Source organism: Populus alba, chromosome 19 (genome assembly GCF_005239225.2).
Source record: "Populus alba chromosome 19, ASM523922v2, whole genome shotgun sequence".
NCBI lineage: Eukaryota > Viridiplantae > Streptophyta > Magnoliopsida > Malpighiales > Salicaceae > Populus > Populus alba.
Window position 1 is genome coordinate 21,165,973 of NC_133302.1, and position 60,948 is coordinate 21,226,920.

At 33.1% G+C, this 60,948-nt stretch overlaps 3 protein-coding genes and 4 non-coding genes across 9 annotated transcripts; 5 read left to right on the forward strand and 2 right to left on the reverse strand.

The window, feature by feature from the left end:
- Positions 1–11,156: 11,156 nt before the first annotated feature.
- On the forward strand, positions 11,157–17,554 carry LOC118029603 (protein ACCELERATED CELL DEATH 6). The gene is made up of 4 exons (XM_073406622.1): positions 11,157–11,805; positions 12,038–12,606; positions 17,143–17,223; positions 17,531–17,554. The coding sequence occupies exons 1-4, from the start codon at positions 11,157–11,159 to the stop codon at positions 17,552–17,554; spliced, it is 1,323 nt and encodes a 440-aa protein (XP_073262723.1).
- Positions 17,555–22,349: 4,795 nt separating this feature from the next.
- Positions 22,350–23,107, reverse strand: LOC118029599 (heavy metal-associated isoprenylated plant protein 28). The gene is made up of 3 exons (XM_035033503.2): positions 23,102–23,107; positions 22,876–22,954; positions 22,350–22,705 (listed from the first exon to the last, which is right to left on the reverse strand). The coding sequence occupies exons 1-3, from the start codon at positions 23,105–23,107 to the stop codon at positions 22,350–22,352; spliced, it is 441 nt and encodes a 146-aa protein (XP_034889394.2).
- A 9,064-nt stretch (positions 23,108–32,171) lies between these two features.
- LOC118029612 (small nucleolar RNA snoR134) lies at positions 32,172–32,322 on the forward strand. Its single transcript, XR_004684193.1, has one exon. It is a non-coding gene; the product is annotated as a small nucleolar RNA snoR134 (small nucleolar RNA).
- A 396-nt stretch (positions 32,323–32,718) lies between these two features.
- On the forward strand, positions 32,719–32,809 carry LOC118029609 (small nucleolar RNA Z223). The gene has a single exon (XR_004684190.1). It is a non-coding gene; the product is annotated as a small nucleolar RNA Z223 (small nucleolar RNA).
- Positions 32,810–32,970: 161 nt separating this feature from the next.
- On the forward strand, positions 32,971–33,088 carry LOC118029610 (small nucleolar RNA Z278). Its single transcript, XR_004684191.1, has one exon. It is a non-coding gene; the product is annotated as a small nucleolar RNA Z278 (small nucleolar RNA).
- A 728-nt stretch (positions 33,089–33,816) lies between these two features.
- Positions 33,817–33,922, forward strand: LOC118029611 (small nucleolar RNA snoR97). Its single transcript, XR_004684192.1, has one exon. It is a non-coding gene; the product is annotated as a small nucleolar RNA snoR97 (small nucleolar RNA).
- A 266-nt stretch (positions 33,923–34,188) lies between these two features.
- Positions 34,189–48,470, reverse strand: LOC118029564 (protein ACCELERATED CELL DEATH 6). Of its 3 annotated transcripts, none has more exons than XM_073406701.1 (4): positions 47,811–48,402; positions 36,955–37,094; positions 35,650–36,194; positions 34,189–34,877 (listed from the first exon to the last, which is right to left on the reverse strand). In XM_073406701.1, exons 1-4 carry the CDS (start codon positions 48,335–48,337, stop codon positions 34,344–34,346), a joined length of 1,746 nt encoding a protein of 581 aa, XP_073262802.1. In that variant the 5' UTR covers positions 48,338–48,402; the 3' UTR covers positions 34,189–34,343. The 3 variants fall into 3 exon arrangements, with proteins under 3 accessions (XP_073262802.1, XP_034889364.1, XP_034889365.1); XM_035033473.2 differs by lacking the exon at positions 47,811–48,402 and adding an exon at positions 37,609–38,292; XM_035033474.2 differs by lacking the exons at positions 34,189–34,877; positions 35,650–36,194; positions 36,955–37,094 and adding exons at positions 44,471–45,367; positions 46,044–46,564; positions 47,159–47,292 and having other exon boundaries at positions 47,811–48,470.
- Between the last annotated feature and the right edge of the window lie 12,478 nt (positions 48,471–60,948).

The window sequence follows — 60,948 nt, forward strand, 5'->3', positions numbered from 1 at the left end:
GTGAATATTTAACTACGAATATTTCCAACTCTGGCGTTGGTAAATATTACGTAGCTATAAAAATAAATTTAAATCAGTATTATTATTTTTTATTCCCGACTCTGGCGCCAGTGAATAAATAAATAATAATACATTTTTTTTTATGCACATGTTTTTTATTTTTTCTAACTAAATAAAATTGAATAAACGAATAAAAATAATATAAATTTAAACCGGTATTTTTATTCCTAACTCTGGTGTTAGTGAATAAACCAATAAATTTACATTATTTTTATTTATGCATACACATTTTTTTCTGCCTCTTTTTTATTTTTCTGTTTTTTTGTTTTTGGCTGGGCCGGGCTAGACCCGGCCCAGCATATGATTTTGGGCTGGGCCCAGCGCAGCCCACATGGGCTGGGCTGGACCCAGCAGGCCTGGCCCGGTCACTGGCCCAAGCCAGTGACCCGGCTGGGCAACATGAAGCACGCGTGAACGAAATCACGCGTGCATTAGCTGCTAAAGAGAATTAATTGACAGTGTACAGTAGGAAGTGAATTAAAATGAAAAGCGGTGAAAGAGAAACTTACTTACCTGGCTCTGGATACACCGAAGGCAGCAGCAACAATGGTTCTGGTCACGGTGGATGCCCTCTGCTTATGTTCGTCCCTTCTCAAGAAATAACAAAAGTGGCTGCTGAAATTGGAGCCACCGAAGAAGAGGTCGAGAGCGTCCCCTTTTGTTTTTTCAAATGCTGTTCGTTCTTTTTCCCGTGTCTTCGCCTGTGTGTCCCCTGTTTCTGGCTCCTCTTGCTTCTTCTTCTTTCTTTTTTTTATCTCTGTTTCCAATCTTCTCTCGGTCTGTTTTTCCTTTTTTCGTCTTGCTCTCACATGCTCTGTCTTTTTCTGTTCTTGGCTCTGTTTTGGGTTGATTTTTTCTTGTGCAGGGATGAAGATGATGGCAGGGTTGATCTCTGATTCCTTTCTGCCTTTCTACCCTTCTCTCCGTGTATTTTTTTTTGTGTGTTTTTGCTTTGTTTTGCTCTGCTTGTTTCCTCACTGATTTTCGGTTCTCTCCTTCGTTGTTTTCTCTGGGTTTAGCTTCGGGTTTCCTCCTCCTTTTTGTCAATTCCTTTCTTCCCCTTTTATAGAGCTCGAGCTTCCCCCTAAACCAATCCCATCTTTGCAGGACTGTTATTCAAATCACGAGCGGGATCATAGGCAAGAGACGTGGTCCACGATCGATCGAATTTGTTGCAGATCTTCGGCCTCCTGAACCGGGATGGAGAAGACGACCACAGCTGTTTCTAGCAACGGCGACGTTTCGAAAAAAATGGGGATTTTCAATTAGACCCCTGAACTTTGGACATTTCACAATTGGACCCCTAAACAAATAAAAATTTCTTTTAATTTTGCCCTTTTATTGGATAAATTTCAATTAAATCCTTAAATTGGTGCACTGTTTACAAAACAGTCCTTAATTCCTGGATTATTCAATTTGGTCCTTAATTAATTCTTTCAATTTTGCCCTTTTTGGATAAATTTCAATTAAGTCCCTGAATTTATTTAATTAATTAAATCAAAGTTTAATTAAGTCCTCAAACTTATTAATTCTTCTAATTTCATTAATTAAACTAATCCAAAATTTAAATAAATTTCCCAACTTATTAATTCTTCAATTTTCTAACCAAATTATTCTCAAATTTTGATAATTCCCTCCATGAACTTTTGAATTTATGTTGTTTTAACCCCATTCTTAAATATATTTTTATTTTTATTATTTGTTCAAAAATTGGGTTATGATAGTTGCCCCCTCTTTATAATATTTACTATGCAAAGATATTATAAAATTTCATTTTATTTTAGCTTTGTGTAGTAAATTTATAAAGAAAATTAGATACAGAAAGAACTTTTGCCTCTTTTTTAGAGTCTTGAAAACTTCGAAAACCAGAGATTGACATATGACTTTTATAGAGAAAACAAGTCATTTGGAAGACAACCTATTTTTTCTTTTTTTTTTTTGTTTTTTTTTTGTGATGGTATATTGTAATGGGTTACCGGCCCAGATGGTCACATTGTAATGGGTTACCTGCCCAGTATAGGATGGTATATTGTAATGGGTTACCAGCCCAGTTGGTATATTGTAATGGGTTACCAACCCAGGTGGTCACATTGTAATGGGTTACCTGCCCAGTTGGTATATTGTAATGGGTTAGCAGCCCAGATGGTCACATTGTAATGGGTTACCTGCCCAGTGGAAAAATACAAGTTTTTTTATTTTTTTATTTTTTATTTTTTTATTTTTTTATATAAGACGAGGGCTCGAAGGCGCGCTCGAATGGAGATAAGACGAGGGCTCGAAGGCGCGCTCGAATGGAGGTAGGATAGAAAATGCACTACCTTTGATGGTCGAGGGCTCGAAGGCGCGCTCGAAAATAAATAAGACGGGGGCTCGAAGGCGCACTCGAATGTAAGATGAAGGCTCGAAGGCGCGCTCGAATGGAGGTAGGATAGAAAATGCACTACCTGAGGTGGTCGAGGGCTCGAAGGCGCGCTCGAATGGAGATAAGAGGAGGGCTCGAAGGCGCGCTTGAATGTAAGACGAGGGCTCGAAGGCGCGCTCGAATGGAGGTAGGATAGAAAATGCACTACCTTTGATGGTCGAGGGCTTGAAGGCACGCTCGAAAAGAACTCATACGAGGGCTCGAAGGCGCGCTCGAATGGAGATAAGACGAGGGCTCGAAGGTGCGCTCGAATGGAGGTAGGATAGGAAATGCACTACCTATGATGGTCGAGGGCTCGAAGGCGCGCTCGAAAAGAAATAAGACGAGGGCTCAAAGGCGCGCTCGAATGGAGATAAGACGAGGGCTCGAAGGCGCGCTCGAATGGAGGTAGGATAGGAAATGCACTACCTTTGATGGTCGAGGGCTCGAAGGCGCGCTCGAAAATAAATAAGATGAGGGCTCAAAGGCGCGCTCGAATGTAAGACGAGGGCTCGAAGGCGCGCTCGAATGGAGGTAGGATAGAAAATGCACTACCTTTGATGGTCGAGGGCTCGAAGGCGCGCTCGAAAAGAAATAAGACGAGGGCTCAAAGGCGCGCTCGAATGGAGATAAGACGAGGGCTCGAAGGCGCGCTCGAATGGAGGTAGGATAGGAAATGCACTACCTTTGATGGTCGAGGGCTCGAAGGCGCGCTCGAATGTAAGACGAGGGCTCGAAGGCGCGCTCGAATGGAGGTAGGATAGAAAATGCACTACCTTTGATGGTCGAGGGCTCGAAGGCGCGCTCGAAAAGAACTCAGACGAGGGCTCGAAGGCGCGCTCGAATGGAGATAAGACGAGGGCTCGAAGGCGCGCTCGAATGGAGGTAGGATAGGAAATGCACTACCTATGATGGTTGAGGCTGAAAAGTGGTGAAAAAAATACAGAGATTTTTCTGGTGGCCTAATTCTCATGGGCGGCCTGCCCAGGTTGAAAAATTCTCAAAAATGAAAAATTTTTCAACAGTAATTTTGATCTTTGGCCATTTCAAGTTGGCCTTCCACTTGATGGATTTCGTTGGAATTTTCTCATATGAAATTTGCAAAACTCATTGTCCAATGTCTCAAAGTTAAATGATATGCATGCATCTTTACCTTATTTGAAATATAGGCCCCCATTTCTTCATAGTCTTCTTGTTGATTGATTGGTGAGATCTTGCTAACTGATTTGAGTCATCTTTGTCGTTTAGCTTTCTAGCCCACTCAAGTTGGCCCATGTAAGTCTATTTCCAAATTTGTTTGCACAACTCAGCATTTGTGGTGCCCATCGTGACCCACTTGCTTGCTAGAGATTTTCTGAATCGTCAAATAATTTGAGAGGATTATTCATTACCCCTCGTCTCACTGTTAAAAAACATTCGGTATCACTTGCTGAAAGGATCGAGCTGTCTTTTGTAAAGCAAAATGCCCCCTTGTCTTGTTGTAAGGGATGATAGATTTTTCTTAAACACAATGTTGTCCCCTTGTACTGGTCATTGCCCCCAAGTGTGCTATGTCACTGACTTAGATGAATAATGATTTTAAGAGGTCATTCTCTCATTTGGTGAAGGAATACGAGTCTAGAATGAATCTTGAAATCTTGATCTTGCATTTTGAAAACAAAATTTATTTCGATGTGAGTCTAAAATAATTTGCTTTTGAAATCTTGCAACTCCTTGGTTATTTTCTTTCTTGGAAAAGAGATTATTTGTTGTTGTGTTTGGTAATGAGGTCTTTGGTGAAAATATGTCATGAGATGACCTTTTGTTCCGAAGTGAAGGTCTCGAGAAAAAGCTCGAGGTTTTGTAAGAGAAAAACTTGTCTCTTTTTTAACATTTATTTTTATCAGCATGAATAATAATGAGTAGTTTATTCTTGATGTCATGAATCTTATGAAAAAGTATCTTTGCATTTTGAGAGCATTGTTTATTGTTCTAGATTGCTTGCTTGCTTGATTAGAAAGGACTTCTACAGGCACGTAACGTAGGCTGTGGTTTTTGGCTATGAAAGAAAAGGATTCATAAGGCTCAAAAAGTGTTTCAGGGTTCCAAAGACTGAAGATCACTATCAATAGTTTGACTCTTGACGTCATTCATATTTTCCTTTGCCGCTTTTCTTTGATTTGCCCCCTTTTTCTTCTTTTTCATTGCTCCGCTAAAGCATACTCATTTTTATCTTGGTTATCACTTTTTCTTGTGATTTTGGCATGCCCCCTAGTATTTGAGTTTCTTGGGCTCTTTTGCCTTTTGGCTTTCTCACGGCTTTATCCTCTTTCTTGATCATTGAAATTTTACTTGCCCCCTTTTTTATGATGTGGGCATGATCCCTAACATTTGAGTTTCTTGGGCTCTTTTTCCTTTTGGCTTTCTCACGGCTTTATCATCCTTCTTGATCATTGAAATTTCACTTGCCCCCAGTGTAGGGTGTGATCTTAGTCGGGATTTTTTTTTTTTTTTTATGAAAGAAAAATTATTCAGGCTCAAAAAGGGTTTGCAAGGGATGTACTTATTTTAGAACGTGAAAGGAATAACAAAGATGGCCTTTCCTCATTTCAAGCGCAAGCAGCTATGATCAATAAACTTTGACCTCGTATAGTGTGATGGTTTATTCTTTGCAAAGATGCATTTCATGAGTTATGAGCAACAAGTTCACTATATACCATTATTCATACATTTAAAAACACATGATTCAAGAGTAATGGGGTAAGGGTGTTTATTTTTTTTCATAATTGTTTTTCTAATTTAGTCACCTCAATGATGGAGTTGCTTGATTCACTTGTCATTCTATAAGTAGAATGTCAAAAATATCGTTTTTGAATAAACATCAAATTATTTTTTTGAAATCAAAATGCCAGATCAATTTTTTTTCAAAACTCCAATAGGGAAACTGATTTTTGGTAAAAGAGATGAATTGCGTCTATGAGATCGCACAAGGCTTCAAAGATGTGTTTGTGAATCTTTATAAGAAAACTCTCTCAGAAAAAATGAATAATGCTAATCGTAAACACGATTGAATGACAAACTCATTATTTTCATTGAAACTTTAGAAAATAAGTTCAACAAGAAAGAACTTGTGACAACATCTTGGGCTATGAATACTGGCATGATAACATATAAAGGAGCTAAACATTTAGCGATCATTGATTGGAATTTCTGGAATCTTTCAATCATTCATTCTCCTCGACAAGGGCATCTTTTCAATAGTCAATTGAAATCAAAAAGTAGATAATTCTCGACCTAATATCACCATAGCTTTATCTTCAAGATAGTTGATTTCTAGGAGTTGATGTGAAGCAATTAGCTATAGAAATGATAAGTGTCTTGGCAACCATCTTCAGTGAAACCGTTCTTCTCAGTCGGGTTAGCGATCTTACCTAACCCAATGGCTTGTTCAATCCTCTCAGCTACAACAACCAGGTCAGTAAAATATTGTGCAGAGCTTCTAACCAAGTATTCAAAGTATGGAGCTTTAAAGGTGTTGGAAAATAAACTGATCATTTCTTTTTCCAACATGGGAGGGTTAACTTGTGCAGCTACCTCACTCCATCTTCGGGCGTATTCTCTTATGGATTCTTTTGTTATCCTTCTTCATAGCTTGCAAGCTTAACCGATCAGGACCCACATCTATATTGAACTTATATTGCCTCATGAAGGCATCAACTAAATCCTTCCATTTTTTAACCTTTTGGTATTGTCCAACCGCATATACCAAGTGAGGGCACCATTACTCAGACTGTCTTGAAAGAAATGAAATCAGTAGTTTCTCATCATGAACCACCTCAGCCATTTTGTTGCAGTATGCTTTGAGATGAGTTATGGGGCATTGAGTTCCCGTATATTTGATAAATTCTGGCACTCTAAACTTTTTGGGAATGACAACGTTAGGCACCAAGCACATCTCAGCAGCCTTTATTAGGATCATATAGGTGAATTCCCTCAAATGCCCTCATCCTTTGTTCTAGGGCAATGAATTTGTTCAGCTCATCTTCTTTTACCATTTTAAACCCTTTTGAGATTCATTCTCTGTAGAATCAATTGTAAACAACATTCTCGTGGGGTATGCTGGTTGAAAGTGCATGGCTTGTTGAAAATCAGATGACAACCCATTTGCCCCCAGATTTTGTGGATTGAAGGAATTTACAAGCATAGGTTCAGGCTGAGCTGTAAGTGTTGCTTTTCCGGATTTATCTCTCAAGGCCTGCTCGAGTAGACTAGTAAGCCTTGCGACTTCTTCTTTAAGATTGTCCACCTCTTTTTGATGTTGGGCTTCCAACTGGGCTCTTTCTTCGTTTTCCATTTGTCTTTTCTCGAAAGGGTTTATTATATGTAGGTTTCAAATGGGAACCTATATTTCAACCTATAAATGTAAATCATGCAATTTATGCAAAAATGTTGATTCAATTAAAAATGTGTATGGAATGCAGACATGTCCTTCACGGGATGACAACCTAATAGGAAGATCCTAATTGTTGAGTGCATCAAAGGGTTGGTCATTATCTAGTTTCAAAGGGTCTCTCGCATGCTCAGTGATCGTCCATGAAAGGTCGATATGAGGCTTACAAGTAGTGTGAAAATAGAGGCCCTGAGTAATATCAGTTTGGCATATCAACCACTTCCAAGTAAACAATCAAGCGAGAGTTGGATGGTTTCACGAGTCTTACCCAGGCTAAAGCCATTGGGGTACCGTTACTTTCCCACTTATCCTAGATTTTCGGGTGTGTGCTCTCAACGTGATGCATGACAATATAAACATGGATGCATGCTAAAGCAATAAATTCAAGAAAAATAAACAAATAAACATAACATAAAAAACATTATAACAATTGATAAACAAAATGCAAAGCTTAGTTCATTAGTCCCCAGTGGAGTCGCCATTCTGTCGCACCCGACATCGCGGCGGCTCTAAAAATTAATTTTTTTCTTTGGAAAGAATGGATTTCTGGCATCCTGTTCTTTAATGTGGATATTCTTGTTTAAGGAGTCGCCACCTAGTATTACGGTCACTAGGAACCCTAACTGGTCAACAAAGATTCTATGGTTCGGGACTGGTTACGTAAAAGGGAAGATATTATCACCCCTTAAACGTCCTGCCTGAGGCAGGCTGCATTGCTGGTTTCGTCTTGAATTGCTAAATGTTTTATTAATTTATGTTATGAAAATTTGCTTATAATATTCCTGACTCTGGCGCCAGTGAATATTTAACTACGAATATTTCCAACTCTGGCGTTGGTAAATATTACGTAGCTATAAAAATAAATTTAAATCAGTATTATTATTTTTTATTCCCGACTCTGGCGCCAGTGAATAAATAAATAATAATACATTTTTTTTTATGCACATGTTTTTTATTTTTTCTAACTAAATAAAATTGAATAAACGAATAAAAATAATATAAATTTAAACCGGTATTTTTATTCCTAACTCTGGTGTGTTAGTGAATAAACCAATAAATTTACATTATTTTTATTTATGCATACACATTTTTTTTCTGCCTCTTTTTTATTTTTCTGTTTTTTTTGTTTTTGGCTGGGCCGGGCTAGACCCGGCCCAGCATATGATTTTTGGGCTGGGCCCAGCGCAGCCCACATGGGCTGGGCTGGACCCAGCAGGCCTGGCCCGGTCACTGGCCCAAGCCAGTGACCCGGCTGGGCAACATGAAGCACGCGTGAACGAAATCACGCGTGCATTAGCTGCTAAAGAGAATTAATTGACAGTGTACAGTAGGAAGTGAATTAAAATGAAAAGCGGTGAAAGAGAAACTTACTTACCTGGCTCTGGATACACCGAAGGCAGCAGCAACAATGGTTCTGGTCACGGTGGATGCCCTCTGCTTATGTTCGTCCCTTCTCAAGAAATAACAAAAGTGGCTGCTGAAATTGGAGCCACCGAAGAAGAGGTCGAGAGCGTCCCCTTTTGTTTTTTCAAATGCTGTTCGTTCTTTTTCCCGTGTCTTCGCCTGTGTGTCCCTGTTTCTGGCTCCTCTTGCTTCTTCTTCTTTCTTTTTTTTTTATCTCTGTTTCCAATCTTCTCTCGGTCTGTTTTTCCTTTTTTCGTCTTGCTCTCACATGCTCTGTCTTTTTCTGTTCTTGGCTCTGTTTTTGGGTTGATTTTTTCTTGTGCAGGGATGAAGATGATGGCAGGGTTGATCTCTGATTCCTTTCTGCCTTTCTACCCTTCTCTCCGTGTATTTTTTTTTGTGTGTTTTTGCTTTGTTTTGCTCTGCTTGTTTCCTCACTGATTTTCGGTTCTCTCCTTCGTTGTTTTCTCTGGGTTTAGCTTCGGGTTTCCTCCTCCTTTTTGTCAATTCCTTTCTTCCCCTTTTATAGAGCTCGAGCTTCCCCCTAAACCAATCCCATCTTTGCAGGACTGTTATTCAAATCACGAGCGGGATCATAGGCAAGAGACGTGGTCCACGATCGATCGAATTTGTTGCAGATCTTCGGCCTCCTGAACCGGGATGGAGAAGACGACCACAGCTGTTTCTAGCAACGGCGACGTTTCGAAAAAAAATGGGGATTTTCAATTAGACCCCTGAACTTTGGACATTTCACAATTGGACCCCTAAACAAATAAAAATTTCTTTTAATTTTGCCCTTTTATTGGATAAATTTCAATTAAATCCTTAAATTGGTGCACTGTTTACAAAACAGTCCTTAATTCCTGGATTATTTCAATTTGGTCCTTAATTAATTCTTTCAATTTTGCCCTTTTTGGATAAATTTCAATTAAGTCCCTGAATTTATTTAATTAATTAAATCAAAGTTTAATTAAGTCCTCAAACTTATTAATTCTTCTAATTTCATTAATTAAACTAATCCAAAATTTAAATAAATTTCCCAACTTATTAATTCTTCAATTTCTAACCAAATTATTCTCAAATTTGATAATTCCCTCCATGAACTTTGAATTTATGTTGTTTTAACCCCATTCTTAAATATATTTTTATTTTTATTATTTGTTCAAAAATTGGGTTATGATAAGCTGGACCACAATCTCCTAATCTTCAAGTCCAAGATGTTTTAACCATTTTTTCTCAAAATTTTATTTTTTTTTATTTTGAAATTAAATTATATTTATTATTTTTGAATTATTTTAATATGCTGATATTAAAATTAAAATTTTAAAAATAATAAAAAATATTATTTTAATATATTTCAAGAATACTACAAATACATGTGAAGTACTAGAAATTAAAAAAAAACTTGTAAAGGATGCTTTTGGTGTGCCCCCCACAAATTAAAAACTAAGCTTCTTTTTTTTTAAAATGCATCTTCGATTTTTCGATTTCTCAATTTTGATAAAGCAGATGTAACTTTCCGGCAGGGCAAAAGAAAAGATATTGCGACAAAATATGAAAAAGGAAAATAAATGTAATTTGTGGTTCTTAACGCTTTTCCTTCCTTTAAATACCGAAGAAATCAGCAGCTTGTGATCAGTTGAGGAGTGGAATCACTGCCTTTGAGCCCTTCATTTGTTTACTTTTCATTTAGTGAGTTTTTCTAAGCTACAAAATAGTATGGATCCTGTCTTGTTCAAAGTTGCAGAAGCAGGCAATATCGGTCCCTTCGAGAATTGTCAAACCTGCCTTGATCAGTTATTGACACCAGACGAGAACACCATTCTTCATGTTTACTTGAAAAACCAAAGCAGTGAACCGGAATTCACTGATTTTGTTGATAAAATTCTTGAAAGGTGTCCACCACTGTTATTTTTAAAAATGTTTTTTTTTTAAACAAATCAAACTTATGTTTTTATTAGTATGTTTCATTAATAGTTTTAATGTATTGATTTTAAAAATCTAAAAAATATTATCTTAATATATTTTTAAATAAAAAAATATTGGCTCTAGACGCGTCTATGCCCAACCCTACATTGGGCTGGACGCAACCACGTTCACACCCAACCCCACGTCAATTTTTTTAATATTATTATTTGTGTTAAAAAATATTATTATTTTTTATATAATTAATAGAATGAATATTAAAAAATATTATCATTTATGTTATAAAAATATTATTTTTATTATAATTAATATTATAAATAAAATAATTAATAAATTTTAAAAAATATTATTATTAATATTTAAAAAATATTATTTTTTATATTATAAATTTTTACAGTATTTTTTTTTATAAAAAGAGAATCCGCGGACATCCAACTATTATACACTAACTCCTGCATTTGTCTAGTGGCTAGTTAATGCAGCCACCAACCTGATAGTAATTTGTAGTAGTACAATCTTGAAATGACATTTTAAAACACTTCAAAATTAAAATATGTGGTTCCAATTAAAAAAATGAAAAGCCAACCAGAACAAAATAGACAATTGTGGTATAATCTGTGTTTTTGCTCAAAAAGTGAAAAAAAATTTGAATTTGTTTTTGTTATAAATTAATTTGTTTTTGTATTTTTAGATATTTTTAATGTGATATATTAAAAATAATTTTAAAAAATTTAAAAATAATTATTTTAATATATTTTTAAAATAAAAAATATTTAAAAAAACATCTATCGCACACTTAAATACTCCTAGCTATTTAAGGTAATATCAGCAGCTTGTGATCAGTTGAGGAGTGTAACATCTTACCTTTATGCCATAGTGATTTCTCCTCCCCTTCAATTGTATACATTTCATTTAGTGAGTTCTTCAAGCTACAAAATGGATTCTTCTGAGAAAATGAATAGCATCATCTATATGGATCATGTCTTGTTCAAAGCTGCAGCTGAAGGCAATATCGGTCCCTTTGAGAAATATCAAACCTGCCTTGATCAGTTATTGACTCAAGACGAGAACACCATTCTTCATGTCTACTTGAAAAACCAAAGGAGGGAACCGGAATTCACTGATTTTGTTGATATAATTCTTGAAATGTGTCCACTATTATTCCAAGCCAATAAGAAAGGTGAAATCCCACTCCATTTGGCAGCAAGATATGGTCATTCCAATGTGGTAAAGGTCCTCATTGACTGTGCCAAAGCTCTACCTACTGATCCAGAGAGCGGAGTAACAGAAGCAAAAAAGATGTTGAGGATGACCAATGAAGAGCAAGATACAGCGTTGCATGTGGCAGCTCAAAATATCCAAGCCCAAGTGGTGGAAATATTGACAAAAGAGGACCCTGAGTTTTCATATTCCGCCAATGTTCATGGAGAAACTCCACTTTATATTGCTGTTTCCATTGCCCCGAGGTGGAGCAAAGTACGAGGAAAGGTAGTTGACGACATCTTAGGAAATTGCATTTCAGTGGACTATGGCGGCCCTAATGGTAGAACTGCCCTACACGCGGCAGGCAGGGTGGGAAATCATGGTAGGCTATTGTGCTCAAGTCTAGAGAATTAAATAATTTATATATATATATATAATAGTGTAAACTATAATTTAAAAGCCACGTATATTTGATTTTATATATCCGTGTTTGCTTCATAATTAGCTTTTTTCAAAAAATAAAATAACTTATACCACTAAAATTATTTGTGAGTTTAGGTATTGGATATATAGTAATACACATAGACTATGTGAAATGTCTGTTGTTCATGAAGGAAAACATTTATTCATTGTTTTGTTGGTTTCCGAGACAGCAAGAAAATTGTTAGAGAAAGAAAAGAAATTGACGAAAACAACCGACGAGAACGGCTGGTCACCACTTCACTACGCTGCCTTTTATGGCTCGTCTGGTACACTGAAAGTATTACTAGAAAATGATGCGTCCGCGGCCTGCATTGCTGAAACAGAGAAGAAGAGAACAGCTCTTCACATTGCTGCCATTCAAGGACATGTAGGAATAATGAAAGAGATTGTTTCTGGATGTCCAGCTTGTTGTGAGCTAGTTGATAACAGAGGTTGGAATGCCCTTCACTATGCTGTGGCAAGTAAAGATAGCAAAGTATTCGAGCAATGTCTGGAGATTCCAGTACTTGCAAGACTTAAAACCGAGAAGGATGAGAAAGGAAACACGCCCTTCCATCTAATTGCTGCTTTAGTGCGCGAGCAGAAGCAATGGGCACGTGTTTTTTATCATTACTATTTTGATGAAGGGAAGATATATGCTCTTAATAAGCAACAACTAAGCGTCGAGGACATTTATGAAGGAAATTTTGGAGAGATACAGGTAATCAATCCTCCATGAATTAATGCATCCACATATATATATATATATATATATATATATATATATATATATATAATATGAATCAATTTCTCGATTTTGAAAATTATTTATATCGTAGTACTAAATATAAAAATAAAATAATCTGATTAACTTAATAATCTTTTTTTATATGAAATGAAGTCATTTTATTGATTTTATTAAGTTTTTCATCTACAATAACAGACTATGCATATAAATCGCATGTAACTGTTTTATAAAAACATATATTATTCAATAAGAAAACAAAAGTAGTTCAAATGAAAGAAACAAAATACAATTAATTAAAATTTTAAAAATCTAATAGAAACTTAATATAATCTTAAAAGCAATTAAGGAGAGTAACAATAAACAATAATATATTGAATTGCTAAAAGGAAATTAATTATTTTTAAAACCTCTTTAACAGCATAACATAATCTTACAAGCAATTAAGTCCTCCTAGGAAATTAATTTTAGAATGAAATGATGTCGAATTAATGGTATATAAAATTAAGTCCACATCTTAGTTTTCTTTTTGAGGATAATTGGGCTAATGTAAAACATGCGGTTTAATTGCAATCAGATTAGTTTTTGTTACATGCTAATATACAGCAACAAAAAGGATTTGATTGCAAACAAATTAGTTGTGGAAACAAAAGCTCGAAAGTTGATATATGATATATGTTAAATAGCTAAAAATGATGGATTATTTGTTTAAATTATTAGATTGAGTTAGTTTTTTAAAAATAGTATTACAATTTTATTGATCAAACAATTATAAATTCAAATCTTATTATTTATATTTTAATTAATAAAATTTAAATACAAGATAATATGAATAGAATTTAAAAAAATTTCACTTTAAAAAATTATCTAGAAAACAATAAAAATTATTTTTAAAACCTCGCTTAACATATTTGACTCAAAATATATATTTTTGCAGAAAGAGATCTTAGAATCCCTTGAAGATGTTGGCAACGGACCGATTGGTCGCAGTCCCTTTGTTTTGAGAAAGAAAAACAATGATGAGGAAAACAAAGAGGAAGAGGAAGCTTTGAGTAAAGCAAGAGAGTCTCATCTAGTTGTTGCGGCGCTAATAGCAACGGTAACATTTGCAGCAGCATTCACCCTACCTGGCGGTTACAAAAGCGACCGAGGCACAGCAATTCTAGCTAAAAAAGCTGCTTTTATAGTGTTTGTCATCTCAGATGCAATGTCGTTGGTGCTCTCCATTTTTGTTGTCTTTATCCACTTTTTGATTTCGTTTATTCATGGTTTTAGATTGGTTAAGAGACAAAGTATAAGTGAGGAAGCCACTCTAACATTATTTAGGGTTGCCATGTTGTTGACCATGATTGGCATGGGGACAATGATTATCGCATTCATCACGGGCATATACGCGGTTCTAGAACCTTCCTTGGGGCTTGCTATCAGCACTTGTCTCATTGGTCTGAGCTTCTTCTTCCTTGTGCTTTTGGTCTTTAGGTTCATTCTCAAGGATATAGAAGATAATCAACTCTAAATTTTTTATAAAATAAAAATCAGTTGTAATTTCCTTGTATATCTTGGGTTAAGGATCAAGTGATAGGTGAGGATACCACTAGTGTATTATTTGTGTTTGCCGCATTGTTGACCATGATTGGCATGAGGACAATGATTATCACATTCATCATGGGCACATATGTGGTTCTAGAACCTTCCTTGGGGCTTGCCATCAACACTTGTTTCATTGATTTGAGCTTCTTCTTCCTTGTGCTTTTAGTGTTTAGGTTCATTCGCAAGGATGTAAAAGATAAGACATCCTAGTAAAATAATCAATTCTAAATTTTCTATAAGATAAAATTAAGATGTATTTTTTAAAACATTCTTATTGTTTTTGAAAAAAATTGGTGACGTCATATGTTCAGAAATCATGTGGTTGGTTGCCAAATCAGTTGTCAATTTTTTTATTTATTATTGTAATGGATGTGCAATTGTGCATCACAAGTCAAGTGATTAAAAACTCTGACACTATTTATTTATTTATTTATTTCATTTTTCTATTCATGACTAAAATTAGGGACAGATAAATTTATTTTCCAAGTACAATTTGCTTTGATGATTTGTTTATTAATCAAGATTGTACTTCTAAAGTGTTTGTTTTTATATTTAAAAAGTATTATTGAATTTTTATAATATTTTTTATGATTTAAAATCATATATTTAAAATAAAAAATAAATTATTTTAATATATTTTTAAATAAAAAATATTTTAAAGAACAACTCTTAAGCACAGCTTATTCTGAAGAGTGGAATATGCCAAGTTTCGTTCTTATTTGGCTCCTGTGCCAGGTAGCTAGCTTTTTCCATGAAGTGCATGTACATGACAAACCAGACTGCTCTTGAGATACAAATTCATGGGGAAATAGTTCAAGACATTAGATACCAACTAGTTACGGGTAACATTCCAAACTAAGTTGTAATGTAAAACAAAAAAAACAAGAAGCTATGAATCTGTGGAGTTGAGTTTTGATAGCATAAAATTCTTAAATTCAAAATTGAAATGATATTGGTGTTTGTATTTTAAAAAAAAAAACGAATTAAAAATATTTGAATTAATAAATCAAATGGTTAATCTAATTAAAGGCTAAAACAGTTGGGTTATTTTATTTTTTTTTGTAAAAAATAAAAAACATAAATGCAAATGTAAATGTAAATATTTAATCTAATAACATGGTTGCTTTTTGTTTTTTATTTAATTATATGAAAATAAAAAATAAATATTCATTAATAAAGATAGTTATTTGAATTCTTGGTAAAAAAATTATATTTTTAGTTAAATTTTTTTTAATGTTAATTTTTTTAATTTGAAAAACAAATCTTTTCTAATAGAAATAAAGTTTATTGGATAAAAAATAAAGAAAACTAAAATAGAAATTAGAAAAATTGAATTGATTTGAAATAAAGAGTGAACAATGTATCCAATCAAAACTCCTTGGCATCTCAGAAAAGAGTGTGTGTGAAGGAGGAGTGCATTAGGTAAATTGCTAATCCTATCGCACATAGATTTCATCTTTTGACGCTTAGCATACATGTTTGCAAACATGGGTTTTGGAGATAGGTGTTCCGTTTGCAAGTGAAACCGAAAAAGACACCAATTTTGATTTAAAAAAAAAAAACACTTATCTGAGTCCCTTTCTGATCCACTTATGCTGTATGTCGCATGTGTGCGGCGTCGTGGCGAAAATATCAACCCTTAAAATCTTGGTATTATCTAAAAATACATGGAAAAATAGAATGAGAGTCGCCATCTAGTATTTTGGTCACTAAGAACCCTAACTGGTCTTAGAAATCGAGTACGGAGACTGGTTGCGTAAAGGAAAGGTATTAACACCTCAAATACACCATATCTAAGGTAAACTGCATTGTTTTATTGTCTAATAAAATCTAAGGTCTTGTCATGTTTTCTAGTTGTTGGTTCATCTATGGTTTAAGAAAAGTTCTCCTCGGCAAGGAGATTTTTATCTTATCGGGTAAAACCTAATTGTTCTGACGTCATCAAAAGAATTTAATATCTTAAATACGTCTTACATATAAGGTCGTAACTCTAGATATTAAAAGAAAACAAAATAATTTTTTTGGAATTTTTTGAAATATTGGCCTAGTTCTCGTGACTCTATTAAACTGGTTATTAAAGCCAAAATGCATGCTAATACATATTTTTAAAATTTTATTTGTTGTATTCAAATACAATATGATTTTTTTTTTTAGAGACTTAGCCGTATGCATGAAAACACATTTTTTATTATTATTTTTTTTAATGTTTTGACAAAAACCAGCTATTTTAATATCATATTTGTATCTTTACAGTATAAAAATACAAACCGATATTAATTAAAATATAATATAAAAATTACAGAAAATCACAGAATTTTTAAAAATAATTTTTGAATTTTTTTTGGCCGGGCCCGGCAAGCTTAGCCGGGTCACTGGCCCAAACCAACTACCCAGCTGGATTCATTCCCGCCAGCATGTGTGAATAAGTCACGCACGCTTGCTACAGCCACCATGTAATTAAATTCTAGGTGCACAGTGTTTTGTGCATTATCTTGCAAAGCTGGAGTTACCTTGAACTCAAGCAGCAATATGTTTTGGCCCTATATTTTCCCCTTTTCATTTGCTTTTCCTCCGGTTCCTCTGGTTCGTCATCTTCTTTTGTATTTCCGTGCTACTGGTATTCGTGCTACTGGTATTTGTATTTCTGCAGTTTTGAAAAAGGTTCAACAGTCCCTCTCCTTTGCACTAGTTGCAGACGAAGAAACAGTGTGAAGGGCCGTTCCAACACTGCTTCCTCTCCTTCCTTTCTTCACTCTGCCTCCTCGTTTTTTATTTCTGCCCCTCTGTTTCTCCCACCTTCTCCTCTGTTTTCTTCCTCACGCTTTGCCTCTCTGTCTCGTCTGGTTCTCCTCCTTTATTTTCCCGTTTTCTTTCTGTCCCTGCTCTCCCTTACTCTTCTTCTTTCTCCTTTCTGTTGTGCAGTGCTGGTGCGGCTCTGATGGAGAATGGCAGTGGCTGCTGGACGAAGAAGATGATGAGCTGAAAATGGCGTTGGCAGTGCTGGTGCGGCTCTCTTCTTTTTTCTTTCTGCCCTTTTTTTTTTCGTTCGTCTCCCTCTCTCGGTTTTCTTTCCTCTCTTCACTGTACTCTCCCTTTGTCTCCTTCTTTTTCTCCTCTCGTTGTCTCGTTGCCCCCCCTCTTCTTCACTGTCTTTCTTTGGCTTTTATAAGCCAGGGAAAGCCCTGCGGTGGTAATGGTTGCCTTGTAATCTGGAGACTGCGGGATAGGAGCCATAAAATGTGCCCCTAATTGGAGCAATTTGCTGCAAAACATATCCCTATTTTACTGCTAAAAACTGGTTTCTTTGAAGGAGACAGTGAATAATGCTCTTTAAGGAAAAAACGCCGTTTCAAATTTTCAAAATGAATATTTTCGATTGGGTCCTCGGCTGTTCTGACAATTTTGTAACCAAGTCCCTCGGATGAGTTGTAATTGGATCTCTTGATTTTATATAGCGCCTTTTCTGGTTTGATTCTTGGTTTTCGATTGTTTCAATTAAATCTTTAATTGGCCATCAAACTTTAATAATTATGCAATTAAGTCCCTGATTTGGCCAAATCAACTCTTCAAAATTATAATTAGACCTCAGAACTTTAATTTCTTCCAATAAAAGTCTAAATTGACTTCAAAATCAATTTTTCTTGCAATCAAACTCTCCATAAATTCAATTAAACATTAGATAAAATTTAATTGAGTCCATAAACATTTGATTTTGAATATATTTTTTTTTTAAATTGAATTTTCTTTATCAACAAGACTCTCATCAACTAACGATAAACTGTCAAATTCCAACCCTTTGCATTTTTAAACTTCCTCAATCAATTTTTGGCTATTTTTCAGCATTCCAACATCATTTTCTCGCTCCTATTATTATTATTTTTTAATTTCTTTTGAATATATTTTTTTTGTATTTTCTTTTTTTTTTTGTGGGAACTTAAAAATGGATAACAACACTGTATAATATGAGGCAGTCTTTACCCCCACCACTTCAAGAATTTGATAAGAAAATGAATTGTAGATTTGAATTTTAAATTCACGTTTTTATTCTTTAAAAATTAAGTATATATTAAGTTTCTCCTTAAAATGTTTAAATAAATAGAAAATCCTATCTCTATAAAAAGAATTTAGAATTCAAAATCATAAAGAAAACTAACATAAAATCTTAAATAAAATAATAAATCCAAAAACAATCTAGAAAAAAACAACAAAATTAGTCTAAGCAGAAACTTTTAGGACTAATTTTTGAAGATCTAATAGTCCTGACATAGTGGCTTTCCAAAAAAAAATAAAAACTTGTAGAATCTTTTAAAAAAATTTAATCTCAACCAACCGTCAAATCTCTTATTATTTCCATTTAAAGCCACTACGTACTGTAGTATAGCATAGCCATGCATCTTCTTAAACCTAGTGCTATCTCAGTACCCGTTTATAAAAATATATGTTAAATTATCCAAATAGTCTGCTTGTGATAGATTCTTATATACATTGTCGCACCCCCTAAAAATTAATAATTCTCTTTCATCAATTGCGGGTTCGACTGGCGAATTTTTTTTATTTTTGGTTCTTTGGAGTCGTCACCTAGTATTTCGGTCACTAGGAACCTAACTGGTCTCAGAGATCGGGTACGGAGACTGGTTCCGTAAAGGGAAGGTATTAGCACCCCAAATACGCCTTACCTAAGGTAAGCTGCATTGTTTTATTGTCTGATAAAAAAACTAAAGTGTTGTTGTGTTTTCCTAGTCGTTGATCTGTCTATGGTTCAAGAAAAATCCTCCTCAGTAAGAAGATCTTTTATCTTATCGGGTAAAAATCCTAACCGTTCTAACATCCATACCAAAATTTTATTAATAATACTTAGGAATATGTTTTACGTATAAATTCGTAATCCCAAATACTAAAATAAAACAAAAAGATTTTTTAGAATTTTTGAAATATTGGCCTAGTTCTCATGGCTTGAATAAACTGGTTATTAAAGCCAAAATGCATGTTAATACATATATTGTTTTGAAAATTTTCTTTGTTGTGTGAAAATATGATGTTATAATATTTATGTATATATATTGGAGAGACTAGGCCGTATTTTAAAACAAAAACAATTTTTGGAAAATATTATTTTTTTATGCTTTGGCGAAAATCAGGTATTTTAATACTGAGCTTGTATCCTTACGGTATAAAAATACAACCCAATATTAATCCATTTTGATAAAAATATGCAGAAAAATCAACAACATTTTTAGGGACTTTTTAGAATTTGTTTTGAAAGCAAAAACATTTTTTATTCTGAAAATCTTTGATATTTTGACGAAAAACGGGTATTTATAACACTGGTTTTGTATCTTTACAGTATAAAAATACAAACCAAAATTAAAAAAAAAATTTGACAAAAATATGCAGAAAAATCAACAATATTTTTTTAAGATTTTTCAAAATATTTATTTTATTTATTATTATATTTTATATATATATATACATATATACACACATATATTATAACATATTATAATATATAATATATATAATAAAAAAAAAATTCGGGCTGGGCCGGCCCAAATAAACGGGCTGGCCCAGCATCCTACGGCCCAGCGGGGGGGAGAATTATTTTTCTCCCCCCCCCCCCCGCCTCCTGCATGTTACATGCAGGAGGCAAAACAGCCCCAACGAGAAGAAAAACAATGCAGGGGGGGGAAAGAAATGTGCACCTGGCGTGGAGGCGATTGCTGGTGGAGCTGTGGTGTCGCCGCGGTGTCGTGGCCTCGAGGACGGCGGCGCTGTGACTGTTCCCAAGCGGCGGAGAAAAAAAGATTTTTCTTCCTCATCCCCTCTTGTTTTTGTTTTCAGTATTTCTCTCTTCTCCTTCCTTTCTCTTTGTTTTCTGTTTTCTTTGTTTTGTTTTCGGTTTATCCCTTTTCTTTCCTTCTCTCTCTCCTTGGTTCTCTCTCTCTCTATTCCTTTCTCTTTTTTTTTTTCGTTTTTCTTCCCTATTTATAGGGGCAGAACCGTGGGGGACCATGGGGTGTAACGGCTGGTCGGCCATTCTTGCTTTCGGTGGTGGTGGTGGGGACGAGGAGAGAGAGGCGGGAAGTTTTGAAATTTTTCCTTTTTTTTTTCTTTCGTTTCTGTTCTGTTGAAACGGGGGAGGAGGAAGATGAACAGTGTCGTTCAAAACGACACCGTTCTGATCTTCCTCTTTTTTTTTTTTTTTTTTTAATATATATGAAACGGCGTCGTTTTGGGTAAAACGCGCCGTTTCATTTAAATGGCTAAACTTCAAATCAGTCCCCCAAATTCGGTCCCCGCCCCTCTTGTTGTCCGCCTTTTTCACTGTGGTCCTTGGCCTCTGATTTATGCAATTGAGCCCCTAATTGATCAATAAACTTTCAATTTCTTCAATTAAGCCCCTGAACCGAAAAATTGCAACCCCTTCATTTACGCGCCTCTTCCAATTTGGTCCCTGGTTTCGGATTTTCTTAATTAAATCCCTAATTGGCCCTTAAACTTCAATATTTATGCAATTGAGCCCCTGATTTGACCCAATAAATTCCTAAAAAATATATTTTGGCCCCAGAACTTAAATTTCTTCAAATTAAAGCCCAAATTGACTTAAAAATCAATTTTTCTTGCAATCAAATCTTCTATAAATTCAAATAAAAATCTAATTAAGTCCAAAAAAATCCAATTAAGTCCATAAACATCCAAATTTGGGCTTTTCTCCTCAAAATTCAAATTTTCCTTCTCAATAGGGCTTTCATCCTTCAAGAATATACTGTCAAAAATTTAATCCTTGTATTTTTGAATTTCTTGACCAATTTTCTGACTGTTTCCTGAGCGCTTCTGCCTTCTGTTATTTTTTCTAAACTCTTTTGGCTATTTATTTTATTTTTTCATGGGGACCCAAAAATGGGTTACAACATACATGATCAAAACTTCAAGTTTTCACAAACCTTACTATATCAATTAGGTAATGATTATCTGAATTGATAACTAAAATCTGAATGAATTAGATTTTGGTATTCAAAATTTACACCCGTCAAGTTTTGACTTGATAATATTTTGGGTTTGAATTCAAATGTAGATAATACCAAAACCGGGTTTGAATTCAAATATAGATAATACCAAAACCTAGCCCGTAAATACCTATCACCATCCCTTTACAAAGATTAAATGATAAATGAAATAATGTTTTTCCACAATATTAAGGAAATAAAAAATTAAAAACTATAAAGTCACAAAAAGTCTTAGAATATTTAGGAAATAAAAAAAAAAGTTGGGTATTAATTGGACGAACATACACTCATTTGTATACTAAAAAATAAAAGGGAGTTAAGTTCCACACTAGGCTGAATCCTAGTTAAAACCCATCTCAATTAGATGAGAGGATTCCTGGTATCATATCTGTTGAGTGGTGACGTTTTCATCCCTAATTTTTATGGGGTTCTTGGGTAACATAATATCAGTCCTTTGTCTCTAATTATTTTGCAAATTTGATCCCCAATCTAGTTATAACTTTCAACGAACTGACCACAAGAATTATCAATTGGATTTGTCAATAAAAAATTTGCTTAAGAACTTAATTTCTCATCTGAGTCCACAACTAAAGATGACAACAAAGTATATTTGAGGATGAAAGGATTAGATTGATAATTCTTAGATACATTCTGGACCAAATTGCTTAATTATGTAGTTTAGGGACACAACTCAGAAAGGGTAATAGCGAATAAGTTAGGGGCGCACATGAGAATATTATCCCCTTTCTAAAACATTCCAAGGCATCTCTTCTATGGAAAAGATTTATTTGAGTGTGTGGAGGAGTGCATCCTCATCCTATCCGAATGATATTAATGTTGATCAAAATTTTAATTGCAATCGGTGGTGATTTAGTTTAGTAAAAAGAAAAGATCAATGGAGCTCGATTTTCTCAGCAGACAATACCTTGCCTCGGGCACAAATCAGAACAAAACAATTTATAAGTTGCAAAATGATAAGGAAAAAAATTAAAGGCATTTCTTGTCTATATTTTATAGCTTCATGTGAACAAGGTTTAACAAAACATAAAGTGAAAAGGAAATCAGTACATGTAAAACAAACCAGTATAAGTATATATATAGTAAGAATAATATATACTATGTTGTTCACATTATAGAACAACCATGAGGGTTTTCATCGCTGAAAACTGCTCCTGTCTGGTGGTTAAAGATGGAGGAATGCATTGGATGATGATAATAACCATGATCGTTGCTATCATATCCATGCTTGTAGTAATTGTAAGAAGAGGAAGGTTGAGGAGCATGGTAAGTAAGTGGACCGTTAACTTGGTCTTGGTTATAGTAATGGTCAGAATAGCTATCATGATGTGGATTGTAAGGTAATTGCCAGAGCTCAGCCCTTCTTCCTGTCTTACGAACTGTCTTTAGAACCTTCTTTTGGTCAGCCCATCCTGTGACCGTCACCTTTTGCAACCCCATATCTATATCTATGTCATCTATGCCTGTGTGTGTATAAGTTCAAATACAAAAGTTTAAGATATAGTCCAAGAAAATATGGCCAAAGAAAACCTTAAAAAGAGAGGAACAATGAAAATAATTTATGAAAAAAAAAGGGATGATTAAGATGAAAATTGTCGCATGCATAAAGTTTTTATTGGAGGTGATTTCTTACCTTTGACTTTTTCCAGAGCATTTTTCACCTTGCTCTCACATCCAACACAATCCATATGCACTCTCATTTCTATGATCGACTGAGTAAATTACAACAAAAATTTTCAATACAACTGTGCCATTCTTTCCTTTCAGTTGTAATATGATACGAGAAAATAGTAATTAATAGAAGACTCTTATTAATTAACCTACGGTTAATTTCATCCACTATATGTATACATGCTTACCGCCATTATAACTTCTGTTGCTGAAGCCTGAATTTGATTGTGGAGAAGAACGATTGAGTTGAAGTGTATGATAGTATGAATATGTCAAACAAGGTGCTATATGCTCTCTATAAATAGAACATGTAATTTGATACAATAATGGGAATGATTGGACTTGTAACTTATTATATAGTTTAATATTGGACCGACTTTCTTTTCATATAATTATTTTGCAAATGGGATGTTAGATCTTGAAGGAAAGACCAAAGATAATTAATTAATTAATTAATTATCAAAGAAAATTACACTCTATCATGTTAAAGAGGACGTCGTCATAGACAAATTCATAATGCAAGGGCGTGCACGTAGTTAATCATTCTCCTCTCTGAGCATTGACTTTGCAGCCTGGTATTAATAAATATTACAAAAATAAATAATTACATAATATAGAAGTGCAAAGCAAGTTTACAATTAATATGCTTAAAAGAGTATGATTAACTCATGTCACTTGACCGTTGGAACCGGTGGTGGAAATTGTAAACTTCACATGATACATAACGATTCCATCGGATCCTGTTCTTTTCATTCTCTCATGAAGAAGTAATGTCACTGATTTTATTTTATTTTAATTCGAATTAGTGTTTGATTGTATACCAGTAATTAGTTAAAAAAAACAATATAAATTATATGCTCGAATTTCCTCTAATTGAATCTATTTAATTTTGTGAGTCCTAACAAGAATATATGTAATGAAAATTTACAAGTTAATATATATTTTTATTTTAGTTTTCGCTGTTTTTCTTAAAAAACCATGCATGGTAATACAAGCACATCGAAGTTGTAGAAAAACATTTATGAATCGAAAACACAAAACCTAATTACAAAAAAAAAATGAAAATAAAGAAATTAGTATCACAAAATAATTAGCCTTCTGATATTTGTCTAAATATACGGAAACCATATATACAATCAGAAATCATGTATTTCATTTTCATCGAAAACTTTGCAACCAAAAAAAAAAAAAAGCAAAACTAATTCATAAACAGAAACGATTCTGGCGTCAGGATCAGAATTCTGTGCGGCAGAAGGGCACTTGAACATGTTTTCGAAGATATAAATATTTATTCTTTTTTTTTCTCTTCAAAATTCTCCCTAGTGTTGATGTACATGATTATGTCCTCCAAGAAATAGGTATATTCTTCATCAAGAACTTTATCAGCCCCATTTCCGTTTCAAACTTCTCAGGAAGCCAGTCTTTGGCCATCTCTACATAGTTCGGTTCCAAAATCCAATATTACAACCAACAAAACTCATCTCTGGTCTGATTGTCTTTAAAAGCTGTACGTCGTATATATGTATTAGGGAGAATCTGCACTTGAGATCACCTTTGTCTTCACATGAGATGCACGTAAGGATTTATACACGTTGATGGATGCTTTCTTTAAATCATAAATCCAGGCTATTGAAATATAAATTCATCATTTATATAATCATATCAAAATTTGCTATAAAACTCCTTACTCACATATGAAATTCAACTGTTATGAGTCTCTTGTTAACATTTAACAACTTCCATTCAGCATGAGATTTAATTGCATGATCTTATCTTAACAATAACTTGGACAACCCAACACATAACATTGGATCAAATTAGTTTTTTCTTTTTTGGATTCTCAATACTTAATGAGGAAATGAGATTCGTAAGAAACTAATTTGGTCCAACAGTACGCGTTCAGCTATTCAAGTCATTGTTATCGTGTTACCATACAAGTATACCTCAAGTCGTGGCTTTAAGCCTAACTCTTACACTTTACCATAGAAAGTGGAGAATTCATGGGAGAACACAATCTTCATAACCATTAGGAGCAACAATGGGAGCTCAACGACCAAAATAGTGTTTTTTTTTTTGTGTGTGTATTTAAGGAAATGAGATTTATAAGAAACTGATTTGGTTCAAGGACATGCATTAAGCTATTCACATCATTGTTATTGGGATACAATGCATATACTTAAATTGTCTCGCCATCATGGAGGGTGCATAAGTACTAATTAATATAACAGCGATACCTATTAGAGGACCCATGGACGGATTAATTCCCATCAAAATTGTTGTCCAACTACTGTTGGTAACTTATAAAACAACTCAATCATAAATTTTTCCTCATTATAGGTTGCTATTTTTTTCCACAAACTCCTTTAATGGCTTTTGATCAACCCACCAAACTTACCATAAAACTGTTTTGCCAGTTATCATATGGTTGACTATCTACATGTATAGCAAGTGAGCACAACATCTCACCTTTATTCGTTCTTCGACAGTACTGATTAAGTGAAAAAATAGTCTCTATTATCACCGTGACTATTGAATTGACCTAATTTCTTTCCATTTCTAGAAGCACATTTGCCGCCTCTAAACTAATCAGACCACCAACAAAGAGAAATAATATTAGCCCAAAGATACCAGAGCCAATATCCTGATTCTGTTAAAACTACTACTTGGGACTTTTTTTTTCTGGTTAAGCATATTTTCCCAGGTTTTTCAAGGCCAGCCCTTAACACCTGCATTGTCTCTTACTTTGCTTGTCATGCTTCTAGCATTTATAAGCTTTTACAAGATGTCATGCAATATTCCCATCTTGCCAATTGTGAAAATTTAGAATATTATGCGCGCGCGCGTGTAGATTTGGGCAATTGCCATATTCTTCAATAGTTGGTATGATGTCCATTTCTCCACAAAAAAAAAACAAAAAAAATCTATAAAAAGGGGTCCTAAAAATGTACGAGCACCTTCATAGCTATTTTTTGCAAAAATATATTCAACATTGCAATCAAATTCTCATACCTCTCATTTAAAATATGTAGTTCTTAATTACTCAACTTCTTCCAATATTGGAGTCTGTGAGTTCTATTGACAAGACAAGTTATATTTTTCAAGTCCGGGAGCTCGGTATCAAGTTTTTTTGACTAAAAAAGTCCCCCTTAATTTGCTGCAAGGTTTCAAACTCATGTTAGAATTTTTGTGAGGTATATTTGTGAATTGTTACTATCTTGTCATCCATTTTCTCATGAAAGTTTATCTTTATAAGACTTCTCATTGTGATAATACAAGAAGACAATCTATGAAAGGTTCTAGTCATTACATGAATATAAGTTTAATATCTAATTGATTTCAGAAGGATCCCCTTGCTGTTCAATTAACGGGCTTTAATAGGCTGAACCAACGCCTGCATTGTAGAAAATAATGGATCAAGGCAAAGCTCTATTGACTCATTTATCTCGACAAAGTAGACTTTTCATGAAAATTTAGTGGTTTTACAAGTGTTGTTCAAGTCAATAACCATGAGACATTGCTAATTCCTCAATCCTAGCGTTAAGCAATGTGTGTGCAAATAAAAGTGTTTATGTAGTGTGTGTACATATATAAGTCCATATCTAATTTAAAAAAAAACATGCATAAAAGAATAAGGAAATATAAAAGAATAAGAAAAACAAAACTAGGCAAAAATAAAGTAAACAAAATTAATTAGGAAAGATACATTCATCATAAAATTAAATACATGAAGCTTAGCGGTAATGGTCAAAATCATCCCCAATGAAGTCATTGTTTTTTTGCACCTAACATTGTGGTAAAAATTAGAATTGTAAGAATAGATAAGAAGTTACCATCTAATTTAGATAAGATGATGATTATATTAAAAAAAAAAACGCATCACCCTAAATCATTTTATCTAAGATAAGTCATTTCTATATTTTAAATTTCATGACAATATACCTATTGGGCCTTTCTAATTATTTTTCTAAATTCATCATGGGTTTTCTTAAGAAGTGATTCGGTATCAATGCCTAATCTTAAAGCTTAATATCACTTCTTGAAACACATGCATTGAACATGAGAATATGGTAAATATTAAAATGTTTCTAAGCCCATTTTTTCATTATATCAATGGATATATACGTCAAAATAGTACACTGAAACCAAAATATACTGTTTTAATTGACAAAATAAAATGTCAACCAGAACAAAATTAACAATTGAAATTGTCCCGAGAAAGTTAAACTAGTTGACGTTGATCCATAATAAAACCTTATGTTGTTTTCTTTTAGTTTAGAGGTTATTTGTGAGGATACAAATAATGGTATTAATAGTGTAATTAGTTATGCAATAGAAAATAAGGTGAACGAGTTGGAGCTTGATATTGTTGGAAAAGAAAAATCCGAATTTTATGCAAAACAGAATAAGGTGGAGGGATTAGAGCTAAATATTTTTCGAAAAGAGAAATTCAAATTCAAGGCACATTATAATTTGCCAAAGAAAGTATTATCCAGCCAAAGTATTACAGTTTTGAAATTGAAAGGGTTCATGTTAGAGCCTCCCTGGAATTTGACATTGAATTACCCTACAATTAAAGAATTGAATCTAGAAAACTGTAAGGGGATGCAAACACTCCAGGTTTATTTTAGTTAATATTATGTCTTTTAGATATATTAGGTTCTTTTATTTAAATTTAGATTCATTGAATTATTATTAATATTTATTAGATTTATCTATATTCATTAGGAATATCCTATTAAACTTATAATTCTTTATAATATATAAACTCTTTTGTAAAGACTTTTTTTTTAAGGGGAGAAAGAATATTTTTAATATAAAAAAATCAACATTCTTGCTATCTTTTAAGTGGTTGAGTAATTCTCATACTAAATTCTTGATGGCACGTTTAAATTCTTCGAATGATTAATCAACTTCGTTATAATTTTATACTACTCGTTCGTATCTCTTTATAGACATAAACTGTGAATAATCATTGTATATAACTTTGGTTCTTCAAGATAGATTGTTATTAGGTTAAATTGCAAACCATTCAAATATGATTTTTGCCAATAATACAACAACATAAGACAAAGTTGGCATTGCAGATTGACTTAATTTATGATTAGCAATGTCGTATCTGGACATCGCGGTGATCTTAAAAATTTTCATGAAAAATAATAGATTTTTGGCATCCTATTTTTTTATGGGGAATGATTTTTTTATGGGGAATGATTTTGTTTAAGGAGTCACCACCTAGTATTATAGTTACTAGGAACCCTAACTGATCAACAGAGATTCTATGGTACGAGACTAGTTACGCAAAAGAAAAGATATTATTACCCTTAAGCGTCCTGCCTGAGGCAGGCTATATTTCTAATTTCATCATAAATTGCTAATATTTTGTTGGTTTGTGCTATTATGGTTTGTGTGTAATATTTCTGACTTTGATGCTAGTGAATATTCAACTATAGATACTTCAAACTTGACATTGGTAAATATTACATAGTTATAAAAACAAAATAAATTTAAATAAATATTTTTTTATATTCCTAACTATGCTGAATAAACCAATAAAATAAATTTACTTTTACGCATACACATACACATACACATATTTTTTATGTATCTAAATAAAATAAAATACAATAAAATAAAAATAAATTTAAATCAATATTTTATTTATTTATGCATACACACATTTTATTTATTTTTTTATTTATTTTTTGGGGCTAGTTCTATCCTGGTCACTACAAACCAGTGAATTTACATGTCGGTTGAACAGTAAGTAGTGAATTAAATTTGTATATGTACAGTACCTATGTAATTATAATTGCAAAGGAGAAGGAAATGAAGGAACTTACCTGGTTGCAAAGGAGACGAAGTGTCCTGGCGGGCCGAGGCTATTCTCCCCTTCTGTCTCTTCTTGTCTGGTCGCCCTTCTCACTATTTTAGGCTTGCTTTTGTTCTCTGCATCTCCCTTGGTTCTCTGCTTTTCTCTCCTCCCCGAATTCTTTCATTTTTCTCTCAGTCGCCTGGTTCGTTCCCTTTTCCATTCTCCCCTGTTTTTTTTTTATTCTCTGTTGAAGCCTCCTTCAGTCAGCCCCTCAGTGTTTGTTTGTTCCTTCTCAAGCCATAACAGCAGTGGCTGCTGAAAATGGAGCTTTTAGAGCTGCCACCGAAGAAGTCGAGAGCGTCCCCTTTTGTTTTTATTTTCTCTGGTTTGTGTCTTCAGCCCACTTTCTCCCAGTCTCCCTGCTCGTCGTCTCCTTTCCCCTGATGGTTTGGAGTGTGTAGCTGGAGACGAATAATTAGGCTGACCAACGCTTGCAGTTTCTCTGCACTTCACATGCGTTTTGAGAGCGAAGACAAAGCTGGGAATGCTGTCTTTTTGGCTCTCTCACTGTTTCTCTGTTTTCGTTAGTCCCCTCTCTGTTTTCGTTCGTGCTCCCTGTTTTTCCTTTCGGTTCCCTCTCCGAGGCCTTTCTCTGGCTTTTATAAAGCCAGAGAAGGTCTTGTGTCCCTGACTCCAGCAATGGCGGGCATCGTGGAGGCGAGAGATCGTGGGCGGCATCGTGGGTATAGTGGCCGTGATTGCTGCATTTGCCCTGTTGAACTGGTCTTCGGCAAACAGATGATGAACAGTAATATCCAAAACGGCGTCATTTGGCATGGAAAATGACAAATTATAATTTAGTCCCTGATATTTTGAAATGTATCAATCAGGTCCCTTAATCAACAAATTTTAATTTTGCCCCTTGGATTAATTTTAATTAAATCCCTGAATTTATTTAATTTATTAAATCAAAGTTTAATTAAGTCTGCAAACTTATTTATTCTCCAATTAAACTCTTGATTTCATTAATTAAACTAATTAAAATTTTAATTAAATTCTCAAACTTATTAATTCTTTAATTTCTGACCAATTAACTCTTAAATTTGATAATTTCATCTCTGAAATTTGAATTTGTGTTGTCTTACCCTCATTTTCAACTATATATATATTTTTTATTATTTATTTAAAAATTAGGTTATGATAAGAAATATAATACATATGACGAAATTAAGTCCAAAGGAATAACTTTTAAAGTTAGATCAAGCACCCTAGAGTGCTGATGATATAAAGGAGGTAAACCAAACAAGGTGGCATCTAAAGCAGACTTTACTTCGAATGACAATCAAGCTGGACAAATATTATGTAATAACCCTTTATTCAATTATTGATTTATTGTTTTATTTACTTTACATTTATAAGTAAACATTTAGTATGAGAAGACATTTTTAATTTTCTCTTTCTTTTTGAAGAATTTTTATTTCATTAATTTATTCGGACAAGTTGTTGCAAGCACCTAGATGAATGTATCTTTTCATTTATTTTCTTTTGTTCCTTGAATTGGATTTCAAAGTATTTTAAAACCAAGGATATAAAATAAAACAAGAAAAATGAGATTTTTTTTTTTTATTTAGTCGTTCGTAATTTATACTCCTGCGGACAATGGAATACAATTTATTCTTAATTTGAATTTTTTTTTTTTTTTGACTAAACTTAGGAGGAATCCTAAGATGTCTGTGTACTTCTATAAAGGATGGATCAAGTCATAATTTAGTTAAAAGTTGTCGATTTGAAAAGTAATTTAGATAACCGGTAAAAAATATAATTTAATTTTAAAAAATATTTAAAATAATTTTTATTTTTTAAATATTAAAATATAACATATTAAACCGACCCGAGCTTTTTAGTTTAACCCTTAAAACTCGCTATCCAAGTTATGGACTCCTCAAAGTATAATAACTTTGTTATTTATACTTTTTTTGCCTCAATGTGACCTAATCTATTTGATGAATCTAAAGACTATGAAATAACCGGTAAAAATATGGATTGGTTTAAAAAAAAAATTCAATATGATATTTTTTTTTAATATTGAGACAACAATATTTTAAGTGTTGCGGCTTAACCCACTAAATCCGCAACCCGAGTTATAAACTTCACTAAATTTAATAATTTTGTTTTTTGAAACTAAATTTTACTTAATTTTATGATAATAAAATTAAATGGTTATAAAATTAAGAACCAATCAAATAACAATTTATTTGTTTGAAAATATAATAACCTTATAAAAAAACAAACCAAAATAAATTATAAAGAATAATTATTATTGAGTAATGAAATTTAAATTAAAAAAGAAAAAAAAAAGGACCTGCTTGTGTTATTTACATTAACAGTGCAAGTACGTGATTTTCCCTTAATTCTTAATGTTATTGTTAGTAACTGTAGCCGGAATAACAATAGTAAAATAAGAAAAGAAAGGTGTCAACGATAATAAAAAACAAATTATTTAAAGAAACAGAGGCAATAAACTATATAAAAAATTTAAAAATATCAATGATTCTTTATATTATTTTTTTATGATATACATCGATTTCGATATAAATGATTTATTTAAAATCTAATTGAAAATAAATTTAGTTATAATATATAAAATCTAGTCCAAAAAATATTTTACCAAATTTAGAAATCTTAACAATAACCACTAAAACCAAAATAATTATATCAAAAAATTAAAAAAAAGAGCTAAAATATTTTTTCAACATAGATAAAATATATAATAATTTATTTTATTTTTCATGATATTTTGGTTTTGAAATGGATGACCCCAAATCCAGCCCTAAACCTAATAAACCTATTTTTGGAAGAATGAAAAAGAAGGATTATTTTGTTATTGATTTTTTAGATCAAAAAAATTGAAATTTATGTTCGTTAAAATTATCCAGTAATTAAAGATAAAAAATAAAAAATAAACTTTAAATATCAATACCTTGAACTCCCGAAACAAATTAGAGCACATTAAAATGATTTAAAAACATCATAAAATATATCAATTTGAAGTAAAAATAATAAAAGAAAATTTAATTTTTTTAAAAAGCTCTTGAAATGTAAAAATAAATAAAATTTTACAAAACTAAATTAAAAAAACATGTAAAAACTATACACAAACTTTTTTCAAATTTAATTTTTTTAATGAAATCATACTATCAAATATAATATCTTATTATATTTGTTTTATTGTAAATACAAAAACATGTGAAAAACAAGCGCAGCCTCGTAACCCAAAAAACACAAAATACCTCCTCAGATAACAAAACTAGGGTTTTATAGCTCTTTACAGCCTCTATATAACTTATTGACAACTCTGTTTCTCTCCATTAGCAGGCTCCACGTCTCCAAAAACCCTGTTTTCATCGCAAATCCTTTCAAAACCTTTTCTTTTAACAAAATTCTCTATGAATAATGCCTCCTAGGCATCACTTGTTACCATTCACTGAAGTAGAAAGCTCCAATGCTCGTGCTAAAAAATCCTGCCGTTCAGTGTTGCAGTTTAGCCTCTTGTACCTTTTTCCATGGCTTATCTGTGTCAAATCAACGACTACATCTCTCATTTTTTAAAAATTTCTCATTTTTTTCATCTGGGTATGTGTTTTTTTGCTGCCTCTCTGTACCCCTAGCTTGTTTTTTTGAGAACTATGGTGGAAATTAAGCTAGTCACTGGGGCAAGGATTGAGTCTTTTTTGGTGGTGTTCACGTGGGGCTTATGCCCTTTGTGTCAATGGTTTTGCCTCAAAAAAATCCCTCCAAATTCATCAAGTTTTGATTGTTTTATGTTATTGAATTTGTTGGCGATTATTAGATTGGATTTATCGCTATTCTGAGAGAAATCAATGAAGCAAAGAGATAAATCAAGTTTTGATTGGATTCATCAAGTTTTCGTTTTATTGATCGATCTTAGGTTCTGTTTGCTCTGTGATTAAAGTTATGCTTTTTTCCATAAATTTTTGGCAATGATGATTAATAGACAGCTTTAATGCCAGTTCTGCTACTGAAAATTCTTGATTGATAGAGCTGTTATAACTCTGATCCATTTAATTTATAGATACAAAATAGTTTGAATAGCTTATTACATTGCATCCATTCATGAATTCCTTGTATATCTATTTTTAATGTTAAGTAATATGTAGGAGGTTTAAGGTTTTTGAGAGTTGGCTATGGTAATTTTTGGTTTGAGCAAAATTGTAATGTAAGATTGCCTATGATGATATAATCCAATTTGTTGAAGGTGTAGTGGAGCCATGTCCCTGTTTATCAGGGAGAACCTACTTGGTGGAAGCTACATTACGATGATATTAATGGATTTAACTGAGGTAATTTGATTTTGAAATTTATGTAGTGTTTGATATGCTGTAAAAATGGATTGGACGGTATAATCTTTTTGTGAAGTTTTTTGGAGTATTTATTTTTTGTTCTATCAAGGCCATTCCAGTGAAGAAATATTTGTTTATTAAAAGGAGTAGAACAACATCGTTAAATTTTCTAAAAAAAAAAAAACTTAGGTTATCTGTGTTAATAAAAATTAAAAATAATTATTATCATAATTTTTAAATTTAAATAATAATTCACTCAAGGCAAAGTTTGAGTCATAAATCATATGTTAATCATTAATTTGGGTTAATATAAAAATAAAAATAATTATTTTCATAGCTTAAAACTTAATATAAGTGATGACCTAAGGCGAGATGTGTTAGGAAGATTAACTAGGATTAATTTAATTAATACATGAATAAAAATAATTATTATAATTGTTTTAAAATCTAATCTAGGTCTAGCCTAGTCATGAGACAAGATGGTCAATTTAAATTGATATAAAATAAAAATAAATTAAACCAATCTTGTTATCAAAAAAAAATTAAAATTTTTTTAATTGTGTTTTATCTCGGGTTGACTTGATTATAAGTTAATTTTAATTTTTGATTGAATCAAGTTTTCTAATTTGTTTTTACTCATTTCTTGTCTAATTTTAATAAACATAAAAATAATTTGATTTTTTTTTTTTATCTTTGTTATTCAAATTGAGTTTTAACTACATTTTTTACACCTTGTAAGTGGAATTAGGGTCTGAAAAACTCAACATTGTGTGTTGTCATCAGCTTCATCTCCTTCATAACCCACCAGATCGGAGTTAAATAATAGCATTACATCATTTATTAATTTCTCAAAATGTTTATGTGCTTTTTTGTCGTTCTTGTGAATGAAGTTGCAATGTGTAGAAATTGAAGTCCAAATGACCATTCAGCAATTAATGGAAATTCTAATATATTAGAAATTCAAGTCCTTCGAAAATTATGGCTCAGTTACTATTCATCTAGAATTAATGGTGAACTTGTGAGCCGTCATTCTATGATCTCTATATTGAAGATGTTAGCATTTCCCAAGTGCCAAAATTGAATTTTTCGATCATTGTACTCGTGAAAAGCAAGGTGAAATATATTGATAAATAAAGCCAACGTTACAGTTGATGCCATCAAGAAGATGACGAGAAGATAGTTTATAACACGAGCTAAATGAGAATCAATCTTCTTCAATATCAGACTCTTTTAAAGTCTGCTGTGAAGTGTTTATTTTCAGTATTTTATGAGGGTGCGGAATTGAACTATGAATGCCTGGCACGCAAAGAAGAAGAAGGCTACACCAATGAAACAAGTCGTGATTGCAAGCCATAATGATGGAGCTAGCACTGCATAACTTCCTGTGATGAATGCGATGACCATTGCTGGGATGGCACATATGGTTAAAGTAGATGTCCTATAAGAGAAGGTTTCTTTTATATCGTCTTCCACTTGACCTCTTTTTCCAAGCAGTGCCCTAGAAAAGTGCATGAAGAGAGCAGAAGTTGAGAGAACCATTGCTACTGCATCTGATATAACAAAGACTGCAAAAGCAGTATTTTTAAGAAGAACTGGAGTGCCTTTTTCGTTCTTGTAACCGCCAGGCATCGTGAAAGCAGCTGCAAATGTTACTGTTGCTACGAGTGCCGCTACAACTATAAGAGCGTCCATTCCACTGTCGGTAATAAAGAAGTCGTCTAGTGTCAGCATAGCTATGGGCCGTTGAAGCAGTCCACTCCGTACATCTTTCAATGATTCCAAAATCTCTTTCTGCAACAAGTTTCGGCAATGAAATTAAACGAATCTTTCTTTTCCTTTATCATCTGTAGACTCTCAACCTTTGTTTGATATCATAACCAGCGAGTTTGAAATCAAGTAATTTTGTTTCTTTTAGCTAGCAACAATATATAATGCTTTTGTTGCTACGAGAGGGCTGTTTGTTTTTTAATTTTAAAACTGTTTTTAGGTATGATTTAAAAAGTGTCTCGCTGGAAAAAAAAATCAAATGAAACTTTTTAGTATTTTTTTTAATGTTAAAAATTAAAAAATTATTTTAATATATTTTCAAAACAAAAATAATTTTTAAAAATATTTTATACCATAATATCAAACACATCTTAAAACAAACAAATAAAGAAACCAACATCAGTCTAGGGACAAAGCAAATAGTGTTAATCAATTATAAGTGTTGATGTTGAAGGTATAATTTTGTTATATTGACAAAAGGATTTCTATTCTATTTTTATTTTATTTTTTTTAAAAAAAGAGAATAACGAAGTGAATTTATGTTTGATTGATGTGATTTATTAAAGGTGCATACGTATTTATTGTTAGAGTTGAAGTTTTTTTTTCTTTAACAAGATTGAATGAATATTATAAATTCTCTTGATGCGTCCTTTGATAGTTATGAAAATAATCTTACATCATTCCTCTGACAATTTAAATTTAATTTTTTTTGGTAAGTTAGCGAGCTTTTTCAAATGCAAAGACTTTTTCGCGTGTACGAGTGCGACTCGTTAAAAAATCAAATAGAGGGAATTACCTTTTCTTCAGGAAAATTTCGTTCCAAGATGTCATCAATGCTGAGGTTTTGCTTGTTAAGGCCACACATCTTCTTGTACACATGTCTACAATCACTACTCAGAAACTTCTGGGGATAACTGCCGAAAGCAGCAAATAGATGCAATGGTGTGTTTCCATTGTTATCCTTCTCGTATATAAGTTTGTCAAATTTAGGAATCAATCGAGGGAAAGACATAGATGTAAGTGCTCCTTTTAGAGTTAAGGCAGCATAGTGAAGGACATTCCGACCTCCGCTATCCACTAGTTCACAACAAGCTGGACAAGTGTTCATAATCGCTCCCACTGCTGCCACATTGCCTCGAACGACGGCCAAGTGAAGGGCTGTTCTCTTCTCTGAATCAACAATGTAGGCTGCGGACACATCATGTTCTAGTAATACTTTTACTGTTAGAGAACCTGGCAATAAAGTAGGGAAAAAGGCAGCGTAGTGAAGTGGTGACCACCCGTCATCGTCGGTTCTTCTCGTCAAACTCGCGTCGCTTTTTAATATCTTTCTTGCTGTCTCTGCAATAAACCATTAAAAAAAATATGGTACATATTAGGTAATATATGAATAATATTATGGTTAATGCGTAATCTACGCTACTAATTTAGTGATAAGTTAATATTTAATTTGGCATTTTTCTCTCTTTAATTGTATTATAAATGCCCTTTCTTGCTTTCTACGTTCTTGGGTTCTTATAGTCGCTATTCAATATTGTTTATGCATCATTTTTTTAATATCTTTCTACGTTTTTTTATGTTCAATAATAATATGGAAATGATTCGCCCACACATACATGTCATATAGATTCCTTACATACAAACGTATATAAGAACAATTTGGTCCTAAAATCTTATATATAATCATGCAAATAAGTCCTTAATTAAATAGACTAGGAAATTCATTGTCTTCTTAATATGTATTTTCTTTACCTTGTATATATCTTCCAAAGAATTATGTAAGTAATAAATACAATTTAACCTTTAATTTAACAAACATAAAATGAATATTTTTGTTTTTTTACCCCTTTATTAACTTCTATATATATCAAATATTAAATGTGATAGAGTAAACGAAGAATTTGACAAATGAACAATAAATGAAAAGAACAATATCCTAAAGGTTAAAATAAGATTTTTTTTAAGAAACATAAAATAAATGAGTACAATAAAATGGCAAACAGATAAGAAATAATTTAAGATAAGAACACACTTCTCACAGTTATGGTTTCCGATAATAATTTATGAATTCAAGGATTTACAGTTCAGAATAAAATCTTACCATGATCACCATGCATGGCTGCCGCGTGTAGTGCGGTTCTGCCATGAGAACCACAATATTCCACTGACTTGCAATTACTCAAGATTTCGTCGATCACTTTTTTTCTATTTTCTTCATGTCTTTTAAACATCCAATTAAACCTTACATTGGCAGCAATATAATCATAATTAGATATATGTGATTTTTATTAACATTTTAAGTCCAATAAATACTTATGTAGCAAGATTTTAAGTCCAATAAAACAGAATTAAAAACCATTAAATTTTGCTATTTTTTATTGTTCTTAAAAAACAATTAGGGAGATAAGTGAACTTATTCATATTGAATTAATATGTCTCGAGTTCAAGAACATACATAGCATAAAAAAATAACCAGGTAAAATCCTATTATTATAGAAGCATTGCTTTTCTAATATCTCTTATGATAATTTTAAAAACAGATTTACTTAAACATTATAAAGCTGAACAAATTAAAATTAATCATGCAACAATTACATTTATATAATCTTAAAACGATAGTATTCTAGTTTGATAAATAGATTAGTAAAAAATTGATTAATCTAGCATATATTAAAAGAAAAAAAAAGATGTTGGTCACATATAGTATCGAATCGGTATCAAACTCTGTTTGAGACTAAAAAAAATGTTCACAAACCTCATATTGGCAGCAATATAAAGTGGAGTTTCTCCATGAACATTGGCGGAATATGAAAACTCACGGTCCTCTTTTGTCAATATTTTCACCACTTGGGCTTGGATATTTCGAGCTGCCACATGCAACGCTGTATCTTGCTCTTCATTGGTCATCCTCAACATCTTTTTTGCTTCTGTTACTCTGCTCTCTGGATCAGCAGGTCGAGCTTCTGCGCGGTCAATGAGGACTTCCACTGCATTGGAACGCCCATATCTTGCCGCAAAATGGAGTGGGGTTTCGCCTTTAGTATTGGCTTGCAATAGCAGTTGTGGACACATATCAATAATTTGGCCAACAAAATCAGTGCATTTCCATCCTCTACGTTGGTTTTCGAAGTAAACATGAAGAATTGTGTTTTTTTGTGGAGTCAATAGCTCAATGAGAGAAGTTGGAGGACGATCCTTAAATGGGTTGATGTTGCCTGCTTCTGCAGCTTCGTACAATTTTGTTTCCATGTAAGAGATGCTATTCATTTGTTGATCAGAGGAATTCATCTTGTATGACTGTTTGTTTGTTGAAAATGGTTGTTGATAGAAGTAACTATTTTGGCTATTTCCATTTACTAGCTAGGCTTGTAAGCCTATTTATACCAATTCATCAATATGAATAAATAAATAAATAAAGCAGAGGAAGCTGTCTGAGTTCTGTGAGAGATTAGAATAAAAATGATTCTAGAAGTTTCACAAACAATTTAAATATCTCTGCTCCACTTGCATCTTTTCTGTCTTCACTCGTTTTTCTTATGGTTAGAGCTGGACCATAATCTTCTTATCTTCAAGTCTTAAGATGTGTGAAGCATGTTTTTTTAAATTTCAAATTTTTTTAAAGTTTGAAATTAAATTATATTTAATGTTTTTAAATCATTTTAACATGCTGATATATTATTTTAATTATTTTTTAAAAAATTAATTTTCAAACTTTACTGTATTTGTTTGCTATTTAAAAAGTTGGTCAATAAAAAATATTTTCCAGTCAAAGAAAAAATTAATTTAATTTTCAAGAAAGGTTTTCTTTTTAAAAACCATTCGTACTGCAATACCAAACATAAAAATGAATTCATCTAAATAACTTAATAATCTTTTTTATTTGAATTCAAGTTATTTTATTGATTTTGTTAAGTTTTTCATCTACGATAACAAATTATGCATATCAATCACATGTAACTACTTTATAAAAACATATTATTCAATAAAAAAAGCCGTACAATCGAATGAAAAAAATACAATTAATTAAAATTTAAATAATCTGATAATTAAATAGAAAAAGATAATGAATATTTATGATATTTTACCCTAAATATTTTGTAGAAAACGATCCTAGAATCCTTTGATGATGTTGGCAGGGGACCATTTGGTCGGGCGCTTTGTTTTGAGAATAGAGAAGGAGGAAAACAAAGAGGAAGAGGATGCTTTAAGTAAAGCAAGAGAGTCTCATCTAGTAGTTACGGCATTGATAGCAACAGTAACATTTGTAGTACCATTCATCCTACCTGGCAGTTACAAGAGTGACGGAGGCATTGCAATTCTAGCTAAAAAAAGCTATTTTTATAGCATTTGTCATATTAGATGCAATGTCAATGATGCTCTTTATTTGTGTTGTCTCTAATTATTCATTTTTTGACTATGTTGATTCAAGATTTGGAAATGAATAAGGGTGAAGAAATGAATTTGAAAACCACTCTAAGATTATTTGCGGTTGCAACGTTGTTAACCATAATTGGCATGGGACAATGATTATCGCATTCGCACATACGCAGTTCTAGTATCTTCAGTGGGGCTTGTTTTCAACATTAGTTGTCTCATTGGTTTGATCTTCTTCTTCCTTTTGTATTTAGTCTTAGGATCATTTACAAGGATATAGACACAACTACTAGTTGGGACAGATAAATTTATTTTCCAAGTACAATTTGCTTGGATGGTTTGTTTATTAATCAAGTTTGTACTTGTAAAGTATTTGTTTTTTGTGTTTAGAAAGTATTATTGTATTTTTTTTAAATGAATTTACTTTTTTATAATTTTAAATTGTTTTAATATATTAATATTAAAAATAAATTCTTACAAAAAAATTATCATAATATATTTTTAAATAAAAAAATATTTTAAAAAACACTTTACCATAATCTCAAAATATTGTAAGAAAACTACTACGAAAAGTGGGATATGCCAAGTTTCATTTTTATGGTGTGATTGAGATTACGGTAGCGGTGAAAGTTTAAAGTGATTTATTTAAAAATATATCAAAATAATTTTCTTTATTTTTAAAAATTATTTTTAACATCAACCATCAAAATGATCTAAAAATATTTAAAAAATTATTTTTAATTAATTTTTTTTTTTAAAAAAAAAAATCACGATTCAGACCACATCTCTAACAACATCCTTCATTGGCTGTTTTGTGCCTGCTAGTTAGCTTGTTTAATGGAAGTTGACAAATTATATTTTTCATCAAAATAAATCTTTGATATTTTTAATTTTACATTTTAAACCCTATAAAATTAAATTAAAAAGTCAATTGGTTAAAATTGGGTTACAACAACTGGTAAGAATTTCACCTTAGTCTTTGATTATATTATACAGTAGTGGTCAAATTATATAATATTAAAAACAGTTTCTATCAAATGTGTTAATATAGGGTGTTGACAAAGCATTTTTATTTAAAACAGAAGCTATCAAGATTTGATTTTTTAGTTTAAATATTTTTTAAAAAAGTTAAACGATCATCTCCTTAACTAATTTAATTTCGAATTAAAATCCGATTAAACTCTAAATCAATCTGCTTTACTCAATCAAGTGTGGAAACCATGATTTATACTACCACTTAAAAGTATAGACCTCCCTCAAACAAACTGAGACAGGATTGCATCAGAATTAAACTTGGGCTCAATGGACAATACTGCATAGGGGACGGGACGGGACAGAAAGTATTTCGTGAGCATTTAAATATATTTTTTAAATACATTAATATAATGTTTTTTATAAAAATATTAAAAATATTTTTTTAAAAAAAAAAAACTCAAATTCTACCCGAAAGTCTTCTTTTCCGCGGATGACACGTTAAACTTGAGCTCTGTGGACAAAAATGCAGAGGGAACGGGACAGCAGTGAAAGGAAAAAGAAAAGGACCAGACCTGTGTTCTTTGTCTTTGCTGTCATTTTCGTCCAAGTGCATTCATACTTTCCACCGTGTGAACATGTGACAAAGGCTACGAGACAAGATAAAATTGGATGATCTATAAATTCAGAGGCAATTCAGCCAACTATATTCTTAAATTCAAAGTGGCAGAAAAATGTGCACCAAAAATTGATACTCATTATTTATGACAACGATGCATACCAACCGTTCCTTTAATTTTTCTTTTCCGCACAAAACAGTCCCTTTAGTTCTTGCATTGGATCCAAGTCTAAAATTTAAATTTGGCTGGCAACCTTCGTGTATTGCATATGCTCGAGGTCAGGTCTAAAAAAGATGTTTTTATAATATTTGTTATCTCAAATGCCATGTTATTTATCATGATTGGCATGGAGACAATGATTATCGCGTTAATCACGAGCATATACATAGTTCTAAAATCTTTCTTGGGGCTTGCCATCAGCATTTATCTTATTGGTTTGAGCTTCTTTTTAGTATTTAGGATCATTTACAAGGATTTACAGGATTAGATTTACTAGTGAAATAATCAATTTTAAATTTTCTATCAAATAAAACTCCAATGTACTAGTGAAACAATCAATTTTAAATTTTCTATCAAATAAAACTCCAATGTTAATGCCATGGCAAATACCAATTTTTTATAGATCTATAAAAAAATTCTTAAATTGTATCAATATTGTCTTGGAAATTCTTATTCAGATGCTACACGCCAATAATTTCAATCAAACCCAAAATCTAAGCATTAAATAATTACGGTATCAGTGACACCTACATTAATTTGAAGATTCTCGATTTTTTTAGCTGAAGGATTTCCTAAAATATTCTTTTTAGAAGAAAGATGTCTTACCATAGTTATCACAATATAGCCATGTACAGTAAAATTAGCTGCATGGCATTTTAAGGGTGTTTGGGATGATCAGGATATTTGAGATTTTTTGAGAAAAGGCATTTGAGACGTGTCAAATATTTTTATGTTTAATACTTTAGTCAATAAACATAATCTTATAAACTTAAATTTATTTCTTAATTCGTTTCAATTTATTAGTTTTAAACATGAAATATAAATATATTATTTTTAAATTAAATACTTTAAATATTAAGGATAAAATGATAAACTTATCTGCATTCCTCGTGATTCGTGAATTCTCAATGATACACAAAACATAATAAATACATGTCACTGAGAATTCTCATTTTTAACCATATATATATATATATATATATATATATATATATATATATATATAAACATCACATTTTCGGCATTCATATTGCAATAAAGACATCGAGGTTTCTTCGTGCCAAACATCCCCTTCATGTGAGTGGATCCAATAGCTTTCTCACATGACAGAGTTGAACAAAAAATGAAACATTGTAATCTAAATTGCCAAAGTGAGAAAAAGAGGGATCAAACTGACAATAACTCTGGAAAAGTTGTGCAATGTTTGGCTGCTGGACGGTGAGAAGTTTTTGTTTATAAATTGCCTTCAATTCTGGCTCTAGCTACTCTCGATACAAGAAAACATGAGGAAAGAGCTAGCGTCCACCTTCAAGAAATGTCAAAGAAAAGACTTCGAAAACCCAACTATGTCAAAGAAATTTATTAAAAATTTGCTATTACTTTTTATTCAATTTATTCAATGAAATAAGCAGTTAAAAATCATTTCATTGTAAAAAATAAATACATTACATGAATGAGAAAAATAATTTTGATGAAAGAATATATTTCTTCTGTGTATTTTTATTCATTATCTTATATAGGAATGACTATTTTTATTATCGCATACTTAAATAAAAATTAGGTTCTGAAAAACTCCAACTATGCTGCTAGTGTATATTAAAGGGTAATTTGAAATATCAAGGAAATGTTTACTTAAAATAATTAATAATAACTCCATAGAGTTGGCCAAGCACAGAAGAGCTAGGATTTGACAGTGTGTTCTGGTCCATGATTTCAGGTTCGACTCTTGCCAGGTGTAAATAATTCCATGGGGTTAACTTGAGCAAAAACCCATGAATTAACTGTGGTGCATTTGCAGGAAACTCCTTCCTGAGGGCTTGTCCCTTCCGGATTAGTCAAGCCTTGAACCGAATATCTTTTGCTAACAATAAAAATAAATAGAAAAAAAAATTAATCTCATTCAGAATCTCGAGTTATTATTAAGATTTTGACCGAAATGTTTTAATTAGTTCTATTCCGGCTAAATAGTTTTTTTTAAAAAAATCTATAATTTTTTTATATAATTCTGAAAAAAACATCAAAATACTCCAAAACTAAAATATACTGATACAATCGAAAAAAACAAAACACTAACGTGAACAGAATTGACAACCATGCTATAGATAGATCTCGCCAACTAACTAACATTCCTTTTGTATAATTTAAGAGATTAAAATTGACAACCACTTAATAGGAACAATTAAAGAATTCTCAACTTGCTTAAAAAATGACTAAATTACATGTTGTTTTACGAGATTAAGAAAAAAATGGCTCCAGTTAGATTCCACAAGAAAAGAGATTAAAAATAACTCCAAATTAAATTATTAAATTAAAGGATTCTTAAAATCCTTGAGAATGACTCCAAATTAAATTATATTCTATAAATGAGAATACAAAATGACTAGGCAGATCTAGTCCACGCCAGCTTATTATAAGTTAAGACTTTGAAAATGACTCCACAATTCACATTTACTCCTAAAAATCAATGCCCTTAAAACACGGGACTTGTTCAAGATTTCTTTAATAAATTATAAAACACTTTTATTATAATTTAAGACTTTGAAAATGACTCCACAATTCAGAGACCCAGTTCAGAGAGGGGGAATGGGTTTACCTCCGGCTCCAGCCATTCAGACAGACCAGCATGCCAAAACATAAAAACGGGAAGTTAGCATATAAATATTTCGGGCCATTCAAAATTATAAAGAAGATGGGAGAGGTAGCTTACCAGTTAGATCTCCCCAAGGAGGCCCGCATCCACATGCTGTGAAATGGGTGGGGAAAGGAACCATCCCTAAACCGAAGCTACCCACTCCCGAAACCAAGAGGAACCCTCAGCCAGAACCAGCAGAGGTTCTCGACCGAAGGAGCCAAATCTCACAGAGGAGGAAAATGGAAGAAGTGCTGCTGAGATGGGAAGGACAACCCAAGGAAGATGCCGTTTGGGTCGAGGAAGAATGGTTAAAGAAGTCTTACCCTCACCTTGAGGGCAAGGTTTTCTAAGGGGGAAGGAGTTGTAACAGTCCGGCAGCGTCCAAAGAGCACGATCAAGTGAGGTCGGGGTAGAAATGAAAGAGACGTATTGAAGAAGACTCGTCTGTAGCAAAGAATTAAAGTTAGCAAGTGTATGGTCATGATTAAGGGAAGAAGTACTTACGTGGAGGGCTGAGATGAAGACTCGTCTGTGATGGACAGCTGGCAAGGGAGTAAGTATAAAGGCATACGACATCGTTTGGGAGAAGGCTCCTGAGTTAGAAGGAATCCAAATACGATGCCGTTTGGGAGAAGAAACAGAATTCAAATACAACACTGATCCATAAAATAGCGGTCAAATCTATCTGTGATTCTTGAATATTCAATTAAGCGAAGGTCACTATAAAAGGGGGAAGAGAGGCGCAGCTAGAGACAGGAAATTACTTTGAAGTAAATCTCATTCGCCCAGGAGGCCCGAACTACCTCGAAACTGCTCAGAAATCTAGATTAGGATTTATCAATTCAGCATCGTTCTTTTTCAATTTCTCTAAAATAGTTTCTTCATTGTTATTTCAATTTTCCATTTACATGTAAGCTCAGGTTAAAGAAAAGCTATAATAAAAAAATTCCAGTATTATCTCCTTTGAATTTATCAAGACTATTCCACAGTACCACTTCCCAAGTGCCAAAATTGAATTTTTCGATCATTGTACTTGTGAAAAGCAAGGTAAAATAACTTGATAAATAAAACCAACGTTACAGCTGATGCCATCAAGAAGATGACGAGAAGATAGTTTATAACACGAGCTAAATGATAATCAATCTTCTTCAATATTTCCAATATTTTATAAAGGTGCGTACGTCAACTAGGTATGCCGTGGACGCAAAGAAAACGTAGGCTACACCAATGAAACAAGTCGTGATTGCAAGCCATAATGATGGAGCTAGCACTGCATAACTTCCTGTGATGAATGCGATGAGCATAGCTAGGATGGCATATGCGGTTAAAGCAGATGTCCAGACAGAGAAGTTTTCTTTTATATTCTGTTCCACTTGACCTCTTTTTCCAATCACTGCCCAATAAAAGTATATGTAGAGAGCAGAAATTGAGAGAACCATTGCTGTTGTATCTGATATAACAAAGACTGCAAAAGCAGCATTTTTAACAAGAACTGCAGTGCCTTGTTCGTTCTTGTAACCGCCAGGGACCGTGAAACCAGCTGCAAATGTTACTGTTGCTACGAGTGCCGCTACAAGTACACGAGTCTCCATTCCAATCTCAGTACTAGAGATAGAGAGGTCCTCTTTTTTCATCATAGCTATGGGCCGTTGAAGCGGTCCACTCCGTACATCTTTCAATGATTCCAAAAACACTTTCTGCAACAAGTTTCGGCAATGAAATTAAACGAATCTTTCTTTTCCTTTATCATCTGTAGACTCTCAACCTTTGTTTGCTATCATAACCAGCGAGTTTGAAATCAAGTAATTTTGTTTCTTTTAACTAGCAACAATATATATTGCTCAGAAAAACATCAAATTATCTTTTTTAATATTTTTTAATAATTTTGATGCATTAATATTAAAAATAAAAAACTTCATTTTAATATATTTTTTAATAAAAAACATTTATAAAAAAACATTTTATATTACAATATCAAACATACCCTGAAACAAACCGACATAAGTTTAGAGAACAAAGCTAATAGTGTAATCAATTAAAAATTGATGGAGCTGAAGGTATAATTTTATTATATTGCCAAAAGGATTCTATTCTATTTTTATTTTTATTTTTTTAAAAAAGGGAGACAAACCAATTGCTTTATTAAAGGTGCATACGGATTTATTGTTAAAGTTGAATTTTTTTTTTGTTTTTTAACAAGATTGAATGAATATTATAAATTCTCTTGATGCATCCTTTGATATTTATGAAAATAATCTTACATCATTCCTCTGACAATTTAAATTTAATTTTGTTTTGGTAATTTTTTCAAATGCAAAGACTCTTTCGCGCGTACGAGTGCGACTCGTTAAAAAATCAAATCGAGGGAATTACCTTTTTTTCAGGAAAATGTCCTTCCAGGATGTCATCAACGCTGAGGTTTTGCTTGTTAAGCCCACACATCTCCTTGTACGCATGTCTCCCATCACTCCTCAAATTGCCGAAAGCAGCAAATAGATGAAATGGTGTGTTTCCATCGTTATCCTTCTCGTATTTAAGTTCGTCAAAGTAAGGAATCAATCGAGAGAAATGGATATGTTCTCTTAGAGTTATGGCAGCATAGTGAAGGGCATTCCAACCTCTGCTATCCACTAGTTCACAACAAGCTGGACAAGTGTTCATAATGTCTTTCATTGCTGGCAGATTGCCTCCAGCGACGGCCAAGTGAAGGGCTGTTCTCTTCTCTGAATCAACAATGTAGGCTGCGGACACATCATATTCTAGTAGTACTCTTACTGTTGGCCCACCATCAGATGAATTAGGGAAAAAGGCAGCGTAGTGAAGGGGTGAACACCCGTCATCGTCGGTTCTTCTCGTCAATCTCGCGTCTCTTTCTAATATCTTTCTTGCTGTCTCTGCAATAAACCATTAAAAAAAATATGGTACATATTAGGTAATATATGAATAATATTATGGTTAATGCGTAATCTACGCTACTAATTTAGTGATAAGTTAATATTTAATTTGGCATTTTTCTCTCTTTAATTGTATTATAAATTAATGCCCTTTCTTGCTTTCTAAGTTCTTTTGTTCTTATAGTCGCTATTCAATATTGTTTATGCATCATATTTTTTTTGTTTCTTATTATTTGGTCATATTTAAAATAATAACATGGAAATGTCAACAAATTTAGATTGAATAAAATTTAGAAACACTTAAATTTGGTATTAGATTAATATAAAGACAAAGTACACAATAAAATGGCAAACAGAAGAATATTCTATTAATCCTATGACAAACTGCTGAATTTTGCTTAGTTAAACCATCCGCTATAGAATTGTTTGGCCGACTGCTAAATTAAAATCAAACAACCGTGTCAAGAGAGGTCATTAGTAGTTATGGTTTCCTATTAAACCGCTATAGAATTTTGCTTAGTTAAACAATCACAGTTATGGTTTCCGATAATAATTTATGAATTCAAAGATTTACAGTTCAGAATAAAATCTTACCATGATCACCATGCATGGCTGCCGCGTGTAGTGCGGTTCTGCCATGAGAACCACAATATTCCACTGACTTGCAATTACTCAAGATGTATTTGATCACTTTTTTTCTATTTTCTTCAAGTCTTTTCCCAGAAAACCTTACATTGGCAGCAATATAATCATAATTAGATATATGTGATTTTTATTAACATTTTAAGTCCAATAAATACTGATGTAGCAAGATTTTAAGTCCAATAAAAGAGAATTAAAAACCATTAAATTTTGGTATTTTTTATTGTTCTTAAAAAACAATTAGGGAGATAAGTGAACTTATTCATATTGAATTAATGTCTCGAGTTCAAGAACATACATAGCATAAAAAAATAACCAGGTAAAATCCTATTATTATAGAAGCATTGCTTTTCTATTATCTTTTATGATAATTTAAAAAACAGATTTACTTTAACATTATAAAGCTGAACAAATTAAAATTAATCAACAATTACATTTATATAATCTTAAAATTATAGTATTCTAGATTGATAAATAGATTAGTAAAAATTTGATTAATCTAGTATATATTAAAAGAAAAAAAAAACAAGAAGAAGATGTTGGTCACATATAGTATCGAATCGGTATCAAACTCTGTTTGAGACTAAAAAAAATGTTCACAAACCTCATATTGGCAGCAATATAAAGTGGAGTTTCTCCATGAACATTGGCGGAATATGAAAACTCAGGGTCCTCTTTTGTCAATATTTCCACCACTTGGGCTTGGATATTTCGAGCTGCCACATGCAACGCTGTATCTTTCTCTTCATTCGTCATCCTCAACATATTCTTTTCTTCTGCTGGCCCGTTCTCAGGATCTATAGCTAGATTTTTTGCGCGGTCAATGAGGACTTTCACTGCATTGGAACGCCCATATCTTGCCGCAAAATGTAGTGGGGTTTCGCCTTTAGTATTGGCTTGCAATAGCAGTTGTGGACACATATCAATAATTTGGCCAGCAAAATCCGTGGATTCTGATTCTCTACGTTGGTTTTCTAAGACATGAAGAATTGTGTTTTTTTGTGGAGTAAATAGCTCACTGAGAGAAGTTGGATGATCCTTAAATGGGTTGATGTTGCCTGCTTGTGCAGCTTTGTACAATTTTGGTTCCATGTAAGTGATGCTATTCATTTGTTGATCAGCGGAATTCATCTTGTATGACTGTTTGTTTGTTGAAAATGGTTGTTGATAGAAGTAACTATTTTGGCTAGTTCCATTTACTAGCTAGGCTTGTAAGCCTATTTATACCAATTCATCAATATGAAAAAATAAATAAATAAAGCAGAGGAAGCTGTCTGAGTTCTGTGAGAGAATAGAATAAAAATGATTCTAGAAGTTTCACCTAATGATTTAAATTTTTATATGTTCAAAAAATATAAAACAAAGTATAAAAATAAATTTAAATTTTTAAGTTGAAATGGTTATTTAATATTTTTAAATCATAGATGATTTCTTAAGAAGTTAAATTACATGCTTAGGAAATAATAGACGATTACATATGGAAAAAAAAATGGAGAGGAAACCATTGTGATATAAGTCTGGGATACATTATTTTGAAGTAAGATATGCTTTAGCACAATCATATTTTGTTTCTTTATTATACTCGCTATAATATTGCAATTCAATTATCTCTTCTAACTTTTCATAGTAGTCAACTTAAAACTTATTAGAAGTCGATCTCTTAACATAAACCTATTGTTATATCTTTCTAACCTGCTTAAATTCCTTTAATATGAAACACATGTTTATTGATGAAATACTAGTTGTAACACTTCACATTTCTTTCAAGATCTATACTTAGTAGAGATAAAGCAACACTTGCATTCCCTCCAAATTGATAAACATGATACATGAAATACAACCATGAATAATTAACGAGAAATGTGTAATGAAATTAAATACCTTAAAAGATAATAATAATTAAACAACACTTATATATGTTTTGAACCATGTAAAAAAATATTCATTTTATAATTGAAAGATTTGAGATTCAATCCTCTATGAACTTTAGAACAATAAAAATTAATAATGTTTCCTACATAGAATTCAATAATATTGTATCAATTTATGATATTATAAGAGATAAACTGGTCAAGAATAAAGACATGTTTAGTAGTATACTTACTAAATAAAAGATTTCAGTTTATCACAGTTAAATAGTTTGTATGAATTTTATTTCTAATAAATATTTTCTCCTCATAATATTTTTAGTATGGGTCGTCTAGGATGAAAGAATATTAATAAATTCCCACTAAATAACATTTTTATGAATATGTACACAATATTTTTATGTACAATGAAATGTTATTATATACATTGAAGTGTTGTTTTATTTTAGGGTGTTCGTGTGTTTTATAAACTTCTTAAGTCTGGCAAATATTGATGTAGTAGCATAACTTCCTAGAAAGTCAAAGTATCAATATTTTCTCTTATAAAAGAATAAACAAAAGTGCAAAAATAATCACGTCTCTTTTCCTTCACTTTTGTAATGCAAAATCCTTTACCTTGCTAGGAAGTTATGTTTTACACAAGGGAATGAAGAATAAAACAATTTTAATTTTTTTTTATTGTCCTTAAAAAACAATTACGTACACAAGTGAGGTTTATTCATATGAATAAAGCATTGCATCTCCTATATATAAAATATTTATTATATCACTATAATAAATATATTATAGCGAGATGTATATAAAGAGAGAGAAAAAGAACCGGGGGATATGTTGTAAAATTAAATACAATGATCATAAACAAACTATAACTTGGGGCTATTAAACATTGTTCTTAAATATATTTTCTCAACACAAGGATATCCTCCAAAATCTAACTTCTTCCTCTAAAGAAGAGGGTCACAAAAACAATGACAATGATAGAAAGAAAAGATTAGCAACCCTTGCAAACACAAAAAAAATAATACTATGATTTTTATTTTTTTTTGCTACGTTTGATTGTAAGAGTGGATGGTGTATTAGGCAACTGACATGTAATAGATAGGTAGAAACTAAATTAAAAAAATTAAAAAATTATTATAATAGTTAAAAAATAAAAGAGTTGTTAGGAAATTAAAAAGTTATAGCTATTAAAAAAAAGTGTTAAAAAGAGTTAGAGCTGTTATTCACAAAAAATCTGATTTCTTTGTAACCCATTTCCATTAGCATAGATATTTCATTATTTAAAAAACTTGTGACCATTTTCAAATGCAAATTTAAAATAGTTTTGAAAAAATTAATAATATATATAGTCACTTTTTGGTCCCAAAATATTGATAAAATTCCTATTTTGTCTGGAATAATTAATTTTTCTAATTAGATAGTTATTGCTAACTAATATCATAGTGATCATCATAATTTTATTTTAATAATTAATTTTCATAAAAAAAATTAACAACAATAATAATCATAATTTTCAATAATGAAACAAAAATTTTAGCTAAAAATTAGGAACATTAATTACAACCAAAACAATCAGTACTAGATTTGCTATCAAATAAAATTCTGTTGAATTTTTTTTAAAATATAATAATTTTTTGGAATGATTTGCTAATCACAAATAGAAAATAAAGAATTTAAAAAAAATATTGTGATCGAATTTTTTAGTTTCATTCACTTCACTAAATAGAGTTTTATGAATGTATGCATAACATATACAGTAAAATGTTCTTTTAGTTTAGTATATGTCTATGGGGTGTTGTGTGTGTTGTGTTTGATTTAATTACTTTTTAAATCCGTCAAATATTGATGTAGTGGGAAGAGAGAAAAATTGCGGAAGGGAAGAATGTAGTTTTTATTATTCTGTACTGGACAACATAATTGATTAGCTGTTTGGCAGTATGGTTGCGGTTGCTTTTCAAATAGCTTTTCGTGCTAAAATGCATGTCAATGATTTTTTTGATATTTTAAAAATTATTTTTGACATCATCACATCAAAATGATTTGAAAACACTAAAAACATATTAATTTGAAGCTAATAAAAAAATAAAAAAATTTAAAAGTTTTTCAAAAGCGCTTTCGAAACGCAGAAACAAACAGGCCCTCAGAAACAGTTTGTATTTAAACACATCAGTAAAAGAGTAAGAAAAGGAGGTATGCATAATTATAGCAGATATTCTTCAAGAGTTATAGCATAAGATTTATCAAGATCACGAGAGATCATGAGGAAACTTGATTTGGGATTTCCTCAACGTAAGCTTCCTTCACTGAAGCATTTTCCTTATCAAAAACCTTAACACGAGATACTTGGATATATACGAGTGTCAAAGTATCGAGATTATTTATTTATAGAAAATAAAAAAAAAGATTAAAAAAAAATTGCTAACATAATCACATTTCTTTTCCTTTTCTTTTTTGTGTTGCAAAATCCTTTGCCTTTCAAGGAAGTTTAAAAGAGTACGAAAAGGAGATATGCATCATTCTAGCAGATATTCTTCAAGAATTATAGCATAAGATTTATCAAGATCACGATAAATTATGAGGAAGCTTGATTTGGGATTTCCTGAACTGAAGCTTCCTTCTCTGAAGCATTTTTCTTATCAGAAACCTTAACACGAGATACTAAAATACATACGAGTGTCAAAGAAAAAAAAGATTAAAAAAAAAAGTGCTAACATAATCACATTTCTTTTCCTTTTCTTTTTTGTGTTGCAAAATCCTTTGCCTTGCTAGGAAGTTTAAAAGAGTAAGAAAAGGAGATATGCATAATTCTAGCAGATATTCTTCAAGAATTATAGCATAAGATTTATCAAGATCACGACAGATCATGAGAAAGTTTGATTTGGGATTACCTGAACGGAAGCTTCCTTCTCTGAAGCATTTTCCTTATCAGACACCTTAACACGAGATACTTAGATATATATGAGTGTCAAAGTATCGATATTCTCTATTTATAGAAAAGAAAAAAAGATTAAAAAAAAGTGCTACCATAATCACATTTCTTTTCCTTTTCTGTTTTGTGTTCCAAAATCCTTTGCCTTGCTAGGAAGTTTAAAAGAGTAAGAAAAGAAGATACGCATAATTCTAGCAGATATTCTTCAAGAATTATAGCATAAGATTTATCAAGATTGTCGCACCCGACATCGCGGCGGCCCTAAAAAATAATAATTCTCTTGAATTAATTATGGAAAAAGAACAGATTCTGGCATCCGGTTCTTTTAGGAAAAAAATGTCTTGTTTAAGGAGTCGCCACCTAGTATTATGGTCACTAGGAACCCTAACTGGTCAACAGAGATTCTATAACTCGGGATTGGTTACGTAAAAGGGAAGATATTATCACCCCTTAAACGTTCTGCCTAAGGCAGACTGCATTGTTGGTTTTGTCTTAAATTGCTAAATATTTATTAATTTATGCTGTGATGATTTGTCTATAATATTCCTGACTCTAGCGCCAGTGAATATTCGAGCTCGAATAATTCCAACTCTGGCGTTGGTAAAAATTCGTAGCTACGACAAAAATTAGATCAATATATTTTAATCCATACTCTAGCGCCAGTGAATAAATAAATAAAAAATAAATTTATTTTTTACGCATGCACACTTTTTTATTTTTCTAGCTAAACAAAATAAAAATACAACGAATAAAAATAATATAAATTTAAACCGGTATTTTTATTCCTCACTCTAGCGTCAGTGAATAAACCAATAAATTTACATTATTTTTATTTATGCATACACATTTTATTTATTTATTTATTCTATTTTTTCTATTTTTTTATTTTTGGGCTGGGCCCAGCTCAGCCCACATGGGCTGGGCTGGACCCAGCCAGCCCGACCCGGGTCACTGGCCCAAGCCAGTGACCCGGCTAAAAAGAGATGCACGCGTGAAACAAATTCACGCGTGCATCAACAGTGCAAAGGTAATTAAATTACCTTCGCACTGTTCAAACAATATTTGAATACCGAAGAACCAAAAAAAATGGAAACGGGCGCACCTGTTTCTGGCGATTGAAGAAGGCTGCAACGCTGATGTGGCTACTTTGATTCGGCTGCTTTCTGTTTCTGGCGATGCTGAGGAAGGTTGCAACACCGGTGTTGGTTCGACTGCTTTCTGTCAATAACCAATGGTTCGGTGATCAATTAGTTTCTTGCAGGGACGAAAACAGGGTTGATCCGTGATCCTCTGCCTTTCTCTCCTTTTCTGGGTATATTTGTTTTGACGAAAACTAGTTTCTTGCAGGGACGAAATCTGGGTTGATGTTTCTATTCTTCTCCGTATTTTCTTTTCTGGTTGTGTTTTGTTTGCTCTGTTTTTCTTTTGGTTAATTGCTCTGTTTTTCTGGGTTTTTTGTTGTTGTCGGGTGCTGTGAGTTGCTCTGTTTCTGGGTTAATCTCCTTGTGTTTTTTTTTTTCGGGTTTTTCTTTCTCTGTATCCTCTCCAACCCCTCGCGAGGTCTCCTTCGCTTAGCTTTTATAGAGACAGCGGCAGCCTTGGTGGTGGAAACGGCTGTCCTCCTAAATGTCCCGTAACCGGCGCCTTCAATGAAGAAACGTCAGCGCCAACGGACGAAACGCCTCTCCCTTTAATTGCAGAGCCGTTGCAGAGATGGTGAACAGTTGCAGAGAAAACGGTGCCGTTTTGCTGGTTGCGAATTTGGTCCTTGCGATTCTTCTAATTTGCAATCAAACCCCTGATTAAAATGTAATTGGATCCTTACATTTCTGCGCCATTTTCAAGTTGGTCCTTGGATTTTAATTTTCTCAATTTGGACCCCAATTAAACCTCAAACTTTGATATTTCTTCAATTAAGTCCCTGATTGGATTAATTAAATTAATTTCAAGCTTAATTAAGTCCAAAAACGTATCAATTCTCCAATTAAACCCTTAATTGGATTAATTAAATTAATTTCAAGCTTAATTAAGTCTCAAAACTTATTAATTCTCCAATTAAATCCTTGATTGGATGAATTAAATTAATTTCAAGCTTAATTAAGTCTAAAAATTTATCAATTCTCCAATTAAACCCTTAATTGGATTAAATAAATTAATTCCAAAGTTTAATTAAACCCCAAAACTTCCATTCATATTGCCCTTAACCCAAAATTTAATCCATGCTTCATTTATTTCATTTTACTTGTTTTTTCATCATCATTGTTATTTTTTCATCAAATTTTTTTTATCCTTTTCAATAAATAAAATAATAATAATAAAAATAAAATGGTCAAAAATTGGGTTATGACAGGTGCCCCCCTCTTATAAATATTTACTATGCAAAGATATTGGAAAATTTCATTTTCTTTTATTTTTGTGTAGTAAATTTATAAAGAAAAGTAGATAGAGAAAGAACCCTTTTTTTTTTTCTTGAAAACTTAGAAAACAGTAGATTGACACACGACCTTTAGAGAGAGAGTAGAAAACAAGAAACAAGTCATTTGGAAGACGACCCACTTTTTTTTTTTTGTTTTTTTAGAAATGGCCTCATTATGATGGGTGACCTACCCAAGTAAAAGTAAAAAAAAAAAAAAATGAGGGCTCGAAGGTGCACTCAAAAGAATGTGAGGGCTCAAAGGCACTCGAAAAGGAAAACGAGTGCTCAGAGGCACTGGTGCTCAAAGGCACTTGAAGAGGGCGAGTGCTCAAAGGCGCTCCAAAAGGAAAGCGAGTGCTTAGAGGCACTAGTGCTCAAAGGCACTTGAAGGGAAAAGCGAGTGCTCAGAGGCACTGGTGCTCAAAGGCACTTGAAAGGGAAAGCGAGTGCTCAGAGGCACTGGTGCTCAAAGGCACTTCAAAGGGAAGCGAGTGCTCAGAGGCACTGGTGCTCAAAGGCAGTTGAAGGGAAAAGTGAGTGCTCAGAGGCACTGGTGCTCAAAGGCACTTAAAGGGGAAGCGAGTGCTCAGAGGCACTGGTGCTCAAAGGCACTTGAAGGGAAAGGGAGTGCTCAGAGGCACTGGTGCTCAAAGGCACTTGAAGGGAAAGGGAGTGCTCAGAGGCACTGGTGCTCAAAGGCACTTGAAGGGGAAACGAGTGCTCAGAGGCACTGGTGCTCAAAGGCACGTGAAGGGAAAAACGAGTGCTCAGAGGCACCTGAAAGGGAAAGCGAGTGCTCAGAGGCACTGGTGCTCAAAGGCACTTGAAGGGAAAGGGAGTGCTCAGAGGCACTGGTGCTCAAAGGCACCTGAAAGGGAAAAGCGAGTGCTCAGAGGCACTGGTGCTCAAAGACACTTGAAGGGAAAGGGAGTGCTTAGAGGCACTGGTGCTCAAAGGCACTTGAAGGGAAAGGGAGTGCTCAGAGGCACTGGTGCTCAAAGGCACCTGAAAGGGAAAAGCGAGTGCTCAGAGGCACTGGTGCTCAAAGGCACTTGAAGGGAAAGGGAGTGCTTAGAGGCACTGGTGCTCAAAGGCACTTGAAGGGAAAGGGAGTGCTCACAGGCACTGGTGCTCAAAGGCACTTGAAGGGAAAAGTGAGTGCTCAGAGGCACTAGTGCTCAAAGGCACTTAAAGAGGAAGCGAGTGCTCAGAGGCACTGGTGCTCAAAGGCACTTGAAGGGGAAGTGAGTGCTCAAAGGCGCTCGAAGAGGCAAACGAGTGCTCAAAGGCGCTCGAAGAGGAAAGGGAGTGCTCAAAGGCACTCGAAGAGGAAAACGAGGGCTCAGAGGCACTGAAAAAGGAAGGCGAGTGCTTAAAGGCACTCGAAGGAGAAGGCGAGTGCTCAAAGGCACTTGAAGAAGAAAGTGAGGGCTCAAAGGCGCTCCAAGAAGAAAACGAGTGCTCAAAGGCACTCTAAAAGGAAAGCGCGGAGATTTTTCTAGATGGCCTAATTCTCATGGGCGGCCTGCCCGGGATGAAAAATTCTCAAAAATGAAAAACATTCAATAGCAATTTCGATCTTTGGCCATTTCAAGTTGGCCTTCCACTTGATGGATTCCATTGGAATTTTCTCATATGAAATTAAAAAAAAACTCATTGTCCAATGTCTCAAATTTTAGAGCATATGCATGTATCTTTACCTGTTTCGAAATATAGGCCCCCATTTCTTCTTAGTCTTCTTGTTGCTTGACTAATGAGGACTTGGTACCTCTGATTTGGGTCATTTTTGTCGCTTGGCTTCTAGCCCACTCAAGTTAGCCCATGTAAGTCTATTTCCAAATTTATTTGCACAACTTAGCATTTGTGGTGCCCATCGTGACCCACTTGCTTGCTAAAGATTTTCTGACTTGTCAAATATTTTGAGATGATCATTCATTACTCCTCGTCTCACCGATAAAAATATTCGGTGTCACTTGCTGAAAGGATCAAATTGTCTTTCGTAAACCAAAATGCCCCCTTGTCTTGTTGTAGGAAATATTCCTCTCTTTTTCTAGAAGAGAAAATACAATGTTGCCCCCTTGTACTGGTCATTGCCCCCAAGTGTACTTTGCCAGCGACTTAGACAAATAATGGTTTTAAAAGACCATTTTCTCATTTCTCTTTTTGTTCATTTTGGTGAAGGAATATGGGTCTTGAATGAATCTTGAAATCTTGATCTTGCATTTTGAAAACAAAAATTATTTCGATGTGAATCTAAAACAATTTGCTTTTGAAATCTTACAACTCCTTGGCTATTTTCTTTCTTGGAAAAAGAGGTTATTTGCTCTTGTGTTTGGCAATGAGATCTTCAGTCATGAGATGACCTTTTGTTTCAAAGTGAAGGGCTCGAGAAAAAGCTCGAGGTTTTATATGAGAAAAATTTGTCTCTTTTTGAATCATTCATTTTTATCAGCATGAATAATAATGAATAGTTTATTCTTGATGTCATGAATCTTATGAAAAAGTATTATTTGCATTTTGAGAGCATTGTTTATTGTTCCAGGTTGCTTGCTTGCTTGATTAGAAAGGACTTCTACAGGGACGTAACGTAGGCTGTGGTTTCTGGCTATGAAAGAAAAAGATTCATAAGGCTCAAAGAGTGTTTCAGGGTTTTAAAGACTAAGGATCACTATCAACAGTTTGACTCTTGATGTCATTCACATTTTCTTTTGCCGCTCTTCTTTGATTTGCTGCTTCTTCTCTTCTTCTTTGCTTTGCTAGGACTTACTCACTTTATCTTGGATGTCACTTTTTCTAGTGATTTGGGCATGCCCCCTAGCATTTGAGTTTCTTGAGCTTTTATGCCTTTTTTTGGCTTTCTTGTAGCTTTTTCACTTTTCTCATTGAAATTTTCTCTTGCCCCCCAGTGTGGGGTGTGATCCTAATCGGGATTTTTTTCATGAAAGAAAAATTATTCAGGCTCAAAAAGGGATCGCAAGGGATGTACTTATTTCAGAACGTGAAAGGAATAACAAAGATGGCCTTTCCTCATTTCAAGCACAAGCAGTTAAGATCAATAAACTTTAACCTCATCCAGTGTGATGGTTTGGTCTTTGCAAAGAAGCATTTCCTGGATCATGAGCAACGAGTGTACTACATACCATTATTCATACATTTAAAAACACATGATTCGAGAGTCATGGGGTAAGGGTGTTTATTCAGTTTTTCTTTTTTCTTTTTTCTCTTTTCTTTTGGTTTATAATTTAGTCACCTCAATGATGGAATTGCTTGATTCACTTGTCATTCTACAAGTAGAATGTTAAAAATATCATTTTTGAATAAACATCAAATTAGTTTTTGAAATCAAAATGCCAGATCAATTTTTCAAAACTCCAATAGGGAAACTGATTTTGGTAAGAGAGATGAATTGCCTCTATGAGATCGCACAAGGCTTCAAAGATGTGTTTGTGAGTCTTTATAAGAAAACTCTGTAAAAAAAAATGAATAATGATTGGTCGCAAACACAATTGAATGAGAAACTCATTATTTCATTGAAGCTTTGGAAAAGAAGTTTAACAACAAAAAACTTATGCCAACATGAATACTGGCATGATAACACAAAGGGGGCTAAACATTTAGTGATCATTCATTGGAATTTTTGAAATCTTTCAATCATTCATTCTCCTCGACAAGGGCGTCTTTTCAACACTTAGTTGCAGTCGCATGTAGACCATTCTCGACCTACTATCACCATAGCTTTATCTTCAAAATAGTTGATTTCTGGGAGTCAGTGTGAAGCAATTAGCTATAGGAACGATAAGTGTCTTGGCAACCACCTTTAGTGAAATTGTTCTTCTCAGTCGGGTTAGCAATCTTACCTAACCCAATGGCTTGTTCAATCCTCTTAGCTATAATGACCAGGTCAGTGAAATGTTGTGCAGAGCTTCTAACCAAGTATTCAAAGTACGGAGCTTTAAAGGTGTTGGAAAATAAACTGATCATCTCTTTTTCCAACATGGGAGGGTTAACTTGTGCAGCTACCTCACTCCATCTTCTAGCGTATTCCCTTATGGACTCCTTGTTGTCCTTCTCCATAGCTTGCAAGCTTAGCCGATCAGGGCCCACGTCTATATTGAACTTATATTGCCCCATGAAGGCATCAACTAAGTCCTTCCATTTTTTAACCTTGGTATTGTCCAACCGCATATACCAAGTGAGGGCAGCTTCACTCAAGCTGTCTTGGAAGAAATGAATCAGCAATTTCTCATCATCAACCACCTCAGCCATTTTGTTGCAGTATGCTTTGAGATGAGTTATAGGGCATTGAGTTCCTGTATATTTAATGAATTCTGGCACCCTAAACTTTTTGGGAATGATAACGTTGGGCACCAAACATATATTGACAGCTTTCACCAGGTCATACAAATGGTTTCCCTCAACTGCCCTTTTCCTATTTTCTAGGGTAGTCCATTTTTCCAAACCCTCTTCTCTCACCATCTTGCCCTTTTGAGATTCTTTCTCAGTAGAATCAATGGTAGAAGAAATTCTTGAGGGGTATACTGGCTGGAAATGCATAGCTTGTTGAAATTCAGATGACACCTTATTTGCCCCCAGATTCTGTGGATCAAAATGAGTTACAGACATATCTTCAGGCTGAGTTATAAGTGTTGCTTTTCCAGATTTATCTCTCAAGGCCTGCTCGAGTAGACTAGTAAGCCTTGCGACTTCTTCCTTAAGATTGTCCACCTCTTTTTGATGTTGGGCTTCCAACTGGGCTCTTTCTTCGTTTTCCATTTGTCTTTTTCTTGAATGAGTGTTATAAATGAGTTTCAATGGGGACCTATATTTCAACCTGCTAAATGTAAATCATGCAATTATGCAAAAATGCTAAAGCAATAAAAAAAAATACGTATGAAATGCGAACTTGCCCTTCACGGGATGACAACCTAATAGAAAGATCCTAATTATTGAGTGCATCAAAGGGTTGGTCATTATCTAGTTTCAAAGGGTCTCTCGCATGCTCAGTGATCGTCCATGAAAGGTCGATATGAGGCTTACAAGTAGTGTGAAGATAGAGGCCCTGAGTAATATCAGTTTGGCATATCCACCACTTCCAAGTAAACAATCAAGCGAGAGTTGGATGGTTTCACGCGTCTTACCCAGGCTAAAGCCATTGGGGTACCGTTACTTTCCCACTTATCCTAGGTTGTAAAGTGTGTGCTCTCAAAGTGATGCATGACAACATAAACAAGGATGCATGCTAAAGCAGTAAATGCAGGAAAAATAAACAAATAAACACAGCAAAAAACAAACAAACAAATAAAAAATAGCAATAATAAGACAAAAGACAAAGCTTAATCCTTTCTTCCCCAGTGGAGTCGCCATTCTGTCGCACCCGACATCGCGGCGGCCCTAAAAAATAATAATTCTCTTGAATTAATTATGGAAAAAGAACAGATTCTGGCATCCAGTTCTTTTAGGAAAAAATGTCTTGTTTAAGGAGTCGCCACCTAGTATTATGGTCACTAGGAACCCTAACTGGTCAACAGAGATTCTATAACTCGGGATTGGTTACGTAAAAGGGAAGATATTATCACCCCTTAAACGTTCTGCCTAAGGCAGACTGCATTGTTGGTTTTGTCTTAAATTGCTAAATATTTATTAATTTATGCTGTGATGATTTGTCTATAATATTCCTGACTCTGGCGCCAGTGAATATTCGAGCTCGAATAATTCCAACTCTGGCGTTGGTAAAAATTCGTAGCTACGACAAAAATTAGATCAATATATTTTAATCCATACTCTAGCGCCAGTGAATAAATAAATAAAAAATAAATTTATTTTTTACGCATGCACACTTTTTTATTTTTCTAGCTAAACAAAATAAAAATACAACGAATAAAAATAATATAAATTTAAACCGGTATTTTTATTCCTCACTCTAGCGTCAGTGAATAAACAATAAATTTACATTATTTTTATTTATGCATACACATTTTATTTATTTATTTATTTATTTTATTTATTTATTCTATTATTTTATTTTTTTTATTTTTTGGGCTGGGCCCAGCTCAGCCCACATGGGCTGGGCTGGACCCAGCCAGCCCGACCCGGGTCACTGGCAAATTCACGCGTGCATCAACAGTGCAAAGGTAATTAAATTACCTTCGCACTGTTCAAACAATATTTGAACACCGAAGAACCAAAAAAAATGGAAACGGGCGCACCTGTTTCTGGCGATTGAAGAAGGCTGCAACGCTGATGTGGCTACTTTGATTCGGCTGCTTTCTGTTTCTGGCAATGTTGAGGAAGGTTGCAACACCGGTGTTGGTTCGACTGCTTTCTATCAATAACCAATGGTTCGGTGATCAATTAGTTTCTTGCAGGGACGAAAACAGGGTTGATCCGTGATCCTCTGCCTTTCTCTCCTTTTCTGGGTATATTTGTTTTGACGAAAACTAGTTTCTTGCAGGGACGAAATCTGGGTTGATGTTTCTATTCTTCTCCGTATTTTCTTTTCTGGTTGTGTTTTGTTTGCTCTGTTTTTCTT

What these genes read in the sequence shown, in the direction of transcription:
- LOC118029603 (XM_073406622.1), top strand. Translation starts at nt 11,157, where the DNA reads ATGGATTCTTCTGAGAAAATGAATAGCATCATCTATATGGATCATGTC. An exon ending in GAAATTTTGGAGAGATACAG is followed by an intron (nt 12,607 to 17,142) that starts GTAATCAATCCT and finishes TCTGTTGTGCAG; the next exon opens with TGCTGGTGCGGCTCTGATGG. An exon ending in AAATGGCGTTGGCAGTGCTG is followed by an intron (nt 17,224 to 17,530) that starts GTGCGGCTCTCT and finishes GTTTCTTTGAAG; the next exon opens with GAGACAGTGAATAATGCTCT.
- LOC118029599 (XM_035033503.2), bottom strand. An exon ending in TGCTCTGGAAAAAGTCAAAG is followed by an intron (nt 22,706 to 22,875) that starts GTAAGAAATCAC and finishes ATACACACACAG; the next exon opens with GCATAGATGACATAGATATA.
- LOC118029564 (XM_035033473.2), bottom strand. Translation starts at nt 38,141, where the DNA reads ATGAATTCCTCTGATCAACAAATGAATAGCATCTCTTACATGGAAACA. An exon ending in TATATTGCTGCCAATATGAG is followed by an intron (nt 37,095 to 37,608) that starts GTTTGTGAACAT and finishes TGCCAATGTAAG; the next exon opens with GTTTAATTGGATGTTTAAAA. An exon ending in AGCCATGCATGGTGATCATG is followed by an intron (nt 36,195 to 36,954) that starts GTAAGATTTTAT and finishes GGTTTATTGCAG; the next exon opens with AGACAGCAAGAAAGATATTA.